The 60,948-nt window shown below is 39.2% G+C and overlaps 1 protein-coding gene across 2 annotated transcripts; it reads left to right on the forward strand.

The window, feature by feature from the left end:
• The first annotated feature begins 20,259 nt into the window (after positions 1-20,259).
• GARS1 (glycyl-tRNA synthetase 1) lies at positions 20,260-59,965 on the forward strand. Of its 2 annotated transcripts, none has more exons than XM_010371160.2 (17): positions 20,260-20,656; positions 24,295-24,396; positions 25,763-25,865; positions 26,853-26,994; positions 28,523-28,611; positions 28,986-29,062; positions 35,399-35,544; positions 37,928-38,077; positions 41,402-41,564; positions 42,615-42,779; positions 47,037-47,144; positions 47,968-48,113; positions 51,887-51,972; positions 54,478-54,587; positions 57,366-57,459; positions 58,165-58,355; positions 59,656-59,965. In XM_010371160.2, exons 1-17 carry the CDS (start codon positions 20,438-20,440, stop codon positions 59,779-59,781), a joined length of 2,217 nt encoding a protein of 738 aa, XP_010369462.2. In that variant the 5' UTR covers positions 20,260-20,437; the 3' UTR covers positions 59,782-59,965. The 2 variants fall into 2 exon arrangements, with proteins under 2 accessions (XP_010369462.2, XP_010369463.1); XM_010371161.2 differs by lacking the exon at positions 20,260-20,656 and adding an exon at positions 21,310-21,453.
• Positions 59,966-60,948: the final 983 nt, after the last annotated feature.

Consider the following 60,948-nt stretch of genomic DNA (forward strand, 5'->3'; position numbering starts at 1 on the left):
GAAGAGATTTGGGTGGGGACACAAAGCCAAACCATATCACCTTAGTAAACTTAAATTTTAGTGAAACCTTAGGAAGCAAAAAATCTTGAACTATCAGATATTAGCATTTTATAGATAAAAATAATTCCACAATTTTTGGGAACATATTCCTCCATATCATAACCCTTTCTTAATTGGAAATGACCCAGACATCCAATGAGCATCAAAAATACTTTTAAGATTTTAAATTACACAAAATTTACCTAAACATTAATCCCATTTACATGTACTTAATTCTTTCATTTTTAACAGTTTATCTAGATTACTTCTGAAAACTGAGATATTAAACATCATCATTTAAAGTTAGTTATTTCTTTGTTAACCATTTTTAATAGCCAATGAACATCATGTGTTCACCTAAATAAGAACCACAAAGTTAAATACATAGGTACTTTTGCCAATAACCCAGAAGATTTAGCTAACAATATTAAATTAGTCTCATTTGTCAAAGAAGGCACATAAACTAAGACCATTTTGTTTTGGCTGGGTTCATAGCTTTATAATCTTCCATGCCAAATGCTGACACGTCAACATTTCTAGCAAAGACAAATATGAAACCCAGATAAAAATGTATGCTGACAATTCTGAAGACATTTCTATTTTCATTTTACCAATAATTTTAAAGCCAGCTTGTTTAGTAAGGATTTACTTAAGTCACATGAACTTGAAAATTGCTTAGACTTATTTATTTAATTTATGAGTGCTCTTTTATTTATAAGCTGATTTGGTTGACACAACATGTAACAAGTGTACATACAAATAAATACATCTAGACATGTAGATACATACACAAACGAAGATACAATAGTTTTTACCTTGGAACTCTGGCCATGAGATAGCAATACAAGCTCACAGGGTTTTACATGGTTACACTGTTTGCCCCAATAGGTGATCCACTGAAGGCTGTGAACCAAAATTTTCGGTAAAGCAGTTTCCGTGGCAGTTTGATTTTAAAAAGTCAAACCTCCTCAGACTCCAAAGAACACTGGAGCCAAATAGCACCAAAGGACAGCATCACATGCTGACCAGGCCTGACCCTTCTTAGAACAGCAGCACCAAAGCCTGGATACATGCAATGTCATCCCACTTTCCCATTCAACAGCAAACTCCAGATTCCAAACAATATTGGGGCCAAATATTATTGCAAAAGAATATCAAATGTTTCCTCCTTAGATTATCAGGGTCAAATTCATTTCAATGGTTGAGGATGCAGCCAAGTGGGAAGTCAGGTGGAATAGATGGAGTGTTTCCTATAGTGGTCTGCAAGAGAGAGAAACTTCTAAGGAGGGCTTAGTACTAGACCTGAGAACCTCTGCCTAGGGAATCCCATTTGGAGAGGTTGAGGTCTGGAGTTGGATCCCCTAGGGCATCCCCCTTTGGGGTCTCTGACCTTAGGTGGGTACCAGTGTTGCTTTGTATGTCTTCCCTCCAGAGGCAATGGTCTAATATGAGCTTTTCTTTTGTCCCTGGATGAAGGTCTCAGCTTCTAGCATCCTACCAATTTAGATGGGCCATATCTTCCTGCATTCCTTGCAAGACTAAGGAGGTTCCCGAACACTGTGGAGTTAACGGTACCAAGGTTGGTGGGGTATTCCCCTTGAAGAAACGGTGCAGAGGGCATACAAAAGATTGGGTTTATATTGGGTATATAAAACATATATAGAATATTTATGGGGTTCAGGGCAAGCAAATTGATGCCAAAGCAATGACCACCAAACTCCCCTAAGTGGACGACCAAGATGTGGAATGTATTCTAAAGCCTGTGGGTCCCAAAGGTCCTCAGCCAGTCAATAGATTGAGTAGGAGAAGGGAGGTCAAAACATCTAAGAGATACTATCTTTTGCCCTTACAGGCTAACTCTATGGAATAATTTAGCTTAAGAAAAGAGGGTTTAAATCGCCTAAAATGTGTGTTAGTTCACCCTGGATGAGCCTCTGCTGCCAATTGCATCACTATAACTCAAAAAGATACAAAAGAGTCCCTCCACCTTCTGGGCAGGGAAGCTATCCCAGGTTCACTCCTCCGCCTTCAGGTGACACTAGAGAGTGGTCCCGACCAGTTGCCCTCAATTACCAAGAAGCTACTAGGAAACAGCCATTGAAAGACTAAAAAAAGGAAAAGGACTCAGGTCCATCACCCGAATCGGGCATGGTGGTCAGGCACTTTCACACAGAAACCTTTCAGTTTCACCGGGGAGTGGCCCTGATTAGAAATCTGCATTTGCCTCTGTGCTTAGGCGCTGTCCACCGAGGGTCCCAAGCTGGAAAGGGAAAAAGAGAGAGAGAAAAGAGTTCCCCTGTAAGGAGCAGAGAGGAAAAGGGAAAACAAGAGAAGAAAAATAAATCCCAAACTTTGGGCTTACCTCCTGGCTGGCTCGCCAATATATGTTACTGGTGGAGGGTCTTGACTATGGGTCATCCGGGTTCTTGGCATTTTGCACAAGGAATTGGACAAAATGCACAAACCAAGCAACAAAAGAATGAAGCAATGAACGCAGATTTATTTAAATGAAAGTACACTCCACAGACTGGGATTGGGCACCAGCAAGGAGCTCAAGAGGCCAGTTACAGAATTTTCCGGAGTTTAAATACCCTCTAGAAGTTTCCCATTTGTTACTTGGTAACAAATACCCTATGTAAATGAAGGAGTGGCCCACAGTAAGTCTGATTGGTTGTGGGAGGTGACCAATCAGAGGCTGAAGTGAAGTTACACGTGAAGACATGGCTTGCAACAAGTCTGATTGGTTGCGGGAGGGGACCAATCAGGGGTACTTTCCATTTTTCTTCTGTGAGGCAGTGCAAAGAGTGTAGCATCTGATACTTTCCTTACTTGGGTGTGGAGAGGTGGAGTTTTCCTTTTGATTCAGTTCTAGAAAGTCAGGGCAAATTGGCCTTAGGTTCCCTGCCTCCAGACCCTATTCTCCCACCTCACAAGCCTGTCTGTGTAAATCATAAGAGGATTTATGGAAAAAGAAACTTTTAGATGATCAAGTTGTCTATAATTAAAGGGAAATTATTTTTAATGGTCTTTCCAGGAACTGGGTTTTCATATTTCCTAAAAACCATTTATATTCTAAAGAATCTCAGCACTTTGGGAGGCCAAGGCAGGTGGTTCACATGGTGAGGAGTTCAGGACCAGCCTGGCCAAGATGGTGAAACTCTGTCTCTACTAAAAATACAAAACTTAGCCAGGCGTGGTGGCAGGTACCTGTAATCCCAGCTACTCGGGAGGCTGAGACAGAATTGCTTGAACCCAGGAGGTGGAGGGTGCAGTAAGCCGAGATCACGCCACTGCACTCCAGTCTGGGTGACAGAGTGAGACTCCATCACAAAAAAAAAAAAAAAAAAAAAAAAAAAAAAAAAAGAATTGGTTAGAACAATGGAATTTTCTTGAAGTATTGCTTCATTCTTAATAAAATTAATAAAAGACATTATAATTTTTAAGCAAATTTCAACTTGTATTGCATCTCACTGTTTTCAGCTTTCTCTCCCCTCTTAAAGTGCCTGAAATAATCACTCTATTCTTCAACTTATTTTCAGCTTCTGTAAGTTTCTTTTTTTTGGGGTTCTGTTGTGGTCTGATGCTAAAAATGTTTTCTCTTAAAGGTCTAAAGGAAATGTTCCATTGCAACATAATATTCTGTGCTCTTGGCTTTAAATTGTTCTATGAAATCAAAAATTTTCACACATGACCCAGGAAACATTCTTCCTATGTCTAACTGTGTCTGGAATTGGTTCCTTCCTATGGGTTCTTGGTCTCACTGAGTTCAAGAATGAAGCTGCGGACCGTCACGGTGAGTGTTACAGTTCCTAAAGACGGTGTGTCTGGAGTTTGTTCCTTCAAATGTTCAGATGTGTCTAGAGTTTCTTCCTTCTGGTTGGTTCGTGGTCTTGCTGACTTCAGGAGTGAAGCTGCAGACCTTCACAGTGAGTGCTACAGCTCTTAAAGGTGGCATGTCTGGAGTTGTTTGTTCCTCTCAGTGGGTTCATGGTCTCACTGACTTCAGGAGTGAAGCCACAGGCCTTCACAGTGAATGTTGTAGCTAATAAAGGTAGTGCAGACCCAAAGAGTGAGCAGAAGCAAGATTTATTGTGAAGAGCAAAAGAACAAAGATTCCACAGTGTGGAAGGGGACCCTAGTGGGTTGCAGCTGCTGGCTCGGGTGGCCAGCTTTTATTCCCTTATTTGGCCCTGCCCACGTCCTGCTGATTGGTCCATTTTACAGAGCACTGATTGGTCTGTTTTTAGAGTGCAGATTGGTGCATTTACAAACCTTTAGCTAGACACAGAGCGCTGATTGGTGTGTTTTTACAGAGTGCTGATTGGTGCATTTACAAACCTTTAGCTAGACATGGAGCGCTGATTGGTGTGTTTTTACAGAGTGCTGACTGGTGTGCTTACAAACCTTTAGCTAGACACAGAGCGCTGATTAGTGCATTTTTACAGAGTGCTGATTGGTGCATTTACAAATCTTTTTAGCTAGACACAGAGCACTGATTTGTGTGTTTACAATCCTTTAGCTAGACAGAAAAGTTCTCCAAGTCCCCATCCAACCTAGAAGCCCAGCTGGCTTCATCTCTCATAACTAATTCAAGTATCTCTTTCATTAGTTTTGACTTGCAGTTAATCTAAATGGATTCTCCATAGGGAACAGCAGTCACACTGCAGAAGCTCTTTTCTTTTGCTTTTGGGTAACTGGCCTAACAACGGATTTTACACTTCATATTGAAATAATTCCTATGTCATTATTACTAAGTTTTGGTCTGCTTAGAAAAAACTGAGATTAAAAGAAAAAATATTTTCCATTAAGGTTAGTACATCTGTGTAACTTTCTGTATGTGCTTTTAAAGTCCTTGTGCCATCAAGTTACAGGGTTTAGACTCCTGGGTCTAAAAAGGACGCCAAGTCCTGCTAAATCTTAAACCCTGACAGCAGTTAAAGCTTTGTCTTCAGACCCTGTAGAAGTTACCAACCAAAAGTGTTCATGATACACAGGGCCAGAAATTAAAACTATTCAACTCCTCAAGACCCGGAAACTATCATGGAAGACATGGATGTGTGACATTGTAAGAGCCAATTTTGAGAGCTAAAATAAGTTTAGTTTCTCTATAAATTAACCATTAATGTCGAAGGCACTGATGCAAGACTAGCATATGGGCCTCTGAGTCAGATTAACAAGGTTTTCTTGGAGCATTAACCCACTCCTTAATAAAAGGTTATAAAAAAGGCTTATGGAAATTACATCTTATGGTCAAGATGATTAAACTATTTAATATTATAGACTATAAAATTTTGAAAAACAAGTTTAATTGGCCTCATTCTATCTTGATTAAGGCTTATAGTTTGGGAAATGAAGTCTTCTCTCAAAGAATAAGGGTTTTCACCTTAAAAAAAAATCTTTGAGTTATCACTTTGTCTAAATGAATGACTTTACAATGACCTGTGGTCCTACTTTGTGCTATTAAGTGTTTTAAACTTTTTGTTTGACAAACCTTCCAAAATCAAATTCTAACTTTGGTCCTCATCAATTTTTTTATATTAGTCCCCTGAAGTTCAAAAGAGACATATTTGGTTTATTTGATATAATAAAATCATACAGGAAGTATTGTCAAGTAAGAAACAATGTTTAACCTTCTTTGGATTATATTTATGCACATGTGTTATTGGTATGTGTTTGAGAATTGTATTAAATTCCTGTGATTCTGATATGTCTTGGCATATGTTATCAATGGTAATTATGATTATGTAATTATGGTAATGATAATTATGTAAAATTGTTGTATGCCACAGAAGTAACCAAATATCCTTGTCAATTGTGTCTTTATAACTGTTCTAAGACTTTTGTCATCCACAGTTGCTTAACTTTTATCCTATTCAAAAGGTGGTTTTATAGTCAGCTATGGGACTCTGACAGGTGCTCTTGAATGCAGGCTTATAATAACTTTGGAGACTGTGACACTAGAAGAGAGGAAAAACTTCCAAGACTCCATTGGAGAGCTGAAATGTTCATGAATATCAACCAGAAAAGGAGTTAACTGCCTGGACTGAACTAATAGAAAACTGAAATAATCCTTTTATGACTTTTTGCCTAAAACATTGCTGACCCTTTATTTTTCAGAGCCAAGAAAACTTTTGAGCTATTTATAGTTTAACAGTGGAGTAAAGTATATTCCTGTAAACAAAATTTGGAGCATATTTCTCTCTACCTGATTTCTCCAAAATTTAGAAACCAGTTGTGAGTATTCTTAACTTATGGCAATATAGTTATTTGCATACATGCAATAAGAATCTTCCCTTTGAGAAAGATTCTTTCTCAAGAATGTTCCTTTGTAACAGGGCACAATTGGAGACACTGGTTATTTTACCAAGGTTTTGATTGGAATGGGATGCTTTCAAATACAAACAGACTCCTTTAAAGGATGAAACTTGACTTTAGAGCCAATAAAAACTCCTTGAGAAAGCTGGTCTCATACCTTGTCTACACAGTCCTGAAACAGGGTGACCTGTAGTGAGCAAAGAATGTCACTTTCTGACAGGCCCAAGAGCCCCAAGTTTTCTTGGGACGTTGAAATGAGGAATTCACTCAACTAATGCAAGTATTTGCAGGCACAGGCCAGGCTTAATGCATTAAAGTTAAATCTGAGTGGAATAAAGTTCCAGCAAAGCCAATAAAAAAAAAGAGGAGCCTATATAGCAAATAATTATCCTTCTGACTTTATGCAAATACTCCAGCCAAGTATAATAAGACTAAAACCTATTTTGCAAATGAATTCGTCCTACGACTTGTCTTTAGTGAAAATGAGACTGGACAGAGGAAAATTATATTTCAACATAAACTATAGTACACCTGTTATTATATTCCAGTCTTGCCTTGCCTAATGTTTTCCAATTTTTATTATTTTCTATAGTTTGGATTGAATTCTAAATTTTTTCCTGGCTATAAGTCTCCAAAATAATGTTTTCAATTTTTTTCTTCTTTCCTTTACTTCCCCCCACCCCATTTTTCCTGATTCGAAATCACTTAAAATTAAGCAGTCTTTCTTAAAGCCCTACAAACTGAAGCTAGACAACATAAATTTCAGAAGAAAACAATAGCAACCTATTTACACACATAAACCACTTTCATACCTGCCTACTGACATGGACTTCAGAGTAATACAGCCTATATCGATTTTCCAGGATTCTTCTTCATTTTGTTTGTTTGTTTGTTGTTGTTTTTCTTCCTTCCTCCCCCTATTTTCTCTTCCTAGGACATGAGACTTCATAACCTACTAAAAATGAGCTTTCCAAATAACGTGGTACTTGTCCATCTAGGAATAAACTATCCTAGCCATGAGAGATCAGACAAAGCCTGAGACCAGATACTTGTTTTCTTCTAAAATGCTCTCTCTGAAAGATTTTAAAAAGAAAAGGGGGGAGATGTGAGAGGAAAATAAATCTCAGGACTCCAAAATTACTAAGCCAAAGGGAAAAGTCAAGCTGTGAACTGCAGGCAAAGCTGCCTCTCATTTTATTCCTAAACAAGATAGCTACAAAGATTAAAAAGCTACGTACCTCCCTCACAATTTGCCCACAAGAAAATTCCTTGTGGACAAAAGACAGACAGAACTCAAAGTCATCCCTTTGCTCATGTGAGATAAATGCATATCTAATTGCTTGCTTTTCCCTATCGTTTCACTAAGCCAGACTAAGGCATAAGTGACCATTCCTGTAAGTTATGTATTCAGTGAAAGGCTAATTAGAAACTCAAAAGAATGCAGTTGTACCTATGACCTGGGAGCCCCCTGCCTGCTTCATGTTGTCCCATCTTTCCAGATGAAACTGATGTATGTCTTACATATATTGATTGATGTCTCATGTCTCCCTAAAAATGTATAAAACCAAGCTGTGCCCCAACCACCTTGGACACACGTTGTCATGTTATCAAGACCTCCTGAAGCTGTCTTGGATGCATCCTTAACCTTAGCAAAATTAACTTTCTAAACTGACTGAGACCTATCTCAGGTATTTTGGGTTCACATAAAGTTTTAGACGTGGACTCACTGTAAAAGTAAGGCTTGTTGTTTCTAAGAACTACATTGCAGAGATGAAAAGAGGGGGACTTTCAGGCTGGAAACTATCACATCCACATTCCTTTGCACATCAGCAGCAGAGTCTTTCTTCATACATGGACACAATCCAGCCTCCTCCCTGAGAATTGCCTTGCAGTCAGCAGGAGATGCAGGGTGTTAGGACACTTAGAACTGAGAAGAGTTGGCCGGGCGCGGTGGCTCATGGCTGTAATCCCAGCACATCAGGAAGGCGAGACGGGTGGATCACTGAAGTCAGGAGTTCGAGACCAGCTTAGCCAACACTGTCTCTATTAAAAAATACAAAAAAATTACCTGGGCATTGTGGTGTGTGCCAGTAATCCTGAGTACGGGAGGCTGAGGCAAGAAAATCGCTTGAACCGCCACTGTACTCCAGCCTGGCAGTCTGGGTGACAGAGTGGGACTCCATCTCAAAAAAAAAAAAAAAAAAAGAAAAGAAAAGAAATGAGAAGAGTTTATGATATAATGCAAGAAGGGAGGGGCAGACCTTGAAGACATAAACTTAATACATTTCAACACCATACATTTGAAAGGGGCCACAGGACTGGCCCAGAAAGCACTCCTTATGTATAAAAGGGCTGCAGTTTGTCCGGTGATATAGAACATTAAGAATCTATTTGTTTGCTGAAGACTATTTGTTTGCTGAGACTTCAGCTTTCTCTTACTCCAAACATGCTGCGCAGTTTTGCCATGGAGGGCTGATGTCTTCAGTAGTAGATACCCCAAGTCTCTTGATGCCTCTTCTTTATCCCTACCAATTCTCTCTCTTTACTTCCTTCCCCTTCCAATCTTGAGGCCTATATTAGTCAGCTCAGGCTGCCATAAGGAAATACCATAGACTGGGTGGCTTATGCAATAGAAATGTACTTATTCACAGTTCTAGAGACTAGAAATCCAAAATCAGAGTGCCAGCGTGGTCAGGTTCTGGCATGGGCCCTCTTCCTAGCTTGCAGACGGCTGCCTTCTCACTGTATCCTCACATGACAGAAGGAGAGAGCAAACTTCCTGATGTCTTGTAGGAGCACTAATCCCAGCATGCGGGCTCTACTTCGTGACCTCATCTAAACCTAATTATCCTCCAAAAGGCCCCATCTCCAAATACCAATACATTGGGGGTTAGGGCTTCAACATATATATTTTGGGGGGCACAATTAGCCCAAAATATGGCCCAAGTCTATCATTTGGTCATTCTTTTGCCAGTGGTCTTACTCTCATTCCCTTTTGTCCTCCTGGTGCAACCTTTTAGTCAAACCCCAGCCTGGGATTAGGCCAGTAGTCCCTTTCCATGGGGCAGCTCCCAGCTGTTGAGCGCTGCCAGGCAAAAATCAAAACAGATTAAAGACCTGTGGTCACTGAAAATTAGGGTCTTCCCAGATTCATGCATTGATATGAAAGAACTATCACTTATACATGGTCTTAAGTTTAAAAAACGGCAAGATGCATTTCAATAGGCTTAATGCAATGATTTCTGTAGAAATGTAATGTGTTATCTATGTGAAATGGACTTGTGTTTGCTTAGAAATAGTACAAGTTGGCCGGTCGTGGTGGCTCACACCTGTAATTCCAGCACTTTGGGAGGCCGAGGCAGGCGGATCACCTGAGGTTGGGAGATCAAGACCAGCCTGACGAACATGGAGAAACCCCGCCTCTACTAAAAATACATGGTATTTTTACAGGCATTGTGGTGGGTGCCTGTAATCCCAGCTACTAGAGAGGCTGAGGCAGGAGAATCACTTGAACCTAGGAGGGGGAGGTTGTGGTGAGCTGAGATCACGCCATTGCACTCCAGCCTGGGCAACAAGAGCAAAACTCCATCTCAAAAAAAAAAAAAAAGGAAAGAGTACAAGTTGTGAACCCAGCTGACAAAAGTGTTTTTAAATGTAGAGGTAATTTAGCTTGTAAAAATATAAACAACACAAATGCATTCTAAATATTTAAAACCAGAGGCTGGGCACAGTGGCTCACACCTGTAATCCCAGCACTTTGGGAGGCCAATGCTGGGGGATCACTGGAGGCAGGTGTTGGAGACCAGCCTTGGCAACATCGCAAGACCTCTCTCTACAAAAACCAAAAAAATTAGCCAGGAGTGGTGGCACGTGCCTTGAGAGGCTAGGGCAGGAGGATGGCTTGATCTCATGAGTTCAAGGCTTCAGTGAGCCATGATGGCACTAAAGCACTCCAGCCTGGGTGACAGAGTGAGAAACTATCTCTAAAAAATGTGTGTGTATATTAAATATTGATATATATTAAATATATGTGACTTGTCCCCCTCCCTCCTTATTCTTTCTCTCTCTGGCTTTCAATTTCCAAGCCATATGCTGCTATAATATTTGTATTTTCCAAAGAGCTTGTATTATTTCTGTAATTAGAAAGAATAAAGATTAAGAGGATGAAGAAAGAGCTATGGTCTATAAAGTCTATGAATTAGGTTCCTGGGACTGCCATAGCAAAGTACCACAAGCTTGGTGGCTTAAAACATCAGAAATGTATCATCCCAGCAATCTAGAGGCTGGAAGTCTGAAATCAAGGCCTCAGCAGGGCTGTGCTTCCTTGAGTCCCTGGGTGGCATCCTTCCCTGCCTTGTCTCAGCTTCTGGTGGTGGCTGCCACCTGTGGTGTTCCCTGGCCTGCAGCTGCATCGCTCCATCTTCACTTGGCATTCTCCCTCTGCAAATCTGTCTGTGACCAAACTCTTCTAAGGACTCCAGTCATAATAAGGGCCCATCCTAATGACTTCATCTTGTTTACATCTGCAAAGACCCTATTTCCAAACAAGTTTATATTCCCAAGTACCAGGAGTTGGGATTTCAATAAACATTTTTGGGGGATGCAATTCAATCCATAACAGTCTCCAAGCTCAGCTGGGCCTCCAGCACTGGCCTGAATTGTTTACACATCTCCCCAACAGGTTTTATGCTGGTGTTCTTTATACAGGCTCTTGCAACCTCCTCCATCCTCCACAACATTACAGCCTGGCAACCTTTCCCCTCACATTCAACAGGTGACTTTACCTCCTACTTCACAGAAGTCACAGAAAGGAAATCTCTGAATTTCATGCAGCTTCTACCTCTCACTTCACTCATCCTCCTTTCCTGTTCTCCATCAGCATGTTCTTCCACAGGTCTAATCCATGTCTTATTTTTTGGATCCCTTCTCACTGATGCAGGGAGCCTGCTCCTCTCCCTGTTCCCTCCATACCAGGAAGTGACACCACAATTTATTCATTTTCTTAGAGTAAAACTATCTACAAGTAAGTATTATTTTCTTCTCTTGATTTTCCTCCCTCCTGCAGTATGTCTTTCTATCAGCAAGTCTGATTTGCTTCACTTTCAAAATAGCTTCTAAATCCAACCTCTCTTCACATCTCCACTATTTGTACCCTGACCCAGGCAAGCTAAAGGGCACCAACAATGACTCCCTAACTAGTATCCTGCCTCCATCCTCATCCCATTCCAGCCCAATCTCCACACATAGCCAAAATCATCCTTTTAAAGCAGAAATCAGACCATTTACACCCCTGCTTAAAATGCTTCAGTGACTTCTCATTGCACTGAAAATACAATTTTCTTACCATGGCCTACAATATCTATATGATTTAGCTTCTGCTTACCTCTCTGTTCTTATTTTATACCAGTCTCCTCTTCACTCACAATATTCTAGACAGATGGGTTTTCTTACTGTTCTTTTCACTGGCCAAGCAGGTTTCTACCTCAGGACCTTGGCACATGCTCTTATTGTGACTGATTCCTTGTCATGTTCATGTCCTAGAGCAGATGTTCCTTCCTCAGAGAGGACTGACCACCTATCTAAAGACCACCTTCATCTCACATCATGCTCTGTCAATTTTCCCTACTTTATTATTTTTAGAGTATCAATATCTGAAATGATGTATTAATCAGCTTATTTTTATTTTGCCAATCTGGTCCCAAAGACTATGAGCTCCTTGCAAACAGGAACTTCATTATTTTTGTTCACTGCTGCCCCTCCAGTGCCTAGAACAATGCCTGGCACATAGTAGGTGCTTGGTAACCTTTATTGAATGACTATGTGACAGGTGTACGACTCTCGTGCAGCATAGAAGATTCACAGAGGACACTACCTCACTCCCATGACATACACGTTTAAGTCCTAAGAGGTCTCTTGAAGGCCAAAAGTTTGGTCACTCAGTGTCAAGTTGGAACACAGGAGTCCTTTCAAAGGTTCAGAATCCCATCACTAGGACCCAGTTTCCACCAGAGCAACACATGACCATTTCTTCCCTGAGACCCTGGCATTGTCACAGTCAGTGAACAGGTCTCCATTTCTTCTGGCACCCACAGGCCTTGATTCTGCAGGTTTTCATCTCAGAGAAAATCTTGTCACTCTGGCCACTTCTGCTTCTCACTCTCCAAGCCCCTGAATGCCACCTCCCCAACCCTACTTTAACAGATTAGAAGATAAAGTTTTCCCTTACCTATGCCCTGGGAATCAAGGAGGGAGGGAAGGGAAACATACCTCTTCCCTCCTGATGCTTCTGTACCAGTAAAATCAAAAGAGAATTAAATCTTACAACAAATGGCACTGCTTCAGCTATTGACACTATCCCACATAATTCAAGGGACCTCATCTCCTCACTTTTGGAGGACAGAGGCTGAAACAAATCTTTGCTAAGGGAGGCTGGAAGTTGGGGCAAAACATTATTAATGGGTCACGGGCCAGAAAGGAGAGTCAGTGAGGGAGGATTAATGAGGCCAGATCATCTGGTCCACAAGCTGGGCTTACTCATCCTACATTCTGAGGCTTCCTCAGTGCACCTATCTGCTTTGGCTCTTGCTAGGGCTGCGTGAGCCTAAGGAAATAAGACTAAAAAAATCAAGCTTTGTGTATTAGTCTGTTTTCATGCTGCTGATAAAGACACACCGAAGAGTGGGCAATTTACAAAAGAAAGAGGTTTAATTGGACTTACAGTTCCACGTGGCTGGGGAAGCCTCACAATCATAGCAGAAGGCAAGGAGGAGCAAGTCACATGTTACATGGATGGCAGCAGGCAAAGACAGTTTGTGCAGGAAAACTCCCCCTTATAATAACCATCATATCTCATGAGATTTATTCACTATCATGAGAACAACACAGGAAAGACCTACCCCTATGATTCAGTTACCTCCCACTGGGTCCCTCCCACAACATATGGGAATTCAAGATGAGATTTGGGTGAGGACACAGCCAAACCATATCACTTTGGAACTCTCAGCTTCTCAAGGGGTAAATGTTGATTAAATGACTATACGACAGGTGCCGGGGCTCTTACATGGCACAGAAGATTCAGGGAGGATACTACCTCACTGCTGTGACACTCATTGTCAAAGCCCCAGGAGGCACCTTGAAGGAACCTCCATTCTCAAGAAAAGGAATCGTATACTCGGTTCAGGGAAGATCCCTGTATTAGTTATCTACCGTTATGTGACAAATTACTCCAAAACTAGCAGCTTAAAAAACAACACATATTTATTGTCTCAATGTTTTTGAAATTCAAAAATATGGGAGAAGCTTAGCTGGCAAGTTGTGGATCAAGGTCTTTCATAAGGTTAGATTCAAGAGGTCATCTGGGGCTACAGTCATTTGAAGGTTGGACTGGGGCTGGAAAATCTACCTCCTGCATGGCTCACCCCCATGGCTGTTGGCAGGAGGCCTCAGCTCCTCACTGACTATTGGTAGTAATCATAAAAAAGCTGGAGTGGCTATATTAATGTTAGGCTGAACAGATTATAAGATACAAAGTATATTTTGAGATGAAGAAGAATATTTCATAATAATAAAAATGTCATTTGCCAGTAAGATATAACAATTATAAATGTGTACATGCCTCATAACAAATTCAAAATACATAAAGCAAACATGAAAGAACTAAAGGGAAAAATAGACAAATCCACAGTTGTGGTTAGATATTTTAACTTCCTCGCTTAGTTACTGATAGAACTAGATAAAAAATTAGTAATGATCATGAAAGTTGTCAGAGTCTAAGTGGAATTACTTATGTCAAACTCTAACAAAAATAAATAAATAAGGCTGGGAGGCTGAGAAGTGAGGCGGTGGTGGCGAGGGGGGGGGCTTGCACACATATCTGTGATAAGAACTCAATTACAAAGACTCTCTGAAGAGCTCTTACCCGCCCATGCCTGTAACAAGAAGTTTTGTCAAAGACTTCCCAAACTGTTACATGGATCACAAGGATAGCTAGCCAGATGTACAAGAACACCTGCCTGACACACTGTCTTCACTAATGAACTGGCTTCAACTCCTGTGATAAGCTGCTGTAACCAATATTGTCTTTGTTTCAAAGCAAATTATGTGTACTTTTCCCTGTTGCCTTTAAAAGCTTCCCTTTGCCTCAGCCTCTTCAGATATGCCTATGGTCCCAAGAGCCCCATGTCCTGGATTTGCAAGTCCCCTGCGCATCTCAAATAAACTCAGTATCTCTGGAGAATCTCCCTCTGTCTGTTATTTGGGTTGAAGTAATATAGAAGACCTGAACAACACTATCAACCACCTTGATCTAATTGACATGTATAAAACACAACATACAATAACTGGATAATACACACTTTTTAAGTACATATGGAGTGTTCGCCAAGATATACCATATGTTGAGTCATAAACAAGTCAATAAATTTCAAAAGGCTTTCTCAGATTACATAGGAATTAAACTAGAAAGCAACAATTAAAATAATAGGATATGTTAAAAAGCCCTAGATATTTGGAAATTAAACAACACTCTTCTTGATAAGGAGTAAGTCAAGGAAGAAATCAAAAGAAAATTAGAAAGTACTTTAAACTAAATGAAAATGAAAACAATGTATCAAAAATTTGTAGATTTAACTAAAGCAGTAAGTAGAAGGAAATCTATAATTTCAAATGTTTGTCTTAGAAGAAAGGCTTATAAATTTTCATATTGAGAAGCTAAAAAAGAAGAGCAAATTAAACCCAGGGTAAGTAAAAAGGAAAACTTATAAAGATAAAAGTGGAAATCAATGGAATAGAAAATAGACAAAATAATAGAGAACATTAACAAACCCAAAACTTTTATGTTTAACAAAATTGATAAAGTTGTAAACTTTTAGCAAGACTAATCAAGAAAAGAGAGGGAGAGAAAAAAACTAATTACTGGTATCAGGAATGAAAGAGGAGATTTCATTCCAGATCTTATACATATATTCAAATAATAATACTGGAATATTATAAACAACTTTAAAACAATAAATCTGATAACTTACATGAAATGGCCAGATTCCTTGAAAAACAAAACTTACCAAAAGTGGCAAAAGATGAAATAGAAAGCATGGATGGCTCTGCATCTGCAAAAAAACTTTTCCACAAAGAAAACTCCAGAATTCACTGGTGAATTCTATCAAATGGTTATGGAAGAAATGATAACAATCTTACAAAGACTGAAATTTCAGAAAATAGAAGAGAAAGAAACTCTTATTTTATAAAGCCAGGCCAAGACCTTACAAAGATACAAGAAAAGAAAATGATAAGCTGATATTTTTTATGAACATACAGGCAAAAATCTTTATCAAGATGTTAGTAAATAAAATCCAGCAGAATATAAGAAAGACAAAATCAAGTTGAATTTGTTAACATTACATTAATAGAGAAACATTGAACACTTTTCCCTCTAAGATCAGGAACAAGGCAAGATGTTCATTCACTGCTTCTACTCAATATTGTGCAAGATGACCCAGACTATGCAACCACGCAAGTAAAAGAAAAAGGCATAAATATTGGAAAGAAAGAAGTAAAACTGATTCTATTTACAAAAGATGTGCATATTAATATAGAAAATCCTAAGGAATCTACAACCCCTGCCCCTACAAAACAAATAATAGCACTAATAAGTGAAAGTTTCAACATCACTATACAAAATCAATTTTATTTCTCTACATTAACAGCAAACCAATGGAAAATAAAATAACATTTACAAGACTCAAAGAAAAAAATACTTAGGAATACATTTATTTACCAAAATGCATTCAGTCCTTTAAACTATGAATTCTCCCCGAATTAATCTACAGGTTCACAATACCAGCAGGTATTTTTAAAAAGTTGGCAAGTCAATTCTAAAATGTATATAGAAATAGAAAGAACCCGGAATAGAAAAACAATTTTGAAAAAGAAGAAAGGATAGACAATATACATTATTTGACTTCAAGAATTATCCTCAAGCAACAGTCATCAAGGAAGTGTGATACTAGCATAAAAATTATTGATAGATAAATGGATCATTAGAACAGAATAGAGACCCCAGATATAGACCCACCTTATATGGTCAACTTATTTTTGACAAAGGCACTACAGCTGATCAATGGCAATAATTTTTTGTAAGCTCTTCTTTTTTCCAACAAATGGTGCTGTAGCAAGTGGATATCTATATGGGAAGTGTCAGGCCTCTGAGCCCAAGCTAAGGCATCCTATCCCCAGTGACCTGCACGTATACATCCAGATGGCCTGAAGCAACTGAAGATCCACAAAAGTGAAAATAGCCTTAACTGATGACATTCCACCATTGTGATTTGTTTCTGTCCCACCCTAACTCATCAATGTACTTTGTAATCTCCTCCACCCTTAAGAAGATTCTTTATAATCTCCCCCAAATTTAAGAAGGTTCTTTGTCATTCTCCCCACTCTTGAGAATGTACTTTGTGAGATCCGCCCCCTACCCCCAAAACATTGCTCTTAACTCCACCACCTATCCCAAAACCTATAAGAACTAATGACAATCCCACCACCCTTTGCTGACTCTCTTTTTGGACTCAGCTTGCTCACACAAAGGCTGTTGCTCACACAAAGGCTGTTTGGTGGTCTCTTCACAGGGACACGTGAAACGGGAAGAATGAACTCTGACCCTTACCTAAAACTATACACAAAAATTAATTCAAGATGCATCATAGACCTAAACACAAAACTATTAACATTTTGGACAAAAATATGGGTGAATATCTGAGTGTAGGCAAAGATTTTTTAGAACACAGAAAAAAAAAAAAAAGAAATTGATAAATTAGACTTTATCAAAATTAAAAATTTCTGCTTATCGAAATCATCATTAACAAATAGGCACGCCACAGACTGGAAGAAAATATTCATGAAACATGTACCTAGCAAAAGACTGTATCCAGCATATCTAAAATTCCTATAATTCAATATTAAAAAGCAAAGACAAAAAATGTGGATGTTTCACAAAAGAAGAGTACAAATGACCACTAAGCACATGAAAACACAATCAACTCTATTAATCACCAAGAAAATACATAAAAGCCACAAAGAGATATAGCTGTTAGAATAGCTAAAATCTGGAAGGCCAGCAACATCAAATGTTAACAAGGATGTGGAGCAACTAAAACTCTTACATATTGCTCATGAGAAAACTCTTACATACAACCACATTGGAAAAACTTGTGACAATCTAATAAAATTAAATATGCATCTATCGTTTGACTCAGCAATTCTGCACCTAGATATTTACCCAAGATAAATAAAAACATATATCTACAAAAAAAGATGTATGAGAATGTTCACAGTAGCATTATTCATAATGGTCTAGAATATGAAACAACCCAAATGTCTATCAACTAGTGAATAAATTAATAAATTATAGTATACTCACACAATGGGATACTACAGAGCAAAAAAGGGCAAATTTCTGATATGTGAAGCAATATGGATTAATCTCTCACACATTATGGCCAATTAAAGACATCAGACACAGAGTACATATTACATGATTTCATTTATACAACAGTCTAGATCTAAGAGGAAAATAAATCAAAATAGTGATTGCCTGGTTGTGGAGGGTGGGACGACCAGGATGACATGCAAGGGAACTTTGTGGGGTCAGGGAAAAATGTTCTTTATCTTGCTTGGTGTTGGGGTTACAAGAGGGTATTGTTTTGTTGCAACCCGTTGAACTATACATTTTTGTTCATTTTAATGTATGCAAAATGTATTTCCCTCAAAGAAATGAACTTTAATAAAGAAAGAAAAATATATGATCATACATACACAATACTAGGGCCTCTTGCAGGGCACTTAAAGAGCCCAACTGAGAAAGGGGCTAAACTCACTTGAAGCTTCATTAGCTATGTAGAAAATCTGCCTCTGCCCCCAGCTCACATTCTGGCCCAACACTCACTCAGTTGTGTGACCATGGACAAGTTGTTTGATATCTCAGTCCCTTGAATCCCACATGTGAAAACTGGGAATAATTATAGAACCTATCTCACTAAATTGGTGAATAAATTCCATGAGATAAATTAGAATGAAATGGTACATAGTGAGTCCTCAACAAACGTAAACTATTATCATTATTGTGCAGACACAGGAAAACAGTTTGGGAAATTCTGCCAAGGGCCATGAAGGAACTACTGAAGTGTCTTGAGAAGAGAAGGGACAGTCAGATTTGCCTTTCACAAATAATGACTGGGCCGAGCGCAGTGGCTCACGCCTATAATCCCAGCACTTTGGGAGGCCGAGGCGGGTGGATCACGAGGTCAGGAGTTTGAGACCAGCCTGACAAAAATGGTGAAACCCTGTCTCTACTAAAAATAAAAAAAATTAGCTTGGCGTGGTGGCACGCGCCTGTAATCCCAGCTACTCAGGAGGCGGAGGAAGGAGAATCGCTTGAACCCGGGAGGCGGAGGTTGCAATGAGCCAAGATCATGCCACTGCACTCCAGCCTGGGTGAAAGAGCGAGAGTCTGTCTGAAAAAAAAAGAAAGAAAGAAAGAATGACTGAAGCAGCAGTGGGAAGGATGAATTGGTGGGGGAGGAGGGAAGAACAGATTTAGAGTCCTTTCAGGACTGTTCTAACATGAAAATGGATGAGACATTATTGATCTAAGGAATTCTTTAGAAATAAAATACAGTTTTATTCAAAGGATATAGAATTTCAACATTTTAATAAAAATCTAAATAAAAATAAAAGTAATACTTAAAATGATTTTCACATTTAAAAATATTAAAATAAATTCAAAATTACCTAGTAAAATAAAAGTCAAATAAATTATAATTAATATCAAATCTTGAAAGTGTTTAAAAATATAACTGTTCAATATTGCAGAAGGTTCTTAAGCAACCCACCCTGCTCATGTTGAATTGGAAGAACTTCTCCAGAACTGCACACTGGAATGGGAAGAGAACTAACATGGACTTTCATCCTATTAGGAAAGGAGACTTCATTATAGCGAGCCCGTCTACTCCTGCACACCCCTGGGTGTGATTGTGGGTGACAGGAGATGTATGTGCTCCGCTTCCGTGGATACTGCGGAAGAGCTCCCAAGTGTCTGGCTGCACCAGTTGACACTCCCCTGAGCAGTGTAGGAGAGTCTCAGAGGGTCACTTGGCATTTTCCATCATTTTCATTTCAGCCATTTTTGCAGGTGTGCGCAATGCTCTTTTTATAACCAACACATTACTTTTCTCTTCCTTTTCTGGAGGGGGAACCCAGCTTTTCTAGGCCCTCCACTCTTTGGGCAGGAGGAACCTAATGTGGGGCAGGCGGAAGTCATCTCTGGGTGGTTGGTCTGCTGGGGCCTAACCACAGGAGGCAGACAGACTGACGCTATGCCAAGCAGAAGGACGTATCAGGCACCTCTTGCCTTTCCTCATCTCTGCTGGTTCAAATCCTGCTCGCCCCGCAAGGGCAGATTGGAATTTACCTTCTCCAGAAAGCCTGGGGTGACCCTTTCCCCTCACTCCTCCGCCTTTCGCCAGCTTTTGTCTTGACATCGGCGGACCAGGAATGAATGACACTGGGAAAATCATTAACCTCTCTGGGCCTATTTCCTCATCTGGGGAACATCTGCACTTGAGCAACATAAGTCTAAGGTCCCTATCTGATTTGATGTTTTGCGACCCTTCTAAGGCGCAGGGCGCGAAAGAACAGAAACAGAAGTGTGCGTTCAAGGAGGTCCGCCGGGGTGTCACTCGTGTAAGAACCTATGCTTTGAAGGTTCTCGTGTGCCTCGGCCTGCAGGTCTCGCTCAGAGCTGTGTCCTTGAACATCCACCCCATCCTGCTGGAGTGGCTTGACGCACTTCTGTGCAAATCTGTTCACTCGCAGCCCTACCCCTCGCCCGAGCCGGAGAAAACCCTAGGATGTGTCCTTCCGGGTTTTGTGTCGAATCTGCCGCGGCTACTCGGCGCCGCGTCGTGGGGTGGGGAATCTGCTGCAGCACGCGCGCCGCGGCGTTTACGCGGCGATTTCATCATGCTCCGGGCCGGGCCGCGCGCGCCGCTTCCGTCGCCACCCTCTCTAGACCGCCCAGGGCCGCCGGCTCATGCCCTCTCCGCGTCCAACGCTGCTTAGAGGTGCTCACGCCGCTCTACTGCTGCTGCTGCCGCCCCGGCTCTTAGCCCGGCCCTCGCTCCCCCTCCGCCGGCTCCTCAGCGCACACTCCTGCGCCCGGATCTCCTTCCCCGCCGCCTCCCGGAGCAGCATGGACTGCGCGGGGGCTGAGGAGGTGCTGGCACCTCTCAGGCTAGCAGTGCGCCAGCAGGTACCGGTGTTTTGCGCCCTCTGCTAAGCCTTCGGCTCTTCTTCCAGGGCCCTCTTCTGGCTATCCTTCCCTCCTCCCCGAGGAACCGTCCTCCTCTTCGGTTACCCCTTTCTTTCCATTCATCCTCTGGCGTCTTCTTCGCCTCCCCCACTTTGGTCCTAAGTCCCCCGTGCGTCAGCCACCTCATCTCCCGCGGACCTCCGTGCTCCTCTCTGTTTGGATGACTCCCTGGAACCCCTCCGACTTCCTGCGTCTCTCTCCTCTGGCTCTGTTCTCCCTTCCCCATTCTGTCACAGCCCGCGTCTCCTCTATTTCCAATGGGGCTGGGATCTGTGACCCTTGGGTTCTCCTCGCCTCCTAACTGAATAACCTTCAGTTTTCCAGGCTCTGCTGTACTCTTTGTGCACCTTGGGTGGAAAGCTTCCTAGTACTTTCCGTGGTCAGTGATGAGCCGAAAAACTGCCGGTTCTTTCGTCTTACGGCCAGGCCCTTTAATCTTCAGGACGCTTTGAATAGTGTTTCCTCCTTAACATCTTCCTTCATTCAGTGCTTAGTTTAGCCGAATGATTGACTGAGAAAACAGAGTTGAAACGTGGATGTGGGGAGGTGTCGAACTTTTCTATTAATGCTGTAAACTCATCATCCTTTGCTCGTGTCATCTTTTCTGGCTTCTGAACAGGCCATTTGGAACCAGTGAGCTCTCAGATCGTAAACCTGGGAAACTAAATGTTGCGGAGTTACTTGGTGATGTCAGCCATCCTTAGTATGGAATATTTTGAAATTTGATTTTCCCGAAGGTGAGGGAAGGTTTCATGGGCTGGAGGGCTTGGTGATTTAATATAGACCTCCTTTACCTAGGGCACTGCCATAGAGATTAGAATTTAGAGATGGCGAGGAAAAGATTATTTCAGATGATTCCCATATCCAATTAGGGAGAGCCAGAAGCTTGCAGTAGGACCCCGAGATCGATGACCTAGTAGTAAACACCAAACGGGTTTCTCCTGCATGGGCGCCTGATGCAATAATTTGCCTTAGCTACAGAGGGTGGAACCCTCTCTCGGAAATAATTCATTGGGGTATAGCTGCCGCAAATTCAGCCACTTTGCCATCTGTCCTCTTCGCTGGTTTGAGCCTGACCGATTTTAATAAATAGCCTTTCGTTTTGAAATATCACCACGGGCTTAACTTTTTTCTTCATGATTGGTGTCAGAACACAGATTGTATTTTCTCTGTCTCCCTCCACCCACCTTCCACTCCACAAATAAAATTAGGTGTGGTTCTTTTGTCTTTTCTTAACTTGCCATTGTAAAAAATATCCTTCCCTTTAGAAGGGAGCATACAACTAATTTGGGGAAAAAAAAAACCACACCCAAACCCCTCCCTCTGCCACGTTAGCCTGGAACTGCAGTGAAAGTCAACCATCGGTAGTTAAGACTGGATCAAGTTAACTAAAGTAAACTTTGATCGCGGCAGCTTTCCGATGCTGTTACTGCCTTGTGTACTGTTTATATTGTCTTGATTATTAATTGTTTTGTACTTTAAGATATTTTCCGAATATGTGAGTTAGTTGATTTAAGTTAGTTTGGATATTTTTTCTAATTTTCCAGGAACACACATATATCAGTTAGTTAATTGTGTGAATTATTGAGTCCGATGTCAGCTGAAAGATAATTTAAAGAGGATCTAATTTTACCCACTTTTTGTTTATGGGGAAATGAGACACACTGTCACCCCTATCCATTTTGGATAATTCCATTGTGAAATGCAATTGAAAACCTTTCCGGAGTGGGATTTTTACTTAACGACTGGTCTTGTTAGTAGCACATGTTTCATAGAAATTTGTTAATTTGGAAAATGAATGAGTGAGCTTGTCACTTTAAGAAAACAGTGGTTACTATTTGTGGCCAATAATAAGCTTTGGAGAAATTTTAGAATTTGAGAAAATGTGTATCTTTTGCTGTGAGCTTGGCAGCTTCACAGTCCTTAAAGATATTTGTGATGAGATGAGTGGTGATATTAACAAACGTGGAATTTTTTTTTTTATAGTAGTTGGATAATCTGCATAACTCAGTGAACCAATGTTTTTCCAGGTGACCAGTGCATGATATGAAATCAGGTATTGGTGAAAGAGCCATTCAAAGCTTAAGATACATTAATAGATTTATTCTAACAGTACAAAAAATTCGTTGCTATAGTTTCTGAGTTAGAAATAACCTTGAAGAAAGTAATACTTGTCAGAGTTTTGAGGTAGTATCAAAGAATATCCACAATTATGCGAAACGGCTTTTAAAATTATTTTTCCTTTTCCACCTACGTATGTCTTTCTTCATATACTTTACCCAGAACGTCATATTGCAAAAGAAGCAGACTTTCCACATTGGTCTTCTAGGATAATTCACAGATTACATTTACCAAAATAATAAGTGCTAAACTCAAAATTTAAAAACCCACAAGGAAACAAGCCACCTTGAGTGAGACTCAGGGGAAATGATAATAGAATTAGATTCTCCAAAAGTATTAGAATAATCACATACTTTTAAAATGCTTAAGATAATTTTTTAAAATAGAAGGAGGACTCAAAGACATGAGCAAAGAACAAGAGACTACCAAACACAATCTTGCAGTGTGAAAATGAACCACATATTGTATGGAAATGGATCACTGAAATTAAAAACTCTGTTGGGTGCCCAAGGGCTCTATCAATTTAACAACTTTAATTACTCAGCTGAAAGTTTTTCATCCTATATAGGTAATATTTTGTTTGTTTTCTCAGATGACCTAGTTCACCATATTACTATAAATACGGAATTAGTATAGGTTGTTGGAAGTTAATAAAATAATTCAGAAATATTAGCAAGGAAAAAATTCCAACTATAAAGAGAAAGGCAAAGGAAGATGAGCCAGCAGTGACAGAAGAATGATCAGAGAAGTGGGAGGAAAACTGAATAATATTTTTTTTGTTTTTGGTAAGCGAGAGGAGAGAGATTTAAGAGGGTGGTCGATTTCTTGGTTCTTCTGTGTTCTCAGTACAAATCTTGCTCTTTCTTACTTTTTAATCAATGCTTTTCTCCCCTCCTTTTTTCTCCCCTCTATACCCAAAGGAAAAAATTCACCATGTGAGCAGTTATTTGTTAATTTGCGTGTATGTTCTTCTAGATTATAAATGAAGAGGGCAGAGACCTTCATTCATAATGACCACTCGCATAATAAACATTCAAATTGCATCATTCTTTTTTTTTTTTTTTCATTTTGAGACGGAGTCTCACTTTGTCGCCCAGGCTGGAGTGCAGTGACGTGATCTTAGCTCACTGCAGCCTCTGCCTTCTGGGTTCAAGTGATTCTCCTGCCTCAGCCTCCCGAGTGGCTGGGATTACAAGCGCCCACCACCACAGCTGGCTGATTTGTGTATGTTTAGTAGTGATGGGGTATCACCATGTTGGCCAGAATGATCTGAAACTCCTGACCTCAGGTGGTGAAGAGGGCCTTCCAAAGTGCTGGTATTACAGGCATGAGCCACCACACTTGACCTGAATTGTATCATTCTTACATAGACTTTAAAAGGCATGCTTAAAAACACATTTCTAACATTTCTTGACTTCTGAAACCAATCCTGAACATAAATTCTTTTTGTTGGCTAGGGAGATCTTGTGCGAAAACTGAAAGAAGATAAAGCACCCCAAGTAGATGTAGACAAAGCAGTGGCTGAGCTCAAAGCCCGCAAGAGGGTTCTGGAAGCAAAGGTGAGTCCTGGGATGCTAAAATAGGAGCGTAAGTAGGTATGGGATTGTTCATCTTTAATTTCTTTGGATGGGAGAGACCTAGAAAAGTTTCTGAACAAGTATCATTTGGTTTATCTGTTTATCCATAATGCCTTCGTCTCCTTTCCCTCTACCTGGTAGGCTCCTCATCCTTTCAAAATGTCAACTTTTTAATAACGCCTTCCTGACCCTGCAAATTCTGGACTCAGTATGCTACATGAATTTCCATGGAAAGGATTGTGCTCTTCTTTACGACTTCTCTTATGTCTGGAAATAATGATTTTTGTTTGTTTGTTTTAAGGAAAAAGTCTGTTTTTTTTTTTTTTTTTTTTTTTTTTTTTTGAGGCGGAGTCTCGCTCTGTCGCCCAGGCTGGAGTGCAGTGGCCGGATCTCAGCTCACTGCAAGCTCCGCCTCCCGGGTTTACGCCATTCTCCTGCCTCAGCCTCCCAAGTAGCTGGGACTACAGGCGCCCGCCACCTCGCCCGGCTAGTTTTTGTATTTTTTAGTAGAGACGGGGTTTCACCGTGTTTGCCAGGATGGTCTCGATCTCCTGACCTCGTGATCCGCCCGTCTCGGCCTCCCAAAGTGCTGGGATTACAGGCTTGAGCCACTGCGCCCGGCCTAAGGAAAAAGTCTGTTTATTTGATACCTGCTCCCAGACGTTTCAAACAATAGATCTCCCATAGATCTCCCATCACCAAACTTAAGTTGTTTGGGGTTTTAAATTAATCATTTTGCTATAGCAATCCACTAACAATTCAAATATTGCTTATATTGCTTATCAGTATCTACATCGAAGTAAACTTAGTCTTTTTTTTTTTTTGAGATGGAGTCTCGCTCTGTTGCCCAGGCTGGAGTGCAATGGTGCGATCTCAGCTCACTGCAACCTCTGCCTCCCAGGTTCAAGTGGTTCTCCTGCCTCAGCCTCCCAAATAGCTGGGATTACAGGTGCCTGCCACCACGCTTGGCTAATTTTTGTATTTTAGTAGAGATGGTGTTTTGCCATGTTGGCCAGGCTAGACTTGAACTCCTGACATCAGGTGATCCACCACTTTGGCCTCCCAAAGTACTGGAATTACAGGCATGAGCCACCGCACCTGGCCAAGCTTAGTCTTGTAATCTTGGAAATGATCATATATTTTCCTAAATGATGAAGTAAAGGTATCTTTTATATTACTCAAAGGGAAAAAAAGACCTGTGGCTTCTATTGTTTTTAACCTATCAAAATCTTGTCTGTTTGATAAATTTTATATTTAATTCTGGTGAGGAATAAACTAAATTCAGATACGTAAGTTCAGATTCCCACCCACCCCTCCAATCACTCACTTTTTATTTAATCTCTAACAGGAGCTGGCGTTACAGCCCAAAGATGATATTGTAGACCGAGCAAAAATGGAAGATACCCTGAAGAGGAGGTTTTTCTATGATCAAGCTTTTGCTATTTATGGAGGTAAGGGATTAACAACAAAAAGAACTGTTGTGTTGTTAGTGGCTCTAATATTATACTTAAATCGAGAACATGGCTTGCCTGTTGGTATCCGCTTGTATCAGGCTACAAAGCAGAGGATAGATATTTTGCTTTTGTTTGCTTGGAGTCACCATTTGGTGTAATACCTGTTATTTTTCTCCACTGTATTTATTCTTGGAGAGCACTATTTTCTATTAGGATGTAGGGAATTGTTGGAGGCCCATGTATGCATTTGATGTGTCTGTGTACTCATGTACTCTTTTGGGCCATTGTAGTACTGGCTAACTGTACTGTGCCCCTTCACACAGGGGCGGTGATAAAACAGTCCTTAGTTTATTCTTTATGGTCATCTGCCAGGAGAAAGCATTCTTCCCAGGGATGTAGATAAATCACTCTGAATGCCATATGAAGGTATATAGGCAAATACAATTCAGTGATGAAATGTAAAACTGTATTTTTCATAGTCAGTAGATTATTACGACGTTAGACATATAGTACTTTGCCACTGAAAGTTGACTTGAGTTTGGCTAAGCAGATCTGTAAATGTTTACCCTTTTGAGGTTAAATAGTGCCTCAGATACCCAGGAATAAAGTAGAGAATTGGATGCTAAAATTATAGATCATTGTTGTTGTGAGAAATTATTTTCTAATTTTTATGGCAGAAAACTATAATCTTTTTTCATTCTGTTTCTTGTACAAGGGGGAACTTTTGTTGTAGATTTTGGGCTAGTCCTGCTTGAAATTAGGGAATAAATAGGAAATTAGTAAATGGTGTAAGAGCTTTTTTATTTTACTTCCATCAGCTAGCTGAAAGTAAGGCTCTTCAGTATTGAGGAATTTCCATTGTTGACTTGAATACACTTTTAGGGAGTATGTGAAGTCTTGTAGGTATCAGTTTCTCATGTCTCCTTGCCTTCATTTGTTCAGAGTAACAAGGTAAAGTACATGTTTTCCTCTCATATTCTATAGGTGTTAGTGGTCTGTATGACTTTGGGCCAGTTGGCTGTGCTTTGAAGAACAATATTATTCAGACCTGGAGGCAGCACTTTATCCAAGAGGAACAGATCCTGGAGATCGATTGCACCATGCTTACCCCTGAGCCAGTTTTAAAGTGAGATCCTACTTTGGAGTGGGGGGAATCCTACTTTAAATAAAACAACTTATTAAATTATTTAATATACTTATCTAAATAACTTCCTGATTATAAAGAACTACTCATGTTCATGTAGAAAATCTGGAAAATATGGAAAAACAAAGAAACATATACCTTCTGCTCACAGATAGCAATGTTAAGATGATTGTGTTTGTCCTTCCAATCTGTTTTTTCTGTATGTCCCCATGTATTTCAGTGTTAGCAGTACACTGCTTATTTTCATGTAATATAGATTAATATATACTCATGTCATTAACTTCATCTAAAGCATTTTTAATGACAGCATAGTATTGTTTTATGGAAGTGCCATAATATGTTACTTTGTGCCATATTGAAAGCATTAAGGTGTTTCTCATTTTTTACTGCACTGAATATCTTGATAGATGGATTTTTGGGTGTATCCTTGATTATTTCCTTAATACAAGTTTTTAGAAGTTCTGAGCAAAGGTATATTTGTAGAGATTTTCATTTAAATACTATTTGTATTGAAGTTTCAATGCAGAAATGTAGATTATTCCTACCAACATTATTGAAAGTAGGGCAGAATTTTTTTTTTTTTGAGACGGAGTCTCGCTCTGTCGCCCAGGCTGGAGTGCAGTGGCTTTATCTCGGCTCACTGCAAGCTCCACCTGCCGGGTTCACGCCATTCTCCTGCCTCAGCCTCCCAGGTACCTGGGACTATAGGCATCCACCACCACGTCTGGCCAATTTTTTTTGTATTTTTAGTAGAGACAGGGTTTTACTGTGTTAGCCAGGGTGGTCTCGATCTCCTGACCTAGTGATCCGCCCACCTCGGCCTCCCAAAGTAGGGCAGAATTTCAGAATGGGAAACTGAAAGAGGAATTCTTGCCATTTTGTAACTTGTCATTATTCATTTAAGGTTGCCTGGTGGAGAGCTAATTTTTACTATTGGCATCCGTTAGGTTCTCTTAATAATTTCAGCCCGTTAAGATGAGGAATTCTGGATGGTGGCTCTATAAGATCAAGGCTACCTATCCTTTTAGCTACTTGTTCCACCAATAGGAACTTTGTAGAGATAATACCAATGTCAGTACAGGTTTCAGTGGCAGAAACTACTTTCTTAAGGTTCAATGTCTATACCAAGCTGCCATGAATTCTTAACTAGTCAAATTCCCAATGATTTTGACCTTTGTTTAGATCACTAATAATAATGGCATAGGCATGGATTAATTGATCCTGAAGAATAGTACAGACTTTATGACAACTTGTAGAAAAGAATTGTCTTTTTATTGTGTGGTTAATGTGTTTTTTCTTAAGGAAGAATGTGGGAGAGGGTGAAAAATAGATTTGAGGAAGAATTTTGTCTGGCATACTGTCTGTCATGGATACATCATTACTATAGATGTGGGAGCTTCCATGTTTGAGATACACAGATATAAACACTGATGGAGAATTATCTTATAAGGTAATATCTATGTGTAATTTGTATGAGAATGACAAATTGAGTTGGCGTTTGTTAATTTAGGACCTCTGGCCATGTAGACAAATTTGCTGACTTCATGGTGAAAGATGTAAAAAATGGAGAATGTTTTCGTGCTGACCATCTATTAAAAGGTGAGGTTCTTCATCTCCTTCAGGTAGGATTGATCAAAATAAAAGGTTTAAACTTTCTCTCAGATGTTCTCCATTAAATGTTTTATTGAGGCATAACATTCAAAGAGTAAAGTGCACAGATGTTAAGTATATAAATCAAGTCCCTTATTTTTTAAAAAGGTTATGTGTAGATTAATTAGTTATATACAGATAATTTTTCTAATTAGCAAATGAATCAAGACAATACCATGACTACTGCTGTAAAATCAACCATGGGATTCATGTAAATTAAGAACTTTATCCATGGATTTACTTTTTAATTGTCCAGCATTGAAACTGAAAAGTGCATTGTCCTTTTTCCCATTGATTATCATATGTCAACACTGTTCTTACAGCTCATTTACAGAAATTGATGTCTGATAAGAAGTGTTCTGTCGAAAAGAAATCAGAGATGGAAAGTGTTTTGGCCCAGGTGAGTACTCTAGAGATGCTATCAGAGTAACCTAGGTGGTCGCTGTCCTTCTTCCAGTGTTTAATGATTGTTGCATTTCCCATTATGCTGACCCTGGCCACATTGTAAAGAAGCAGAGGTTAATTCTGTCCTTTATACCATCTCTTTTTGCAGTTTTATTTTCTTCTCTCTTTTGTGACTAACCCTTTATTTCAGCCAAAACTAACAAGTCAGTGTAAATAGGCATTAAAGTTGTCTGTCCTTGGAAACTGCTTTTCTGGATTTAATAGCTAAAACCACAGGAGTGACTGATGATGGGTAGTGTTCAGCACTGGTGTGGAGATTTCGGGGCAGATAACTTGATGAGCACTTTCTCACTAGCTATTTGATCTGCCTCTGCTTGGACCCTGATTTTGTGCTATTATTCTTAGAACCTCATCAGCAGGTCCCTACCTTTCTGTCCTTGCTTTTCCCAGTTTGCCTGTAGTTCTAAAGTTATATAATTTGTATATTTAAGCTGACAAATTTTAGATAAGACAAAAAATAGACCACAGAGATTATTCTGACCTTTTGCCAATTGCAGGAATACTTTCTATATTAGAAGTAGTTCTTATCCTTTTTTTGAGTCACAGATCACCCTAAGAATATGATCAAAACTGCATGTCTCCCTGGGAAGATGCATGTGCTCAGGTATATATGTTGCTGGTGTCTCACCTCATCTATCAGCTGTTCCATTTAGGCAAAGTACATTTCTCCAACACCATGTTTACTCATGAGATCTACTGAGGCTCACTTCTTAAATTTTATTTACTTCCTTGGGTGAAAAACAAACAAAAAACCAGTACAGTGATTAAACCTATTTTCTTTACACCGATCTGTGTCTCTCTCTGTGTTTGAATATAGAACTCCCTAATTTGTTGTTTTTTTCTCATGGGAATTACTGGATACTTTTCCACTGTTGTCCTAATTTTTTTTTAGCATGCTTATTTTTCTCTGTGATAGTTAACTTTCCAACATAGCTAAAATAATTTCTCCTTCATTTACATTGAAAACTCTCTTAATTTGGCTGTTGAATCATCTGCTGATTTATTTTGATCCTTGTGGAGTATAATTTTATCCCTTGCTTGAAGCTCATTGTTTTAGTACAGTTACTCATGGTTTAGAAAATTATTTCTTATATTTTGATGCTGTTGAAGCCACACGTTCATCTCATTTTCTTTTCCAAAGGCGTACCCTTTATTAGAAAAAATGGAAAGTGCCTCTAAGTATCCCTAAAATTTTCCATTCAGAATTTTAGATTTACTGAGGTTTTGTATATATGTTTTCGACCTTAACAGTATCATTCATTTCCAAGTACATTGTCAGAGTTGGGAAGTAACTAGTTGATTTGACAAGTCAATTTATTGTTTGAGCATTGGCCTTCTCTTTTATTTTAGATCCGTGTTCTAGGGGAGCAATTTGTTTTTTGGTTTGGCATATCAGATACATGTACAGCTGTCAATATAATCTTCAATGAAAAGTTAGGGACCCATGGGAAATGGTGTAGCACTCAGAAATGGCCCTGGTGGATTCACTGGCTGAAAGCCCATCTGTTGCTTAAGCACAGAATAGCGTTTTCTGCGCCTTAGTGTCTGACTCCTTTTCAGCTTTATGAAGCACGATTGTTTCTTTAAAGGTCCTGATTTACCTTCTGTGGTAGGAAGACCTCTACTCCTATTATGTGGATTTAACGGCTCAGAATGAATTCTTTTGTTTCTCGTCTCTGTTTTTGCTGGCACATCTCTGGATGTTCCAGTTTTAAAAATCATTTTTAACTTGTTTATGAAAAATTTAAAACATACCAAATTTTATATGTTAAATAAAGACATAATAAACAATTATGTACCTATCCCCATGCTTCACTGTTAAATTTTTTTGTATCTGTTCCCCTCTCACTTTACTGACTTCTTTCCCCTAAATTTTTGTGTGTAGTAGGGTGGGGACAGAGTCCTACTCTGTAGCACAGGCTGGAGTGCAGGGACATGAACGTGGCTCACTGCAGCCACAACCTCCTGAGCTCAAGCGATCCTCCTGTCTGGACCTCCCAAAGTGCTAGGATTACAGATGTGAGCCATGGTGCCCAGCCTGAATTTTTTTGAAGCAGATCTCAAACATTATTTTATTATACCTGTAAATTTTTCATTATCTATCTCTAAAAGAGAAAAATCCTTTAAAAATAAAGGCTTTTTAAATGATTTAAAAAATCCTTTTCAATCCTCTTACCTTGGGAAATGTTAATAATTTAATATCAAATATTTAATCAGTGTTCATGTTTTCTAGGCTGTCTTAAATATTTCCAGTTTTTAAAATTTGAATTGGGATCCAGATAAAGTCTGTACTTTGTGAATGGTTGATATGTTTCTTAAATCTCTTCCAATCTATATATGGCCTTCCTTCATTCCCTTTTTTCCCAGCATTTTCATTAAAATTTTTTTCAAGAAGCTGAGTCATTTGTTCCTTATTGTTTTCTACTGGAATTTGGTCTGGATTTGGCTAATTATGTTATTGTAGTGAGGTTACACATGTTCATCTTTTTCTGTATTAGTTTTAGAGGCTTGACCAGGTATTTTTGGCAAGACATTTGGTTAAGTGGTGTTATGGCCTCCTGTCCGGAGGTACATAGTATCTGGTCAGCTCTTCTGTGGGCTGTGGCCATTGATGAGGGGGTTTCAAAATGGTGGTTTTTGTCATTCTGTTTTTTTTTTTTTTTTTTTAGCTAGACTATTTCTGTATGGAAAAACTTTTTCTATCAACTATTTGATTTCTCTGAGACACCATTTATAAAGAAAAGTGAGAAAAAGTGCTTAATCCATTCTCCCACCCATTGTCTTTTTTAACCTGTTTTCCATTAGTTGGTTCCCTAACATCCTTCAGAAATTCATGAGTTCCTGCCTGCCTTTTCCTTTTTTCCTCCTACTGTTGTGAACTTTAGATTCAAATATTTGATATTCAGTCAGTTGCATTTTTCTTATTGATGGTTAAATTGTCCAGTCTTTGGTGACTAGGAGTTCTCTGCTGAGTCCTTTTGACACAGCCCTAGTAGTCTCTGAAAACTTCCTTTAATATGACAAGATATTGCCATCTCATCTTGTACATTTCCTGTCCCAGACTTGGAATCAGACATTTCTCCAAGGAGCCCTTGTACTTACTAGTGGGGTTGGTATTGATCACTAATTATAGACCTTGTCAGTGATCTGAGCTAGGAAATTGGTATTTTTTAAGAGATAAAATTTTTGTGAGTTAATGTAGATACTTAATAGTTTACTTAAAGTTAGGTTTATGGGGTTTTTGCTATGTTAATCTTAAATCTCTCTCCTTAATGTAAACCTCACCAAAAATCCCACTTCTCAGCAACAAAACATAACTATTGACATGCCTTATCTCCCACTGTATACGTTAACAGTCTCAGAATGACAGTACCCACACTACTATCGGCAATATGAATGTTAAAAACAGTTAAAAACATTTTTATTCTTTTCTTTAGGGATATGCCAGCAGTGTGTAGTCTTACAGTCTGATAGCTGTGTTTAAAGTCACTTGGAGTCATTCTGTCTGTGTGGCTATGTCATCAGCTAGATATGCAGTTAGTCCATGTATTTCATTTTATTTTCAGTATTCAGGGTTTCATTTTTAAAAAGTTGTATTATAATCATATAGCATAATAGCAAAGACTTGGAACCAATCCAAATGTCCATCAGTGATAGACTGGATTAAGAAAATGTGGCACATATATACCATGGAATACTATGCAGCCATAAAAAGGATGAATTCATGTCCTTTGCAGAGATATGGATGAAGCTGGAAGCCATCATTCTCAGCAAACTATCACAAGGACAGAAAACCAAACACTGCATGTTCTCACGCATAGGTGGGAATTGAACAATGAGCACACTTGGACACAGGGTGGGGACATCACACACCTGTCGGGGGGTGGGGTGGTGGGGGAGGGATAGCATTAGGAGAAATACCTAATGTAAATGACGAGTTGATGGGTGCAGCAAACCAACATGGCACATGTATACCTACGTATCAAACCTGCACGTTGTGCACATGTACTCTAGAACTTAAAGTATAATTTAAAAAAATTAAAATTTGTTTTATAATCATATAAAGCATTTTTTATACCTCTACAGGCAAATCTAAAAAACAAGGTATATTTAAGTAGTCTACTATCTCTCTTCCCTTCACCTTCCGTCCTTCCACTTCCCTGCTTCCTGAGTAGTTTTTAACTTGAAACAGCTGCCTTTTTAAAAAAAAATAGAATATAAACAAAGACATAGATACTTGTATGCCCCCCTTTCTAGATAAATGGTTGCATTCCATACACACTTTTCTCCACTGTGGTTTTCTTCACATAACAAAATATTTCAGAGATTGGTCCCTCATAGTATATAGAGATTGCCTCCTTCCATTTTAAAGCTACGTAATTCTGCATTGTGTGGATATGTTTTATATAACCAGTTGTCCACTGCTGGACATTTGGGTTATTTCCCATCTTTAACATTACAGATAGTGCTACATTGAATAATCTTGTGCTTATATCTTTCCATGTTTTTGCTATTGTATCTTTGGGATAGATGCCTGGAAATGGGATTGCTGGGTCAAAGGATACATACAAATGTAATTTTGTCAGATATTGCCAGATTCCCTTTCCCAGGGGTTTTGATTTCTATCTGTATTGGCGGAATCTTTTTCCTCCTGATTTCTTTTTAAAGTATGCCTTTTATTGGAAAGCACTATATATTCTTGAATTACCTGGGAAATAGATGTTCCTCAGGCTCTTTGACTTTCTGCTCCAGTAGGACCAGCTTATATTTACGGTACCCGTGTCTTGAAGGTCACTGGAACAGTTTCCTCATTGATCCAGCCTCTTGGGTAATTGTATAATGTTATTTTGTGGATTCCCCCTAGAAATTCTGTAGAAATAGAGTCTAGAAGGCTTAGTGTTTTAAATCGCGCATTCAAACCTGGAACATGCGGTTAGTGTGAGTGAGTTGCCTTTTTATGGAGTAGAAATACCATTGGATTTATGAGGGGAGCAAACATAATTGCTCTTTATCGAGTAGGTATTATGTACCAGGTCCTGCCTGTGCTAAGTACTTTACATGTTTTGTTTAATCTTCATAATAGTCTTACATAGTGAAGTAGATGCTGTTCTCCCCTCTTCTTAGAGAGGTTACGTAAGACTTAATCTGTAGTCACACAACCTATACGTGGCATAGAGTTGGGAGATACACCCAGGTCTTTCTGAACTCAAAGCGTCAGTTCTTATGGCCATTAATTGATTTATTGAATTATTTTGTTTCCATTAGGAGACTTTTAAGTTTTAAATATTGCTTACTATTAGATGGTTTGTCATAGCCACTTGAAATTCTTGAATTGGAGGTCATATATCATTTTACAGGATTTGGCATTGATGATCAATGTATAGAATGTGCAATACACTGGAAAATGCTGAGGTAAATAAGATACAGCTTCTATCTTCTAGGAGCTTAATATCTTAGCTCCTAAGGGAAAGGAAAGTTCAATGCACATTTAATTACTCATTTGAGGAGAGGGTGGTGGCTATTAATAGTATATTTGCTTGATTGGATCTTTAAAATACAGAGAAATGCAGAAATGCACCTTAAATGTGTTCAGAGTAGTAAAATTCAGCTTTGAAAACTTATTTATGTAATTTCAGATTCTTGCCAACTAATAACTGTTATAATTGAATAAGAGGTATTTTGCTTTATCTTTCATTTTGAAACAGTGACTATATGAGTTTTAGGTCTCAGAAAGATATTTTGTTTCTCTCTTGATAAATGGAAAGTGTGTAAATTGGTTGTGGGCTTTTTATTTTTATTTTTATTTTTTTTTTGAGACGGAGTCTTAGTCGCCCAGACTGGAGTGCAGTGGCGTGATCTCGGCTCACCGCAAGCTCCGCCTCCTGGGTTCACCCCATTCTCCTGCCTCAGCCTCCGAAGTAGCTGGGACTACAGGCACCGGCCACCACGTCCAGCTAATTTTTTTTTTTTTTTTTTTGTATTTTTAGTAGAGACGGGATTTCACTGTGTTAGCCAGGATGGTCTCGATCTCCTGACCTCGTGATCCGCCCGTCTCGGCCTCCCAAAGTGCTAGGATTACAGCTGTGAGCCACAGCGCCCGGCTGGTTATGGTTTTAATGTGGGTGTCCTGAAGGTTAGGTTAATTGTGATGTTCCTAAATTTTGTGTGAGTTGCATAACAGTGGATTGATTGCTAGGGTTATATATAATACTTTATATCTTATGCCTTGTTTTCTTTGTCTTTTACACTAATTTCTTTATATGTCCTTTAGCTTGATAACTATGGACAGCAAGAACTTGCGGATCTTTTTGTGAACTATAATGTAAAATCTCCCATTACTGGAAATGAGCTATCCCCTCCAGTGTCTTTTAACTTAATGTTCAAGACTTTCATTGGGCCTGGAGGAAACATGCCTGGGTGTGTATCACTTATTGTTTACCTGTTTATGTAATGAAGTTTTTAAAATTGCTTATAATAAAAGGTAAATATCAATGTTATGAAGGAAAAACTTTTAAAAAGTGATATACAGAACTACAGATGAATATATTATGGAGAAATAATGGCAGAAATGTCTTACTTTAAAAAAATTCTTTCTGAATATAATTTCTGTTTTGGTATATATGTATTTTTTTTTTTGCCATAAAATAGATGTAAAATCTCTGATCACTATGTCTTCTAGTTATAGCTGCATAGGGCAGAAGGGACAGTTGAAGAATAGTTTTGAAAGCCATTGAACTTATGGCTGAAGGATACTTTAGAAACCATTTAGTTTAGCCTGACACTGTCCAATGGAACTTTCTGCAGTGATGGAAATTTTCTGTAATCTGTGTTGTCCAGTGTGATTAGCTACCAGCCACATTTGGCTCTTGAGCACTCGTAATGGGTCAAGTTCTTCTGAGGCACTGAATTTTAAAATTTATTTCATCTTAATTGAAATTTAAATAGACATGTGACTAGTGGCCTACCATATTGGACAGCATAGGTGTAGCCTGTTGATTTGAAAGATGTGGTTTTCACGGATAAAGAATATCTGGTTAGTTTACAGTATGATTCAGAATTGGAATCTTTATCTTCTGATTCCTTGTCCACTGTTTAACAGACTTAGCCAATGTTCCCTTTCATAGCTTTAGATATTTTTCTTATGTTAGGGTAAGAGAGTAAGTTTTTGCTACATGAGCTAGATAGATCGTGTTTCCCAGAGGAGGAACTGAAGAATAAGGAAAATTAATTGTGGCAAAATGTGTCACAGTTAATTATTCTAATGAAACATCAGGTTGATTTGGAATATTTCGTGGAAAGAGGCCAGTGGCAAGCCTTTCATTTTGGCCATATGTACAGAGAGTCATAAAACAAGATATAACCTGTGACCCAGACGTTCCATTTCTGGGAACTGATCTAAGGAAATAATTCAGAAGGAAAGGAAACTATACTCACAAGAAGTATATAAACTGAAAGTAGAAATAACCTATTCAGTAATTTGACAGTGGTTAAACAAATTATAGTAAAGTGGATTAGTTTAGTATAATATTCTGCCACTATTAATGTGAGAAATTTGTACTATTATTTAGAAAATGGAACAGTATAAAATATAAATAATACATAATTTTATACATAGTAACTGTAAATATGCATGTAAACTTTACTTACATTTGGATTAAATCTGGAAAGGGCCATAAAAATCAAAAGCGTTTGTCTGTTAAGTAAGAAGAGGGTACAATTTTAGGGTTTTTACCCCTCGGTTTTAAAGTTATTTTAGTAAAATACTTATTTTGAAGTAGGCCATTGGGAGCACTTCCTTAGTGGATGTTTTGCACAGGATATTTCCTAGGAAATTGAGAGGGCAGTGGCTTTAGTAGTGTATTTGCTTGACTATATCTTTAAAATACAGAGAAATGCGGAAGCCTCTGGTTGAAAATATAAAATACTGCAGAGAATAAAATGATTTGAAAAACATTGAAAATTACCTGGCTTGGTGAGGTGATAGTTAGTGATAAGTGAGTGCTGATGTTAAATGTGATCCCATACTGATTTCTTTTTAGCCCCTCAGTTAAGTTTTAATATGTGGGTTAACAGGGCTAAACATAGGCGTAGGTATTATTTTCCAGAGGATCTAAGATTGTCATCTGCCTTCATGTACATGATGACTTAGAAGACATCAGGGGTTTAAGGGGCTCTATGGGAGAGGTGGTGTTTTTTTTTGTTTGTTTTTTGAGATGGAGTTTCACTCTTGTTGCCCAGGCTGGAGTGCAATGGTGTGATCTCGGCTAACTGCAACCTCTGCCTCCCGGGTTCAAGCGATTCTCCTGCCTCAGTCTCCTGAGTAGCTGGGATTACAGGCATGTGCCACTACGCCTGGCTAATTTTGTATTTTTAGTAGAGTCGGGGTTTCTCCATGTTGGTCAGGCTGATCTTGAACTCCCAACCTCAGATGATCCGCCCACCTCAGCCATCCAAAGTGCTGGGATTACAGGTGTGAGCAACTGCACCTGGCCTGAGGTGGTGTTTTTAAATTATTTTTATTTCTGCTTTTTGAGAAATGAGGTTTTGACTCACTGGTGTAATTAAATGAAATGGCATTGCCAACAGTAGTATTGCCACACTAATTAATACATTTTCTAATATTTGCTATGAAAATGTTTGATACTGAGGAAAATATTTCTAAAACTTCATTTTAGGGCCTGTACAACTTTGTCGTGAAAATGGTATATTTAGGACTTTTAGGATTTGTATCTAGAATTTCAGGATTGTTGGAAAACATAATTTCTTTCTTTGTAACAGACTGATTTACTTAAATTTATAGGTACTTGAGACCAGAAACTGCACAGGGAATTTTCTTGAATTTCAAACGACTTTTGGAATTCAACCAAGGAAAGTTGCCTTTTGCTGCTGCCCAGATTGGAAATTCTTTTAGAAATGAGATCTCCCCTCGATCTGGACTGATCAGAGTCAGGTACTGCTCAGGTTACTCTTACAAATTAGTGAATGACATTGGCATTGCATTGAAAATGAAAGCTTGCTATATTGAAACAATTCTGCTTCATAATCCTGATTATGAATTTATTTTTGTCTTCTCCAAAAATCATGTTTTACATTTGGAATCCTCTAAATGTAATCTCTAGGATGACAGGCAGTTTTGAGTGACAAAAGTGAACTTGAAGGGAAAGGAAGGAGGATGGAGAATATCTTAAATCTCACCTGCTCCAAAATTACCTTTTTCCTTGTTCATCATATATTTCGAGGGTGGTAGTATCTTGATTGTCTAAACCAAGGCATTCTGGGCAATGGTGATGTGTATGAAAGTGTGGAGTGGGGATAGGGTAAAAGTTATGACGGGAGGATTGTTCTAGGTGTCTAGGGCAGACAACATTGGTAAAGTTGGGGTGAGGATGTATCAGTAACCAACTAGTGTTCTGGACACAACCTCCGTCCAGGTATTTGGGGGCCTGTATGACAGAAAGGCCAGCAAGCAAGCTTACCCTCATCACTCATGTTCACTCACTTGCCTCTATTCAATTAGTCTACTTTTGTCTGATCTATCCAGGGTTGTATGGGAAGGCATATTGGGGCTGGTGAGTTCCACATTTCTTTAGAAATTTGTTATGACTTAGCTGTTTATGACTTAAGCTTTTTGTGATTTCTATACATGTTATTCCTGGTACCATCTCTCAGTGTAATACATTCCATATAAAATATGAGGTGTAGCTAAACATAACTTTCTAAGGCCCCAAAGTGTTTTCCCAGCCCCAGCGCCCACCCATTTCCTATCTTCTCTTCTTACTCACTGTAATTACAGACTTGAGTCATAACATAGCCCAGTCACTGACTCTGAATCAAAGCATCCACAGCACCTGCCTCATCTTGTTAGTTCCCATGATGCTGTCTGGGAGAAGATGCCTACGTTCTGTGCAAACTGTATCTCTAAGGCCCTTCAGGCTTATAGTTTAGGAAGGAGGGACTTACAGAGGAAAGAATGTGCACAACTTAGAGAAAGTGGGGGGAAGGACCCCGCTGGGCTTTCATGTAAAAAGAGGAGGTCATCAGAAACTTTAGCCAGGTATGATAGCAATGAAAAATTTGTCAGATTTGAGACTTCGTTTTATTCCCGGTGTCTGAGTGTTTTTTTGTTTGTTTTTGACTGTTTCAATATCTAGCAAGCATGCCTTCCCAAACTGAGGAAGCTGTGTAAGACTGACCTTGTCTAAAGCCAGTGTTAGGAAGAGGGTTTACACAGAGTAGCTATGGGAAGATTATTGAGAAGGACTGAGAAGTAAGGCAGTGTCTGGGGCCTGTGCAGTAACAAAGTGGTGGGTAGGGAAACCAGCTTGGAACTTGGGAGTGATCTCAGGGGTTAACTGGTGGAAAGGCTCTGGGGTTTCTCAACAGTGTATTCTTTGGTCATTTTCACTTCAAAGTGTTGTGTCTGAATTCTGGCTAGTTTTGTTATGTCCCTTGCAAGTTCCTGACCAGAAGTCCACTAATTTTTTCATGAGTCAGCATCCTCCTGGCTTTTGTTCCATGGTAGGACATGTAGTGTTCTGATTCTTCTTGATGGCAGAGTTCTCTGGTGATTAATCTTTGCATAGCTGTATTTCCTTTTGTTAGTTTAGGGGTATTAGATTGTTCATATGAAGATTTTCTAAAATTTTATTTTATTTTGATTGACTTGTCTGTCTTCCTAGCCTGTATATATTTTAGTTCTCTATAGTTTCAAGTACAGTCTCTGAACTCAGATACAGTTACTCAGAATTCTGATGATTCCTGCCTCCTATCTATGAGCTGAGATTATTGATGAGTAAATTTTGTTTGATTTGTATGATTTCAAGTCACACAGTGTGGTGCTTTGATATGCTTAAACATTGTGAAATGATTACCACAGTCAAGCTAATTAACATAATTATCACCTCACATAGTTACTTTTTTTTTTTTAGTGGTGAGATCTACTTAAGATCTACTCTTTGAGCAGATTTCAGGTATACGGTGAATCATTAACTATAGACACTGTGCTGAGATTTGTGACGGAACAGGTGGAAAGACTTTGACAGCAGCCTTTTGGAGATTCTAAACAGGGCCCTTAATTTATCCTGTCCCACATTGTAGATGTTCAGTCGCTGTCAGCCCAGTTACAAGCTATGTGAGAACAAACATCATGTTTGTTTCTCTCACATTTATATGGGCGCAGAAGATGTTTCCTAGTTGTTGAAAGACAACTAAAACATAGGTGCTGCAGGACCAAATAAGAGACACTATTAAATAAAATTTAAAAATTAAACCTCTTTTGCAGTATATTTCATGTATTTTTAGGATCCATTTAAGCAATTTTACATTACTTGTAAAACATCTGCGATAATCATGGAAGTACACCAGAAAATGTGATTTTTCTTGAAAGAAGAGAGATTGATTTTGACTCATAAAATTAACTTGAAACACTTTCCCCCCAAATAGCTACTAAATTGCATTCAGAGAAATCTCTTTGGGAAACCATTACAGTGTGCACTTCATCGTTAGGTAATTAGCTTGATGTTAGCTTGTTCAATTCATGCCTTATGTCCTTTGCCTTGAATAACACTTTATTTAAGAAACTCTTACTCCAAAGAAACCAGCTGTATGATGCCATTATCAGTCATTTACTTTTTTGTAGCAGTAAAAAAGAAGAAATCAAACTGCTGTGAAAACTGAAGAACCATTTCATTTTGCTTTTAATTTCCCATTCTTTGAATAGGATGAAGAACTTCATTTAGTGTATACTTATAAAGACTTGCTAATGCTTTAAGGAAAACCATTTTATCTGGATGTCACTATTCAATGTCTTATTTCTTATTTTACATGTGATATTTGCGTGTGTTTTCCTAATTTAAAAAACTGTATTAATCTGCCTTTAACAAGTTATTTTCAGTTAAAAGTAATAATCTTTTTGAACGTAGCTGGAGGGAAGGAATTAGTACTTCAGAGAAGTTAGATCATGTTTATTTTAAATAGTAATAAAATTTTCATTAATGTGTTTAAAAATAACAACCTTCACATGTACCCCATACATTTGTAGAAATATAATACATCAAAAAAATAAAAATAACAACTACCTAGACAAATTTAATTCAAAATTTTTTTGGCCATTCCCTTAGGAAACCAACTTTCTGTTTAGTGAAAAAGATGACTGTAGTATGGAGCCTTTATCACTAGAATGCAGTTGAAAATAGGGGCCTTATTTACTGTTTGTTTTATTTTTTTTTTTTTGTAGTTAAATATGCAGATTTATTACTTATGTTTTTGCTTTCAGAGAATTCACAATGGCAGAAATTGAGCACTTTGTCGATCCCAGTGAGAAAGACCACCCCAAGTTCCAAAATGTGGCAGACCTTCACCTTTATTTGTATTCAGCAAAAGCCCAGGTCAGCGGACAGTCCGCTCGGAAAATGCGCCTGGGAGATGCTGTTGAACAGGTAGGATTCTGGAGGTAACTTAACTTAGATTGTGCCTGTTCAGGGTTTGCAGTAATTAGCAAATTCTATGTGTTCTGGGTGACAGAGTATTTTATTTTGGCGGTCATTTGCTTTTTATACAGAACTTGGTTTTGTACAGAATTTATTATACAGTATTATTATAGTAAGAGAAAAATCACCTGAACATCTCAATTTGTGGGCCTTGGGGCTAGCATGAAAAAAAAATGTTTAGCAGAGCACTTGGAAAATAGATCTTGGTTTGCATTGTGCCTCACCAATCTGACTCTCAACAGTATGTACTTCTTTGGGGGAGACAGAATTGGACCCACAGAGAGCAAGCCCTCTGGGTTTCAGACTCTTCTGTATTCATAGCAGTGGAATAAGGCCTTGCATATAAGCACTTTGTAAATATTTGCCTGGAGAAGTGAGTGCATGAAAACTTGCCAACAGTAGCTGCTGTCCACCAGTGGAATGAGTTGCCTCGCGGAGCAGTGAGCTTCCTGGCCCTGAAAACATTCCTGGCAAGATTGGTCGATAGCTTGTCAGCCACTTTGCAGAGAAGACCTCTGCAGTGTATGGAGATGGGGCTAGATGTTTTCTAAGGTCCTTCCAAACACTAAAATGATTATGTGTACTCTATGGGGTTCACAAATTTCAGTGGGTAAGGATACATTAAAATCCCCTCAACATGTCTCATTACTTTGGTTAATTCAGAAGGGAATGTCTTTGCCATTCTTTAGTGTCATTATGAATATTGTTTTTAGTACTGTAGATTGAGAAGGTATGAGGTACTGGGCTGAATTTTTGCTTACCCACTAAGTATGTTGGACAGATTTTGAATAACTCCATTATCATCATCTTGACATTAACCCATTAAAAAATAACCAAGATCTCATTCTGAGTATTTGAAATTGTTTTGAAAGCAAGATATAATAGTTTGCGTTGGGTTTCAAGTATTTTTCAGTAGGAGTCAATGGAAAATGGTATCTTGGCTTTCAAATTAATGTGTGTTTTCTTCCTCCATGCTTGCTTTCTTACTGGTTGATTTAGGGTGTGATTAATAACACAGTATTAGGCTATTTCATTGGCCGCATCTACCTCTACCTCACGAAGGTTGGAATATCTCCAGATAAACTCCGCTTCCGGCAGCACATGGAGAATGAGATGGCCCATTACGCCTGTGACTGTTGGGATGCAGAATCCAAAACATCCTACGTAAGTGGAGTGCTGTTTACCATGTGGTTTTCACATTGTTAACTTAGGAGCCCAGGTATCAAAATGGATTTTTGTGCACTTTATGTCACAGAGGAACAAAGGGAAAAGAAAAGAGATCTTTTCCTGAGCAAAATGGAAAAAGCAGTTGCCTCCTGCCTTTTTATGTGTCCTAGAGAGCCCGTTGTAGTCTTAGACAGCTGAGAGAAAGAGTTAGTTGATGATGGGACAGTGCTGATGTGTACACTAGCTGTACAGTGTGTTGGCAGTGTTACCGGCAATATCCTAGAGTGGATCTAAGACACATTGGCCTCTCCTTCCTGGCAAGAATCCCAGCAAACATTGGAAATGGTGGAGAGGTTGAGTAAAGAAAGTCATAGTGCTCTTAGCTCAATGAGCTATGTGGTAACTTTGGGGAATATACTAGTTGATTCTGATCTCTTGCTTAAGTATTACCTTTCTCAAATGTCATGTATTTAACTCAAAATTCACAGACGATCTCGAGGTACTCTCCTGCCCCTGTGTCCTGTCACCCCTCCAGCCTCCACCACCAAACATGAACATCAGTACTGAAGCTGAGGGACGAAAGGCATTTGCGTATAGGAGATGCTGTCTATACTGGTGGCAGGAGGAAATGTGGCATCTAAAACAAGGCTGAGAGTCTTTTGGCATTTCCCTTCTTGGGTGTTAGAGAGGCTTCCTCACCTGCATAGAAAGAGACTTTATTCTAGTCCAGGGTCATTTGTTCCACTGTACCCTTGGTTCAGTTTTCACTCTTTATTTATTTATTTATTTATTTATTTATTTATTTTGAGACAGAGTCTCGCTCTGTTGCCCAGGCTGGAGTACAGTGGCCAGATCTCAGCTCACTGCAAGCTCCGCCTCCCGGGCCTACACCATTCTCCTGCCTCAGCCTCCCGAGTAGCTGGGACTATAGGCGCAGTTTTTACTTTTTAAAATGGCTTTCTTTTTATGGATTTTTGAAAATTAAAAATCAAAATCAGTCATATTTTAAAAAGTAACGGCTACTTTTTTTGAAACAAAAAGGAAAAAATAATTCTGAAGAATATTATGTAGAAAATGAAGCTTCCAGTTATGTGCCTCTCCCCAGGTGTTTTATGTCTCTTCTTTGTATTGAGCAGACATTTTCTATAAAGGACCAGATGGTAAATATTTTTAGCTTTATGAGTCTTTGTCACGTAACTTTGTTGTTTTTTTACAGCTTTTAAAACATGTCCAAACTGGCTGGGTGTGGTGACTCATGCTCATAATCCCAGGACTTTGGGAGGCCGAGGTGGGAGGATTGCTTGAGCTCAGAAATTTGAGACCAGCCTGGGCAACATAGCAAGACCCTGTCTCTACAAAAAGTACAAAAATTAGCCAGGTGTGATAGCACGCCCCTGTAGTTTCAGCTACTTGGGAGGCTGAGGTGGGAAGATCACATGAACCCAGGAGGTTGAGGCTGTAGTGAGCCGTGATTGCACCACTGAACTCAAGCCTGGGCGACAGAGTGAGGCCCTGTCTCAAACAAACAAAAAAGATCATGCTTAGCTCCATGGTCTTGGGTATGTCTGCCTTCTCTAGATGATTTTTCTATGTGTTCTAACACACACATGCATAAATGCATAATAATCTGCATATGTTTATAAATGGCTATTAATGATGTTGTTTTTAATATATTCTTTTTCCCTTGTGGAATTAGGAAAGAATTACTGTAATCTGTTAGGATTTTCTTAGCAAGCTTACTTGACATATGTCAAAATGATAATAGTAATTATTCTTAGGATTATGGGTGATCACTAATTTCTTTACACTTTTTAGATTTTCTGGGACTTCTTTTTATTTTCGGATCAAACCAATAAAATGTTTTTCCTTTTCTATGAGAAAAGATTATTTCTTTTCTTTTTGTTTCATACCCAGCTCCTTCTTTTAGTTTGCTCTGACTCTAATTTCAGATTAAACCAGATGTTGTTCTTGCTGTCTCCATTAAGTAATTTGCTTAAGTCTCACAGCCAGTGAGTGGTGAGGCTGGGATATAAACCTGGCTGTCTGACGCCAGGCCCATGCTCTTAACAGTTATGCTGTACTGCTTTATAAACCCCACTGTATGCCTTCTAGTCCTTATCTGAGTGCTACTGTGAGGCTGGGGATCAGAAAATGGAAAGTCACTGGAAAACAGGGCTAAATGAAACAAGAAGCTCCAGAGTCCCAGATGCTCTTAACGAGAGGGAAGAACTCCCTTAGAGAGTTTAATACTTTTGTGTGCTTTATATATTTTTTTTAATAAAAAAAGTTACCATTGTAGTTAATGCCACACTAATCCTCTTTCCCTCCAGAGAAGTAATCGCTATCCCAACGTTGTTATTCTCAGGCACGTTTTTGTAATTTTACCTTTTAGTACATAAATGTTAGTTGACATCTTTGGTAAATTATAACCACCAAACTGTATGTTTAAGAACATAAGTATATTTACCAGTCGACATGTATAGGGAATGTCAGATTGCCAGATTGCATGTTTTTAGGCTTTGTTCTTTAATTCCTTTTGTTTTGTGTTGGAGTTTCTGAGCTCATATGAGTTTTATATTTGCTTGCTTTATTACAGACACCCCATGTGATAACATGGGCTTGGAAAGCTTAATAGTTTTGTCTTTTTTCTTTTTTTGAGACAAAGCCTTCCTCTGTCACCCAGGCTGGAATGCAGTGGTGCATTCTCCGCTCACTGCAGCCTCTGCCTCCTGTGTTCAAACGATTCTCCTGCCTCAGCCTCCCGAGTAGCTGGGATTACAGATGGATGGCACTGCACCCGGCTAATTTTTGTATTTTTTGTGAAGACGGAGTTTCTCCATGTTAGCCAGGCTGGTCTTGAACTTCTGACCTCAGGTGATCTGCCCGCCTCAGCCTCCCAAAGTGCTGGGATTACAGACATGAGCCACTGTGTCTGGCCAAGCTTAGTAGTTTTGATGGTTTAATTTCCCCAAACTCTTTGGATCAAGGGCAAAAAAAAAAAAAAAACAACGAATCTTCGTGAGAAGGACTAACTAGATATCGACCAAAATAAGCTCTTTACAAACTCTTTTTCTTATTGAAATAACGGGTTCTTAAGAGTTTGTCATAGTTGGGGTTGCTATAAGAAAGTACCACATACGGAGTGGCTTATAAACAACGGACATTGATTTCTCACTGTTCTGGAGGCTGAAAGTCAGAGATCAGGGTGCCAGCATGGTCTGATTCTTGTGAGGGCCCCATTCTCAGTCGCATACTGCCAACTTCTTGTTGTATCTTCACATGGTGAAAGAGGGCAAGAGAGCTCTCTGGGGTCCCAGATTCCAGTGATCAGGGCTCCATCCTCATGACCTAATCACCTCCCAAAGGCACCTCCTCCTAATACCATCATGTTGGGAGTTAGGATTTCAGTATATGAATTTTGCCAAGGACACAAGCATTCGATTCATTGCAGGTTCTTTGAAAATAATTAAAATTTTGCTTTTTAAAAGTATCTTATGTATGTATTTATAAGACAGGGAACCTGGCATCAATGTGATCATAATGCTCTTATATAATTTTATTGTGTGACCTAAACTTTATCCACTCTTATACTGAGTTTTCTTTTGTTCAGTAAAGAAAGTGAATTGAATCCAAATGCCCACATTTATGGCAAGCTGAAGTAGGTGTTTAGTCAGCCATCTGTCAAGTTGTGAGAACAGTAGGTACTTCATCCAAAGAATTATGGTTTCTGCCAAGTTCATTTTGATTCCTGTTCACAAATTTGAACCAAATTTACAGGCTTTGTCTAGGTTCACATTTAATTTCCGTAATTAAATTCCAGAATATATTAGTTTACACCGCAGACTCAGTATGACAATATAAATCCATCCAGAAAGGAAGACTATTTTGTGTACAGTGTGAATTATATATTTTTTCTTTCTTTCTTTTTTTTTTTTAAAGATGGGGTCTCACTATGTTGCCCAGATTGGTCTCAAACTCCTGGTCTCAAGTGATCCTTCCACTTCAACTTCCCAAGTACCTGGGATTACAGGCGTGAGCCATCACACCCAGATCCATGTGAATTATATTTTATAGGTTTATTAGCTGCCTGATATATGAGGCTATTCCCATTTCAAATATTTATAAAATTTGAATGAAGATTATATAATCGAATTATCCTTGAATATATGAAAGGGTTATAATCTGCATGCATTTGTGAATGAACCCAATGTAAGTAATAAGTAAGTAATGTTTTTATTGATTATATCTTTTTAGGGTTGGATTGAGATTGTTGGATGTGCTGATCGTTCCTGTTATGACCTCTCCTGTCATACACGAGCCACCAAAGTCCCACTTGTAGCTGAGAAACCTCTGAAAGAACCCATATCCTTTCTGGTCACTCCAAAAACTCAGGATTCACATGTGAACATCTTGCTAATGACTAAGTCCAAGTCTTTACCGTGTTCTATGGATAAATGGAGATGTTTTCAATACCATAGTAACACTTGTTTAAACCTATTATTTTACCTATCTCTTTGTTCCTTTCCTGTTCTCTGCACTTGTAGTCTGACGTGTGCCCACTCAATGTTTGGCCTTTAAAAGAAGCATATTTAGAAAAATACTCTGAATATCTTTCAGAGCGTTAATATTGTTTTTCTCAGCTGTTTCCAAAATGCGCTTCACACCTGCACCTACCTACATGCTCTTTAAATAAAGAGTGCCTGGTGAAAGCTTTTTCCATTAAAAGATGAGTGCCATTTGATAATAGATGAAATAATAGTTTAACTCACTTGGTCTGAAAATCAGCAAAATAGAAATTTTCTTTCTTTACTAGGCAGTGAAGTTATGAGCTGATTTCTTAGGGGTAGGTCAGTGACCCCTAAATAGATCTTGTTTTGGGCATTTTAGAAATAAATTCTTATCAGAAGTTCTTATGCCATGGGTTGGGTCATTGCTGATTAGATAATATCTCTTTTTTCTCGCTGTAACTGGAAAAGTTTCTATTGATGGTATTAATTTTGGGTGAGATTTGCCTGAATGATTTTGTGGACAGGTGTTTCATCTTGCCTTAAAATCAACATAAACAGGATCTGGAGTACTGATAGAGAGCTGGGGTGGTTTTAAGTTGTTGACTGATTGTTTTCAGGCTCGTTTTCTGAAATACTGAGGCAGTGCTGTAGTTTTGGATTCCTTGACTACTTCATACAAAACAGTCAATGTTGTTCAGTTTGAACCCAATAAGGGAGCAATTGGTAAGGCGTATAAGAAGGATGCAAAACTGGTGATGGAGTATCTTGCCATTTGTGATGAGTGCTACGTTACAGAAATGGAGATGCTGCTGAATGAGAAAGGGTAAGATTTCAGATGTTTAGTCTTCCATGGGCTCTAGTCAGTTGTGTCTTCTGCCAGGTTCTGAAAGTTAGGGTGTGATTAATTTCTTAAGATTTTTTTTGCAGGTAAGTACTGTATCTTGGCTGCATTTGAAGGACTGTCTTTGCTGAGATTTTGGCATTAGAGCCTGGAAAAAGATTTGAAGTAGAATATAAAGATTTTTTTTTTTTTTTCCTATTAACTTTCTTAAAGAGACTTACCCAGCCAGGAAGGGTTAGAAACTACATCTACTATCTCTCAGGTCACTTCTCCTTTTTGGAGGTTTAGAATACTCTCTAATTGTTTAAGCATGAATATAAACAATAGAGAAGGCAGGGCATGGTGGCTCACGCCTGTAATCCCAGGACTTTGGGAGGCTGAGGCAGGCAGATCACGAGGTCAGGAGACCATCCTGGCTAACGCGGTGAAACCCCATCTGTACTAAAAATACAAAAAATTAGCCGGGCATGGCAGTGGGCGCCTATAGTCCCAGCTACTCGGAGGCTGAGGCAGGAGAATGGCGTGAACCTGGGAGGCAGAGCTTGCGGTGAGCCGCGATCTTGCCACTGCACTCCAGCCTGGGCAACAGAGTGAGACTCCGTCTCAAAAAAAAAAAACTAGAGAAAAGTCTTTAAAGGAATACAGCAAAATCCAGCACTGAACAATGTAAAATTTTCAATATCCAGCAAACAATAAAAATTACTATATATATATATGAAATAGCAGGAAAATGAGGAGTAAAGTCAGTTGAAAGAAACACCTAGAAAAAACATGATGCGGTAAATACATAAGGATGTTAAAGCACTTACTATAAATATGCTTCATGTACTCAAGGGTGTAAAGGAAAACATGAACATGTGAGGTGAGAAATGGAAAAATATATGTGTAATATGGATATAAACACATGTTTTTTATATATATAAACAACATGAAACATTTAGAGACAGTATCTCAAATGAAAATGAAAATGTCACTGGATGGGATTAACAGTAGATTAAACATTATAGAAGAAAGGTCATTGAACTCAAAGACATAGCAACAAAAACTATCCAAAATGAAGCATAGAAAAAACGAGACTGGGAAAAAAATGTCCAATAGGACAATATCAGACCATCTAATGCATGTGTAATTGAGACCCTAGACAGGGCATATAGAAAAAATATACAATAGCTGGAAATTTTCCAAATTTGATGAAAACAATAAAACTACAGATTGAAGAAGCTTAGCCCCAAGCAGGATAAACACAAAGATGACCATATGAAGACACATGAAAATCAATAGCTAAAAACCAGGGATGAAGAGAAGAACCTTTAAAGCAGCTAAAGGGGAAAAAGACTCATTACATAAAAACAAATGAAGATAAGAATGATTAGAATTCATATCAAAAACTATGCAGATCACCATATAATGGAATGAAATCTTTTAAAGTGCTTTAAAATCTTTTAAAGTGTTTTAAAATTCCTACGCCCAGCAAAAATATCTTTCAAAAATGAAGAGGAAATACTTTAAGACCAAGCTTGTCCAACCTGCGGCCTGCAGGCTGTATATGGCCCAGGATGGCTTTTGATGCTGCCCAACACAAGTTCGTAAACTTTCAAAAAACATTATGAGTTTTTTTTGCAGTTTTTTTTTTCTTTGCTCATCAGCTATGGCTAGTGTTAGTGTATTTTACTTGCAGTCCAAGACAGTTCTTCTAGTGTGGCCCAGGGAAGCCAAAAGATTGAACACCTCTGTTTTAGACAATCCAGGGCTCTGAAAGTGCATTACCAACAGACCTCCACTATGAGAATTGTTAAAGGAACTTCTTCAGGCAGAAGTATGAAAGTTTAGATCTACCCAGAAGACTTAAGAGATCTAGAAATGATAAATATGTGGGTAAATAGAAATGGCATTTTCTTTCTCATCTCTTAATTTCTTTAAAAGATAATGGAGTATTTAAAGTAAAAATAATAATACAGAATCTATAACTCGTGGAAGTAAAATGTATGCTATCAATAGCACAAAGGGTGGGAGCAAAGAATTAGGAATATACTCTTGTGAGGTGTATACATTATATATGAAATGGTGTAATGTTACTTGAAGATAAACTATGATAAGTTAAAAAATGCATAGAGTGAACTCTAGAGCAATCACCTGGGAAAAAAAAACACAAGAAAACAAGGAGTGTAACTAATAAACCAATAGTGGAGATAAAGTAGAATAAGAAAAAATATTCCACAAGAAGATGGGAGAAAAGGAAAAGGAACAAAGAACAGATGGGACAAAGATGAACTCTTGCAAGTTGAAGATATCTGTTTCTGAAAAATTTTAAAACATTTCTAGTCTTCTAGAATTAACACCTATTTATACTAAAACAATATCAAATCCCATTAAAATGGACTAAGTTATATTACTAGTTAAATATCATTATCCATAAACACAGTTTGCTTTATTACTTATTCTCAGGTAATGGCTATCTCCTTGTCAATTGCAACTCTTTCTTTTTTTTGAGATGGAGTCTCACTCTGTCACCCAGGCTGGGGTGCAGTGGTGCGATCTCAGCTCACTGCAACCTCTGCTTCCCAGTTTCAAGCAATTCTCCCACCTTAGCCTCCCGAGTAGCTGGGACTACAGGTGTGCACCACCACACCTAGCTAATTTTTTGTATTTTTAGTAGAGACAGGGTTTCACCATGTTGACCAGGCTGGTCTTGAACTCCTGACCTCAGGTGATTCGCCTGCCTTGGCCTCCCAGAGTGCTGGGATTACAGGCATGAGCCACCATGCCTGACCCAATTGCAACTCTTTTATAGCTGTTCACTATGATACACTTAGACTGTGCTCACAGAGAGGGTGAATATAACACTGTGTATGTAATGGAATCTTTAATGTATGCACACACAGACTTCAGACAGAATAGTAAAAATGGAAGAATTCAGTGAACACCAGTCAGATGAGTCATGAAATTATCACAGGTGGAAACAAGCAAAATGCAGTTGTTACGTATGCCAAGTATCCAGCTTCCGAGACAACCACATGAGGGCTCTCTATCCTAGCACTGAATTGCTTGGGAGGCAAGAGAAATCCAAATTGATACTCAAAATGTGAGGAAACACCTCCTAAGCTGAAATACAGGTATTACATGAAACTCTTTATAAGGGTGAATTATTATAACCTGAAACTGAATGGGTATATCTCAGGACACAAATACATGACAGCCAGTGATTTTGGGGGGGATAATATTTTATGTTGCCATATGAAACAGAAACATTAAACTTCTTTTAAACTGATCTTCATCAACACAAATGTCAAAATTTATTTTGAAAATAGTGTGGGCATTGGACTGTAAAATTACTTCTGTAAGATGACATGCTGGTTCATTTGTACATTTGTTGGGACAATAATGAGAACCCTTGTGTTTTTACCAGCAGGCTTATTTCTGACAAAGTTGTTATTATTCTAAAACTGAATTTTCAGAAAGTTGTTTTTGGTTTTACCTTGATCTCAAAACCAAAGGCATTAGTCATTAAGTTACTCGTGGAATTTTATGAAACTAGTCAAAATTTGGTGTATCTCCTCCAAATGGTGCCATTGTTAGAATAATACTTAATTTGGTGTTCCTTATGAAATAATTTAAATTTGACATCACTTATTGTATCTGGAGAGTTGATCAAGTTATAAAAATAAAAAGCAATTTAGCAATCTACAAAATTCCTTTAAATTAAGGCATGAGGTGCCTGTTTGAACTAATACAAAATGTATTTTGTTTCTTTGTAGGGAATTTACAATTGAAACTGAAGGGAAAACATTTCAGTTAACAAAAGACATGGTCAATGTGAAGAGATTCCAGAAAACACTATATGGTAAATTTGTAAAAATGATAAACTAAAAGTCACTGCTCCCTAAAGCTTTTGCTGTTGTTTGAGACAGGGTCTCGCTCTGTCACCCAGGCTGGAGTGCAGTGGCACAACTTCTGCCTCCCGGGCTGAAGCATTCCTCCCTCCTGTCTCAGCCTCCCAATTAGCTGGGACTACAGGAGCACACTACCATACCCAGCGAATTTTTGTATTTTTTGTAGAGATGAGGTTTTTGCCATGTTGCCCAGGCTGGTCTTGAACTCCTAGGCTGAAGCAGTCCACCCGCCTCGGCCTCCCAAAGTGCTGGGATTACAGGCATGAGCGACCACGCCTAGCCCTCATTCCCTGTCTTTTTTGGCAAAATAACTTGTTAAAAAGTCCTTTAGGGGCCAGACGCGGTGGCTCATGCCTGTAATCCCAACACTTTGGGAGGCCGAGAGCGGGTAGATCACGAGGTCAGGAGTTTGAGACCAGCCTGGCCAACATGGTGAAACCCCGTCTCTACTAAAAATGCGAAAATTTTGCCGGGTACAGTGGCTCACGCCTGTAATCCCAGCATTTTGGGAGGCTGAGGTGGGTGGATCACGAGGTCAGGAGATCGAGACCATCCTGGCTTACATGGTGAAATCCCATCTCTACTAAAAATACAAAAAAAATTAGCTGGGTGTGGTGGCGGGCACCTGTAATCCCAGCTACTCAGGAGGCTGAGGCAGGAGAATGGCATGAACCCGGGAGGCAGAGCTTGCAGTGATCTGAGAGCATGCCACTGCACTCCAGCCTGGGCGACTGAGCAAGACACCGTCTCAAAAACAAACAAACAAAAAATACAAAAATTAGCTGGGCGTGGAGGTGCGTGCCTGTAATCCCAGCTACTCGGGAGGTTGAGGCAGGTGAATCCCTTCAACCCGGGAGGTTTGCAGTAAGCCGATATCGCGCCATTGTACTCCAGCCTGGGTGACAGGGCGAGACTCTGTCTCCAAAAAAAAAAAAAGCCATTTAGACCAGTGATGTTTCATGCTTTTTTAAAAGTTAAGAAGATGATTTTTTTTTGTAGAACAAATTATGTGAATCAGGCAATGAGCAATTTGGAGCATATATGAAGGATGCCGAAGTTTATTTGTGGCTGAATTGAAATTCCTGGAAACAGAATAGTAGTGGGTGTTTGAGAAGCTACTGCCAGTGGAGAGAGTGAGCCTTTGTTCTTGGCCTGTCTTGTAGCCAGGCTTCAGTGAGCAGTGGTAGGAGTAAGCAGGGGCTTCTCCATCACGCTCTGGGGCTTTGTAGCCACGATCCTGGCAGCTAGTTCAGAGCTGCACATCACCATTACTCAGATACCACAGAAGGATGGTGGGGAAATGCCTTGATCGTGGTTCTAAAATATTACTCTTTATCGTAGACAAACAGGATCTCTTTTCCCCTACATGTGTGAGTTTTTGGTTCCAATGATCTCATTTCCCAAACAACATGAACTCTCCAAGGTTATGACCAGTTATCTTAGACCTGGACAGTGCTTAGCAGTGCTTCTTCCTTTCCACATAATAAGTAATAATTATCAATATATTTCCTGTGTATACCACGGGTGTTGTCTTACCCACAGGAAGAGCTGTAGGCCACTGTAAGATGTCTTTGATGGATTGCTGTTCTTTGAGCAAACTCTTCCCTAAGGGTGTCCTGACCCCAGAACGTTGGTAATACAATGCCAGTAATTTGGTTCTGAACAAGTTCTCATCAAGATAACAAGCTAAAAAGTTAAAGAAACACAAACTGTGTAATACTTTCTGTGTGTAGGAATTGTTTTTGTGAATTTTGCCAGCTGTGTTAGATTTTAAATTCTAGTAAAATCTTATTAAAAGCCTTAGATTTTTTTGTGCTTTCTGGGTAGCCAAGGCAGGTGATAGAGACAAAGTGTAGCTGCTGCTCTTCGTAGTTTGCCAACTGGTGAAGAAATATTCTGGTAACTCAGATTTCATTTTTACACAGTATAAACAGAATTTGGTGAAAGGTTTTTTCACTCTAACTTTCTGTTCAGAGGCATGTTTCCTATTAGCAAATAGTTTTTAGGTGTGTTCTGGTTTCTTTGTTCTAATATACAGAGATAAAAAATCCATCTAGAATAGAGATATTTTTAGTGCTAAGATTTTTTTTTTTTTTTGAGACCAAGTCTCGCCCTTGTTTTCCAGGTTGGCGTACAATGGCACGATCTTGGCTCACTGCAATCTCCGCCTCCGGGATTCAAGTGATTCTGCTGCCTCAGCCTCCCAAGTAGCTGGGATTACAGGCAACTGCCACCACTCTCAGCTAATTTTTGTATTTTTGGTAGAGACGGGGTTTCACCATGTTGGCCAGGCTGGTCTCGAACTCCTGACCTCAGATGATCCACCCACCTCAGCCTCCCAAAATGCTGGGATTACAGGCGTGAGCACCATGCCCAGCGAATTGTTTATAGAGAGAATCTGAAATGCATTATGTGGTATTTAAGAGAATGTTACTGAATTTCTATCTCTTTCGCAGTGGAAGAAGTTGTTCCGAATGTAATTGAACCCTCCTTCGGCCTGGGTAGGATCATGTATACGGTATTTGAACATACATTCCATGTACGAGAAGGAGATGAACAGAGAACAGTAAGTTGTCATGTGGTGTGCTGTTATAGTGTCAGAAAATAAAAATGTTCTGAATTACATTGTGAAGTACATTAATAAGACTCTAGAATGATCAACTAGTTATTACTATAATCTACTAGTGCTATTAACATTCATCTTTGCTTAAGTTTTTATAGACAAACCACTTTCCTATGTTATCTTATTTGAGCTTTAGGTTATTCTAGAAGCTATTGTTTTAGTTGCCTGGTGCTCTCTATTCTGAGACTGAACCAATTACTTTGGGGAACAATCTATATTATGTCAATGGAAGGAATGATACTTTCTGGATATGCTGTGTTTTCAGAAATTTGAGAAGGATGAGATGACTCATAGAATTTAGCCAGACCACTAAACTCTATCTATACTCTGGTAAAGTATCAAAGGGAACCCTCTCAAACTGCATAAAATTGTCTGGGGTACTTTTGGGGTAAAGATGTGAATTCCTAGGTTCTACTCTGGAGATGCTGATTCACTAGGTCTAAGACCCAGGGATCTGGGTGTTTTAATAATAAGAACCCTGGGTGATTTCACTGTGAAAGCTTGACAGATCGTAAATGGGATAATAATCTGGGGTATAGCCTTTCCTAGCATTCAAGTATTGCTGAAGATAGAAGTTTATAAGAAGTCTTCATCAGCTCCCACAAATTTTCTTTTGGTTCTGATGCTTCTGAATCACTGCTCCTTGCCTTCTTCCTCTCTATCTCCTTGCCTTACTTCACCATTTTTACCTTGCCTCTGCCTGCAGAAGTTACACTCCTGGTCAGATTGCTAGGAAAGCCAACCAGAAGAATGGCTAAAAAGGAGAGGTTGTATATGTCAGGCTAATTGAAAGAAACTGTCATCCACTTGGCCATTCTAAAGCTTGAGTGTATGTAATGTTAGACATCAACCCTGTGGTTCTTTCTAGGACATTTAACCTTGAAGGATGAACTAGTGCATTCTCGGCAGCAGTACTTCAGTCTGACACACTATTGTAATACATAGCTAATAAAGTTAGTATTGTACTCTCTGCCCTAAAGTTGCATCTTCATTTCCCAACCTTGAAGAAGCAGCCCTAGTCATTCAACAGATTGTAAGAACCGGGGCTAGGCCCCAGGTATGCAAACATAAGGCTTGGTTCTTTTTGAGAAATGATATCAAATATAACTGCATGTGTTCTTTTTAGATGTCAAGTCTGCTTCAAGCTTTTTCTGCTTATTTTTCTAATACAAAGGTTTTAGAAAATCTTTTAGCTGTTCTTTGAATCTAACAATATTAATATAACTAGAGCTTTAATAGAAATTTCGTAAGGGCTAAACAAGAATAAATTAGTCACAGTGTTTTATGAATTGCGTGAATTCCCATGATGAAGAGAAATTTGATTAGACTGTGGGAAGCCAAAAATGCTTCTAAATTATTAGCACCTAGTTCCTCAATCTATTTGCCTATAAATTTCATATAAAAACATTGCTAGTGAAATTCTAAAAACTATTTTTCTATAAAGGCAGGTCCCTATTACTGTCTCATATTAAATAGAAATATCACAAGATGGAGGAAGGGAATATAATTCTGAACCTTCTGTGATGTGAGCAGCAATGTTAGTGGAATACAGGCCTTACTTAGAGTGGGATATTCATTGCTTGGCATTAAAGGTTAATTGAACTTTGGGTAAGAGGCTAAACTGGAATCTGTGTCATTCATTATTTTTATGGGACAAATTTATTCTGTGTTTTTGCCTTCAAGTGAACCTTTTGTACAAGTATTAAGAACTGCCTTCAGTTCCCATTACCAACCCAAAGTAGTAGATTGGTTTGCCTTCCACAGAATATTTTTATTTTCGCTTTTTTTTTTTTTTTTTTTTTATCGCTTTGTTGCTCAGCTGGAGTGCAGTGGCATGATCTCAGCTGACTACAGCCTCAAACTTCTGGGCTCAAGCAATCCTCCTGCTTCAGCCTCCCGAGTAGCTGGGACCACAGGTGCACCTCACAATGCCCAGCTAATTTTTTAGTTTTTGGAGAGATGGGGTCTTGCCATGTTGCCCTGGCTGGTCTTGAATTCCTGGGCTCAAGCAATTATTCTGCCTCAGCTTCCCAAAGTGCTGGGATTACAGGCAGGAGCCACTGTGCCCAGCCTTATTTTTGCTTTCTTTGATTTCTGAGTTACTCAGAAACTATTTCAGGGCAGTTTAAGAAGGCTGTATGTACTTTTTAGTGTAGGCATATGGAGCATCTTTTTTGTTTTGTACTATTTCTTTTGGACATACGTTTGTGAGCTAATTAAACTTTTCTGTTTCACTTGGTCACTAAGGCTCATAGGTTCTTTTCTTGAAAGACAGAATGGGCTTTTGGTTTGGGACACTGCCACTTGTTTGATGATTTAGGTAGTCTCCACAGAAAAACTGTCTTTTATGTGGGACCAAAAATTACCGTCTTTTGTATGTAGTAGCTTTCAGAATGCTTTCACATCATTTGACTTTTTTAGTAACGGGTTTGTGAAGCAAGCAGAGCAGGTGGTAGAGACCTGCTTTTTAGATGGAGAAACTAAGGCTTAGAAAGAGAGTTCATGAGTTGGCCAAATTCGGAGCTGAAACCAGGTGTTTCTGATGCTGGTTCTCCTGCTTCTCTTTTGCCATACTGCTTTTCATGTCATGTTTTCTGGCATTTGGGTAATGATGTTATGCTTGAACACTTGCTGAATATTAACCTCTTTTGGTTTGGTGTATTAGCATTTAGATATTTACGAATTAACATATTTGGATTTTTTTCTTTTTAAATCATCCAGTTCTTCAGTTTCCCTGCTGTAGTCGCTCCATTCAAATGTTCCGTCCTCCCACTGAGCCAAAACCAGGAGTTCATGCCATTTGTCAAGGAATTATGTAAGCAAATTCAATTGGGTAAACTCCATGGGAACACCATCAGGAGACTGAATCTTAGGAAATATATCGTTTATTTCAATAAAAATAGAGATTGAATAATGAATATAAATGATTTTATAAAGAGTACATGATTTTAGCCTGTACTCTTATTTCTAAGAGAGAGGGTATGCTTACTCAGATGTTTTATTGTGGCGTTTGAGTGAGTCAAGGTAGGACCCAAGAGTCAGATTTAAAAATTATTTCCTTCTCATACTGACCTTGGTGCTCAGTTCATCGAGGGAACGCAAGTGGAGTGTAGCAACCCTAGTGGATCTACAGCCATAGAATCCACGGCCCTGAAAGGAATCCTAGTGGTCATCTGGCACATCCCACTTATTTCAGAGTCGGGAAGTGGGGAGATTCCATTGACCTGCTCAGAGCCATAAAAATGGAGGTGGTGGAGTCAGGACTCACCTTCTGGCCTTGGCTCTTGGTCCTATATTTGTTCCCCCTATAGCTGTATCAGATGGAGGTATGCGTGAAGATTTGGATTCTCACAAGGGATTTATTAAACTTTAGGGATGTTTCTTTGTGTTGCAGCTCAACTTGTTGCTGTCTTGTCTTGGTCCCTTTTATAAGTCTCCTGAGCTTGTAAGATAGTAGTTAGATAACACTGGGCTTAACTCCATTGTTCTATATTTAATTTACTTTGTTTATTTTGGATAGCGGAAGCCCTCACCAGGCATGGAGTGTCTCACAAGGTAGACGATTCCTCTGGGTCAATTGGAAGGCGCTATGCCAGGACTGATGAGATAGGCGTGGCTTTTGGCGTCACCATTGACTTTGACACAGTGAACAAGACCCCCCACACTGCAACTCTGAGGGACCGTGACTCAATGCGGCAGATAAGAGCAGAGGTATCTGGCCTTCTCTTTGGCATTTTTAGCCTTAGAAATGTATACTGCTTCTTACTGATTTGTGTTGGATTTTGATGTGTATATGCTCCTTTTCCTTTTTTTTTTCTTTTTAATTTTAATGAACGGCTTCTATCAGACAGAGCCCAGATTCTCAAGTCCCCCTGGTTTAATTATGAAAATATCCATTAGGACTTCTCTAATATTTTATAACCATTTGTATTGCTCTGGGCTGGTTCTCCAGCAGTTTGCTTTTATACTTGTTTGTTTATTGGGCAAGAGAAATATGATGCCAAGAATTTGTTGCCATAGTTTTATTGGTAGGCTTTTGAGGGGTTAGACATTTTAATTTTTTATTTTTACAGACACATATACATGTGTATGTATAAACTTTTCCGTGTTCAGATATTGAAAACAGTGAGTCATGTTTCAGTAATTTTGGTCAATAGGAAGGCAGTAATGGAGATGGTAGAAGCACAGAAGGGGAAGGATGGGTGGTAAGGGAAAGGAAAGAGTAGCTGCTCTAATTGACGTCTCCCTGCCTAATTTACCAACTTTGAGCACATATTTCAAGTGCCTGTTCCGTACTTAGCTTGGTACAGATACTAATAGGGAAAACAGAAGCAAAAGACTACTTTTTTTTTCCTGAAGGAGTTTATAGTCTAATCCAGAAGTCGTGAATTTCTAGCTTGACTTTTTAGAGACCATCTGGCTACTCTGGACCTGTGTACCCATCTAGGTGTGGTTCTCAAAAGTGTAGTCCCTAGACCAGCACCATCAGTATCACCTGGAAATGTGTAAGATAAGCAAAACCTCCCCAGACCTACTACATCATAAACTGGGGATGGAGAGGCAGTGGGGGCAGGCAAAACTTTTTTAGTTTTAACGAGACCTCCAGATGATTCTGACGTGCACTCGAGTTTGAGAACCATTGCTGTGTGGCAGCCAGTGTTTGATTTTGGCTAAGGAACAGTGGCCTTCTTCGTCAGAGCTCTCCAGTTTGCCAGTCTTATGTAACTCCCTCACACGAGTTACTTGACTGACTCCTGTTTGTTCTAATAGTTAAATTTAATACACGTGAGGCAAGGGACATAGAGATTTAGAAAAGTTAGGAAAGGCTTTGTGGCAGAATTGAGTTGTCTGGGGGAACTGGTGGGCATTGTGGGCTAGAAGAAGAACATGAACCCATGCCCGGCATGACATTGTTTGGCTCTGTGTAAGGTTTCCTGAGTTCAGGATGAATCTTCCTCTTAAAAATCTGAACAAGTTGGTTGATACTTGGCTTCTCTCTCCTCGTCTCTAGGTCTCTGAGCTGCCCAGCATAGTCCGAGACCTAGGCAATGGCAGCACCACATGGGCCGATGTGGAGGCCAGGTATCCTCTGTTTGAAGGGCAAGAGACTGGTAAAAAAGAGACAATCGAGGAATGAAGACAATTTTGACAACTTTTGACCACTTGCGCTGAAAAACAAAACAAAACAAAACAAAAAACTCTTATCATGTCCACGTTACAAAAGAAAACAGCATTGTGATTACTCCCAGGGACTGTATTTTATCTTCAGTGGCTGCCTGATTTTACCCCCACAATTAAAGTTTGAAGGAATCCTGAACAAACTTATGATCTATTTGCTCGTGTTTTCACATTTTCAGCAAGGCTGTTTCTCCCACGTTTGGGTAGACATTCTCATGGCTTAATGTTAAACACAGTTAACACTTTTAAAAAAATTAACAGCTTTATTGGGATATCATTTACATAGCATAAAAATAACCTGTTTTAAGTGTACAGTTCAATGATGTTTAGTATATTTACAGAGTTGTGCAACCACCACCACAAACCAATTTTAGAACATTTCCATCACTCCAAAAGTCTCATGCTCCTTTACCTCACTCCCATTCTAACCTCAGCCCAGGCAACCACTCCTCTACTTTCTGTCTATTGATTTACCTTTTCTATTCTTTATCTTTTTCTGAGAAAATGATGCATCGTGCAGATACTGTGACAACAGTCTCCAAGCAGATGAAATGACTTCTGGGAAAGACTGAGGCGAGGATGGGGTGGCAGGAGTGGTGCAATGGAGGAGGCAGAGTGCTGGAGTGGAGCTTTAGGACTGCTAACCCCACTGCAGATTCTCCAGGAGGGGAGGGCCTTGACAGATTTGCCTTCTATCTTAAGGCATGCTTGTACTCAGCTCCACTGGTAACCGGGAAATCATTAAGCTCCTGATACTAGGGGAACCCATCTGTCTCATCTGATTTAGCAATTCCTATCACAGTGTCTTGATTCTAGGCTAGTAGTTTTTGACTCAGGTTTTAAGGTGCTTTACTTCTTTTATGTTTTTGTATAGAAAACTCAGAAGACTATGCTTATTTGTAAGGGAAAAATTCAAGGGTGTGTGAACTTAAGCAGCTATTTATTTCCAGAGCTACTACCGTGTCTAGTGTCCCCACTTCCTCCCCCGACAGTATTGGATAGAGGAGTGGTGGTCTCCAGTGTGCCCTTTTGTCTCTGGTGTGAAGAACAATTGAAGTTGTGATTTCTTAGATGTAAAGTAGGAATCTCCCAGGGATTTCCCTCATTTGTATCTGATCTCCAGTGG

Source organism: Rhinopithecus roxellana, chromosome 18 (genome assembly GCF_007565055.1).
Source record: "Rhinopithecus roxellana isolate Shanxi Qingling chromosome 18, ASM756505v1, whole genome shotgun sequence".
In the NCBI taxonomy this organism is placed as follows: domain Eukaryota; kingdom Metazoa; phylum Chordata; class Mammalia; order Primates; family Cercopithecidae; genus Rhinopithecus; species Rhinopithecus roxellana.

Bases quoted from the DNA above. Each gene is read 5' to 3' on its own strand.
- GARS1 (XM_010371160.2), top strand. From the start codon at position 20,438: ATGCCCTCTCCGCGTCCAACGCTGCTTAGAGGTGCTCACGCCGCTCTA. The intron at 26,995-28,522 runs GTGAGATCCTAC...TTGTTAATTTAG, and splicing joins ACCCCTGAGCCAGTTTTAAA to GACCTCTGGCCATGTAGACA. The intron at 57,460-58,164 runs GTAAGCAAATTC...TATTTTGGATAG, and splicing joins GCCATTTGTCAAGGAATTAT to CGGAAGCCCTCACCAGGCAT.